This window comes from Fundulus heteroclitus, chromosome 17 (assembly GCF_011125445.2).
Source record: "Fundulus heteroclitus isolate FHET01 chromosome 17, MU-UCD_Fhet_4.1, whole genome shotgun sequence".
In the NCBI taxonomy this organism is placed as follows: Eukaryota; Metazoa; Chordata; class Actinopteri; order Cyprinodontiformes; family Fundulidae; genus Fundulus; species Fundulus heteroclitus.
The window spans coordinates 8,379,765-8,451,853 of NC_046377.1; the positions used below are offsets into that span (position 1 = coordinate 8,379,765).

General features: G+C 42.3%; 1 protein-coding gene across 1 annotated transcript; it reads left to right on the plus strand.

Annotated features, from left to right (window-relative positions):
- The first annotated feature begins 32,789 nt into the window (after positions 1–32,789).
- ifrd1 (interferon-related developmental regulator 1) lies at positions 32,790–40,222 on the plus strand. Its single transcript, XM_012878869.3, has 12 exons — positions 32,790–33,015; positions 36,012–36,116; positions 36,284–36,365; positions 37,414–37,538; positions 37,708–37,865; positions 37,977–38,027; positions 38,187–38,365; positions 38,442–38,550; positions 38,636–38,770; positions 38,859–38,987; positions 39,459–39,554; positions 39,643–40,222. Exons 1-12 carry the CDS (start codon positions 32,985–32,987, stop codon positions 39,727–39,729), a joined length of 1,287 nt encoding a protein of 428 aa, XP_012734323.2. The 5' UTR covers positions 32,790–32,984; the 3' UTR covers positions 39,730–40,222.
- Positions 40,223–72,089: the final 31,867 nt, after the last annotated feature.

A 72,089-nucleotide genomic window follows, 5' to 3' on the forward strand; every position in this document is an offset into this window, starting at 1 on the left:
ATTACTCGGCTTAAATGAAAAAGATAATCCAACTTGTCATTACAATGAGTACTTACAGTTGCAGTCAGAAGTCCCCCAAGAGTCACCTTGGGCATGAATTTCAATTTAATTGGGGGATTTTTCTGATTTATTTGAATCTTTCTTCTTTTCTTTTTTTTTTAGGGAACACTGATTATATATCATCCTTTCAAAGAGGAAAAACTGAGTGCTCAAGTTCAAAGTTGTCATGAATTTTCATAATAAATTAACACAGGGTCGCATTATATATATATATATATATATATATATATATATATATATATATATATATATATATATATATATATATATATATATTTCTTTAATCACTAATCAATGTCAGAAATCAGGGTAAATATACCTGATATATTTTATTTAGAGGAAAATTTTGTTTATCTCATCTCTATTTATGTTCAAATGATTTAATTGAACTGGAACAGAAAATTTAATTTAATGTTTATCAATTACTTTTTTATGTAGTCCTTGGTTGAAGAATTTCTTAAATTGATTATTTTTTATTATTATGTGGTAATTTCTGAAATTTATTTATATAATATTTGTTAAATGTGTGTTAAATTTGTTAATTGTCTGAAATTCATTCATTCATTCATTCATTCATTCATTCATTCATTCATTCATTTATATATATATATATATATATATATATATATATATATATATATATATATATATATATATATATATATATATATATATATATATATAATTTCATGATGCAATTTCAGACTACCTCTAAATGTTTCAGCGTTATAATGGATTAACACGTAGCTAGGTGAAACCGGGACACACAGCTGAGTGTTCCAACTGGACCAATCTCTCCATCAAAAGTGTTGGACAAGGTGAAATGAACGAAGCAAGCTAACCTGAAGCTTCTGGAATAACATTACCCTCAACCCAATTTAGAATTGCTGTCATCTGCAACAGATGACTGTAATGACCTGTTTAGGGGTGGCCAGGCCACAACATGAAGGTGATCCATCCTCGTCAGACCTCCAGCAGCCACGGCACAAAGTTGAACATCTTAGACTGATTTACAATGTGTTATGTGTTTAATAGTTTTTTACATGGTGAGAAGGAGCTGGGAGTAACTACAGGGTTAGCTTCCAAACTCCAAACAAAGGGAAACTACCTAAAATATTAATCTAGTTAACACAAATAAACAAAATGACAACAACTTGCTTCCCAGTCTAAAATAAACAGGAGAAAACCCAAGACCATGCTAAAGCAGCAGCTCACCCCTACAGAATGATACAAAGGCTCAAAATTGTTACAAGGGTGCACAGACAAAGATGTGGGTGATTGGGATGAGCAATGGAAGATTGACGGACCTTCTGGAAGCATCTTTTTATGCGCCATCGCCATCCAGGTAACCAATCCACCAATCTTCCTGATCCACCAATCAAGTCGAGGCACCTGCATGCTGAAATTTGCACACACAAAAAAGGACACAGCACCTTTAGACCCCATTGTCGAAACAATAATATGAATTTTAAATGTTTGGTAAATGCCGGGAAACCAACAAGTCTAAGTTAGTTGTACAATTCTGCTAAAAGGTGCGGAAAAATGTTCAGTCAGGATGGCAGATTTCACAAAACACTTGCGGTTTCCCTGCAAAGGGACGATTCACCAAATACCACTAAGGAAGTTTGTTTGCAAACATTTTAAAAATGTCATTTTTGCTTTTAGAATCAATTAAGCCAGAGGTCACCGACATGGTGTTCGTGGTCACCAGGTAGCCCTCTTGGACCCTATGTGGTGCCCTCAAGCCTGTTCAAAAAAGTAGCACAATCCTCCAGTGAGCTGCATCTAACATGTTATTTCATTCAGGTGCTCTTCCTTTTTAATCATACTTGAATTTACATAGATTAAAAAAATGACAAAAGCATTAAAAACATGTTCATATTACATAAAATTCAGTACTGGTGGCCCTTCATATGACACAGTACCGATGAAGTAGCTCTCACTTTCAAAAAGGTTGGTGATCCCTAATTTAAGCAATGTGTTGTGTTATCAGTGCTTCCTGAAAGAATGGTTCAACTAAATAAATAAAAGCCAAAATATGGCATTTAATTCAGGCACATGAGTGAATGCAGACGTCTTAGCAGAGCTGTATGAGCGGTGTAAAAAGCCAACATCAACATGTGTTTCTGACTTGCTTTAGACGGGTCTCTGTAATTTTGCTAAATGGTCTTTTACATTTTATTTAATGTGATAAACCTAGCAATCTTCCATGGATGATCTTTGAATTTATTTATGTGACATTTAGTGGAGAAATAAGCTGAAGTCAAAGGAGCAGCTAATTCATTCATGTGGCAATTAGGTTCTTTCATTTCCTTCATTATCTTAATACCGTTATTATGGTGAAGTCACGTGCCAGTGGGGACTGACTGCCTGATGGTTCCAAAATAGGAAATGTTTAAAGCCAGACAAGATAGGCTAAATCCTTACAGTGACACAGATGGACATTACAACTAGTCGACTGTCTTTATGAGAGAGCAAGCAGGAAAAAAATCGGTTTCAGCATCTTTAAAGAATATGCGGACACATCTTAATGTGTGTTTGAGTGTGCGGCTCTGGGTCGTCAACGAAAGCAGATGCAGGAAGGCTGATTGGAGCAGATAAGGCAACAGGATTACACGTCGCAGCAGGATATAAAACAGCAAAGATTTACTGCACTGCAAAGCCCAATTAGGCATACCTATTCACAATGCAAGCGCTGTACACATATCATTAGGAACTGCCGGGTAGTCATAAACAATAGAGAGTTGTAAACGGATGGGATCCATTTAATAAAATGTGCAACTTCTTGTTTTTTTGTCATATAACAACAAACAACCAACGTATTGTCCTTTTTAAATATCAGAGGGTAAAACAAATTATGTTTCCTTTCCTCGAGATGAATGGATGGCAATGACAGTCTGGCGGTCTGTGTTGAATCTGCACATCCGGTACTGCATTGGGTTTCAATTTCTTCAGCACAGCATCAGGATATCTCACAGGAGACCAATCGATGAATGTCGGGACGCTAGGATCATAGCAGCCTAGCCCGCTGCCTCCCGGATAGTTTACCCTTATGCCAAATTGCTCCCTCATTCAGTGCCCATGATTTGCCGTTTAAACTCTCTGGACTGACTTAAAAGCACGAGGAGTCACAGGAGTTGTTCTCAATAAGGCTGGGCTTTTATTTTAACCCAAAAATTACAATTACAAAAAATGTTCTGAGCTCATAAAATTGGTCAAAGCAATACAATTTAAGTGATTTAACTTTTTTTTAACTTGTATATTAAAAAAAAACACCTAACTGCACAAACAAACATAACTGACCTGTACGCAGGCTGATCTGACCATTAAGACACAACAGGGGTAACTAAACACAATACAACTACTCACAGGAAACTACACAGTACAGTTAAGTTTGTTAAAAGAATAGCCCACAAGAAAGAGAACCAAAAATACTAAACTTGAAATACAAGTCTTTAACTCAATACAAAAACTACTTAAGCATAAGGGAATATAAATTCCCCCTTTCCAGCAGGAGCTGGTGGTGCAGTCCAAATAGCTCCTAGTTCCTGTTCCTTGACCTTTTACGGGGTCAACAGTAAGAACTCTACCATGGGGAGGAAAGGAGCTTCGGACTACTGTGCCGAAATTTGGACAGCCTTTGACTCCGACGTCATCACATGACAGAAACGCACATGGAGGATGCGAGTCAAATCCGGGCTTACAGCCTTCTGGAAATGAACTACGAAGTGCGTGATCTCTTCTCTCCTGACATTTTTATTGATTTCAATGAGGGGGCTGCACTGATACGTCATGTCATGCAAAGGATTGTGGGGATACCTTAAGGCTTCTTAGCACCGGTAAGGGACGTCGTGAGGTTCCTAGGCAAAACTAGCTGCATGGGGAGCATGCAGCTACTTTTCCTACATCCTTCCTCACTGACTGCACTATTTGGACAACACTTATCATGGCGACCGATGGCACACTTCCACTTTGACTTAAGAGTCCTTACTCTATAAGGGTATTCGGATCGAGCCTAAGACTTTGAGGTGTGAGCATGTTTTTGACCATCACACTGTCCCTACTTCCGTTTTGTAGCCATAAATAAAACATTTGATCCTTATGTATGGTATAATTGTGTCAATTAATTTCTCTTTGCAGGTAAGTATTTTCCTGAAATAAGTTGAAAGTATCATTCTACATTTAAATCTTTTTGTTATATTTAATTGTACACTGTTTTCACAAATCTTGCGATCACACCTTATTAAGTATTGCTCGGATTTATATTTGGGCCACTTGTAAAATATGATATGCTTATATGATCATATGACCAGATTTCTTATCAGTGGACCGTGAGCACAGGATAGAAAGTAGTTCAAACAATCATTGCCAAAGGAGTTACTAAATGACCCACTGGAGGACAAAACGTTAAAATGGATTGGCTGGTAGCCATGCTGGATTTAGACATGTTCCTAACCAGACAGTCAAAAACACAGCAGTCCCTTACTTGCAGGTGTACACACTAAGAGTGTAACTGATCTAGTTGTCCAAGGCAGAAACAGGAGCAGAGAAAAGCATGGGTGTAGTTGTTTCCAACTACAGCCTCCATTTGGCAGTGCATTGCATTCTTTCCATTCTCACTCAGGCTCCCTACGTAAACTAAATGCCCCGTGGTAGCAGGCCGGGCTGCTACGTCTCTGCATCAAGTCATCAAGCATCATCTGTACATCGCTGAAGGTCCCATCGAAAGCTGCAAAAACCCCATCCTGTTGCAAAGCATAGCACCAAAAATAAACATTTGGCCTGGAGCAAGAGAGGCTAATGTGAACATGTTAGCAGCCGTTCTCAGACATATGCAAAATATATCATTTTTACCCTTTAATCCCAATTTCAATTTAATATTTGATTGCCTAAATTCTTACGTTTTAATAACCATTATAGCCAGAATACCTAAACCATAAAACTGCAAAGATTCATGATTTCCAAAATTGCAACTCCTGTTTTTTTTTCTGTGCAGCAGTCAGTAAAAACAGGGTTTAGTGAGGAGAACACTGATGAAAACCTTAATAAATAGGACTCAGTATGTACTTGAATAGAGTTGCATTAAAGCACATGTGAAAAGCGATGGAGGGTAGCTCCATGCCTCCTGGCTCAGTGGGAGATGCTGCAGGCTTTACTCTGATAACAGTCTGATGGAGAGGTGAGGGGGCTCTGTGAACTGCTGCTCCAAACACAGCTGCAGAAAGCGCGGCAAGTCAGACGCTGATGCGAATGCAACTGGAAGGCACACAGTGACGGACTCTCTGAGGCATGCAGAAACACCTTGCAGATATATGAATACCGAGTGATTTTTTTTTTTTTTTACATTTTGACATGATAAAATCATTGACCTTAAAGTGTTTTATTAACACTTCATGACACTGGTGACCAGCTCAATGCGGCGCATAGTCGTGAAGTGGAGGAACAAGACTTTCTTGAAGTTTATCTGTTTGAAATAAAATCTGAAAAGTATGGAGTCCGCAGTTTCCAGCTCCCTTTACTCTGATGCCCAATAATAAAATCTAATGCAAGCAGTTTATAAATTACCTATTTGTAAGAAAAAAAAACTCTTCCTGCAACATTGCCCTGTGTTTGGCTTTATTCATGTTCTCATTAGGTCTCAACAGCTTCCCTGTCCCAATTGAAAGCATTCCCACTGCATGGTATTTCCACCACCAGGTTTCCTGACATGCATGTTTTATTGCTCTTTATCGATACTTTGAGGGTTTTGCAAAAGCAGATCAGAATCCACACAGATGAAGGCTATTTATTATGCAAACTTCTGACTATTTATTTATTACATTTTGCTTTTGAAAACTTCAATTTTCTGTTCATTTTAAAATGATGTGCCACTTTGTGTTTTTGTTACATAAAACTACAATTAAATCGAAACAAAAAAGTTTTCATAATAGCAGCGTGACAAAATGTGGAAAAGATTTATGGCTGAGCTTGTCAGCCCTTATCTAATCTGATTGGACATCAGATCGGATGACTTCAACTGTGAGACGTTTTGTGGCGGCCACAACACGCATGGGTTGCACTGGAAGCCTTGTGTTCCCAATCAGGCCGCAACAGCCCAACGACACAGCGGCAAAGCTCGTTGGTGGGTGACTGAGCAATCAAGGAGAAGGCGAGGGACGGAGGAGCAGAATAGACGAAGCAGCAGCAGCTGTATACCCATGATTTTCTCACCTCCTTTAATTTATGTGGAATCAAGACAAACCAATCAGACATCTGCTCATACCTTCACAAATCCCTGTGAAAAAAAAAATAAAGGCAGTCTTTCTTTGAATAAGCAGATAGATCAACTCTGTGTATGGACGCATTTCTTCTGTGAAAGAGCTAGGGTGCATTTTTATCGATTACCAATCCAACTTTTACTGTATTGATTTTTTTCTGTACTTTTTATTTTATTGCTTTCTTCTTTTCTCATTCATTTATTTGTTTGTACAGCTGCTAATATGGACCTGTTCATGCCCTTAATAAAGTGATTTATTGCTTCACTTTTTCTATCTCCCTCTTTCATCTTGAGCCTGAGAGACACGCCAGAGTCCCGCTGGAGCCTCCTTTTTTGTTCAAACTGTCACAAATGATGACGTAACCTTTAAAAGCCCTTTGGCTTAAATTCTCACATCAGTGTTATGTATTTCTTAACGGTTCAACTTCCGTGATTTGCAGCAGGCTGTCAGCAGATGCTCAGTTGAAGAGCCAAATGGGAAATCTAGCACTTTAAAGTGGACATCTACTCAAAACAAAGGTGTCTGGTGCTTCTCGGTGTTGGGATTATTCTGAATTGCATTAAATGAATAATGAGGAAAGACATTTTATTTAGGCAAGCCAGCAATGCATTTAAATGAATATACGTATTTCCTGATACACATTGTATTGCAAACATATTTATATCCACAGAACTTTTATTTATGAAATGAAAATGATGAATAATTTGCTGTAAAAAAAATCAGAAAGTTGTTCTTCTCAAAATAGTTTGGGAGAATGTTGATCCATTCCTGTCTAAGCCACTTTGCAACTAAGTGGATGGATGCTTAAGAATAATGTCTGCTTGGAATATCTGTTTGTGGCCAATTTTCAACTCCCCAGTTGATATGTTGCAGCACATTTTTGACTCTGTTCAATGCTAACAGCTACCTCCCTCCCCCCCTCCCCCCATTCAAGTTTAGGCAGGTCACACAGTATCTTCAGGATAGGTAGGAATGGACATATCAATGTTTTTTACATTGCTTTTATAGTAATGGGTTGTTCTTCACTGAGTGGACTTTAAACCAACGCTGGCATTCATTAGAACATTCATAATGTCTTGTTTTTGTTCTGGGGCTGATTTGCACATTTTGCAAAACACATTTATCTCTGGGCACAGAAGGTGTCTCCTTTCTGAATAGAATGATGACTGTACAATTGCATTGTTTTTAGCCCTTTCAGGCATCTGGAAATTGTAGTCAAGGATCAACCAAACTTGTAGAGGTCAACAATTATCTTCCTGATACTTTGATTTATTCTTATTAATTCTTTTCTGAAATGTCACAAAAGGAAGCAGTGTGTTTGAGGTGTTGCTTTAAAATGGATCTATTCAACTCAAATGTTTATTATCCAGAAGCTTAGGAAGCCATTATATCATCAGTCGGGAAACTCAAATTCATCTAAAGACATAGTAATCTTAGTTTATGCAGGCTTCTTAGAAAGCAATAAAAATCTTCTCTTTCATTATTCTGGCTTTTAGCAAATAGAAATGTAAACAGGTAAAGTTCAGTACGATTTAATAGCAAACATTGATGTTATTTGTGCCTTATACATTGTGTATAAATATGTTTTCACTCAGCCTATTTTTAATGTCCTACTCACAATTTGAGAGGAATTGGCCCTTCTTTAAAGTTTTCATAACAAACACAGACTTAAAATACTTTAACACACAGCCTCAAAGTGTCCTGTGTCTTATTTGTGTGTGGAAAATGCAGAGGGTTGTGTCATGAAGGGCATCTGGCATAAAACGTTTGTCAAATTTACCATACAAGTCAGGAACATATTCTCCTTACCGCACCGGTCGAGTCCCAGGATAACAACCATTGGTGCAGGTGTACCTGGCATAGTTTGACTTTTCCCCCTAGTTTAGGTTCTATTTTGGGTTCTTTCTTGTTTGGTATCTGTTATAGCTTGTGTTCTGTTTCAGTCTTAGTTTTAGTTCTGCCATGAGCTCGGCACTGATGCCTGGTCTGATCACTCATTTCACACACCTGGATAGCTCCGCCCAGTTCTCATTACCTGATAATCTGATCCACCTACATTAGTCACTATATAACCAGCCTTCAGACCAGTCATCACTGCCAGATCATACAAGCCATTCGATGAGTTTTATCCAGCATTCACGTTTCTGTCTGACCTGTTGATATTGACCAGAATAGCCAACGGATTTCTGAGCCAGCCTGATTCCTGATTACCTGACTTTCCTGCCTGTTTTGGACTGTTATCCTGTGTAACGATCCGGATTGTTTTCTGACAACCCAGCCTGCCTGACCTTGTTTTGCCTGTTTGTGTACTGTACCTGGATCTGCTCCCCGACTCTGAGACCAATTTCTGTTCTGGACTGTCCTGCTCTTCTGATTACCTGGTTTTTGACTTGGAACTGTTTTTGACCACAAACTCTGTCTTGTCCTGATTCAGCCTGGCTGTCATCGCGGTTCCTTCACCCATTACCTGTCCGTAAATAAGCCTTCTTAAAACATACTACCTGCTTGTCAGTCTAAATACTGGGTCCACCTGTCCCGGTCACGACAGAAATTTGGCCTACTGTTGGTCAGCAAAGAGGAAGTCGAAAAAGAGAAGGAAGACGTGTCTGTAGGCAGAGAGAAAATAAGAAAAGCAAGCGTCTATGATTGAGAGTGGAAACTTTAAATGTTGACACTACAAAAAAACTACAGACTGACACGATGCATATTGTCTATTCAGAAGACCAAATGGAAAGGTAGCAAGGTTAGAAACTTAGAAGCAAAGTTCAAGATGGTCAACAGTGGTGTAGCTAAGAAGATACATTTTGTGGTGTTATCTTGAAGGAAGAGTTTGTCAGGAATGTTCTGGAGATGAAAAGAGTGCCAGATAGGGTGATGAATGAGAAACTGATGGTATGATGTTCAGTGCTATTAGTGGCTATGCCCCACAGGTAGGATGTCAGTCAGGGGAGAAAGAGAAACTCTGGAATGAGTTAAATTGAGTGATGCACAATATCCAAAGATGAGAGAGTGCCAATTGGTGGAGAAAGGACACATTGGAGTTAGGAACAGATGTGATGAGGAAGTGACAGGCAGGTTTAGTATCCAGAACATAAACGCAGAAAGACAGATGGTGGTCAACTTTGCAAAGAGGATGGAAATTACTGTTGTGAATAATTTCTTCCAGGAAAGGAAGGAACACATGGTGACTCACAATAGCGGAGATAGGAACTCACAGTTGGATTACATCTCATGAAGACAAAATAACCTGAAAGAACTCAGTGATTGCAAGATGGTGGTTGCTGAGTGTTGACAGACAGCACAGGATGGTGGTGCGTAGAATGACTCTGATGGTGAGGAAGATGAGGAGGACAAAGGCAGAGCAGAGGTCATTGTGGTGGAAACTGATAAAGGAAGAACGTTGTGTAGCTTTCAGGGAGGAATTGAGACAGGCTCTGGATGTCCAGGAGGTGACTGGACAACTACAGCTAATGCTATCAGGGAGACAGGTAGGAGAATACTTGGGATGTCTTCTGGAAGGAAAGTTGATAAGGAGACCTGGTGGGTGCTTGAACGAGTGATGGTAGGGATAAAGGGCATACAAGTTGTGGTGATTAAGGGTCACACATTGCCACAAACCATTTCACACAATGACCTAATGACAATAACGAGATATTAGCTATTAGCAGTAGCTAATACATGGAAGACATGTTGACATTGTCACACGTATACTCCAAGGCTTCAGTAGTAGCTACTACGGTAAAGTCATTTGCAAATAATTTGGTTGCACCAAAGTCTGCTTTTGAATACAGGACATTAAATAGCATTTTCCTCATTAAGAAAATGTAGCATTTTTGAATTGCAGTTAGGGTCTTCAAAGAAAATCTGAAAAAGGGCTACATTTTGCATCCCTGTTCTACACTACAACTGTTATTGTTTTGCTTATTTTTAATTCTATATTTATGTTTGAGGACTGGCTGTCAAAGTGGTGTATTAAATGCACCAACAATGCTTTGAAGCATCACAGCTTATGGCTCATCCTCATAAGGAGCACATGAAAGCAGCTCATTCTACAGAGGCTTCTGACATCCAGACCTGTATTTCTCACCCTTTTGCCCTCAGGTCATGGTTCTTTTGAAATGACACGGTCGTTGGCTGCTCAAAAATAACTGCATATGCAAACCCCAAAATATGATCTATGCATCTTTGATCCCTGTGCTAGTCGCATGCATTACCACACTGGAATTGTGGTAAAAGCACCTTAGAGGCGGAGAAAACTGGAAGATGAGGAATTCTTATGGAAGTCTCCGGAGATGAGGGGAGACCTTATTCATATGCATGAGACAGAAGGTGAGGGGGGTAGTTTGATTTCTGATATTTATTTTTATTTTCTGTGAAATAAATATTTTTAAACTGGAAACAGAAGATCAACAATTACAGAAACCCAAATCCTCTGTAACCCCGATACATTTTAACATGGGTCTTAAGTTTTGTCTGTGTCAGAATGCATAGATGTGACAGTTGATGTTTTTTATGTCCTATGTGTTTAACCTTGGCAAGCATTTCTTGTCTCTTTCTGTTGACTAGCAGAAACATGGGGGGGTTGGAAGGAGGGCGCGATGCTACATCACACTTTGACAAACACAAATGGGGTAAAACACACGCAAGGATAAACAAACAACCAGCTAGCTCCACGTCACGTAACACTCACACCAGCCCTGTTGAAAGCAGAATCAATACAGTCCTTGGAGAAGAAACCAACTGAGGAGATAGAGATAATGTGATAGCAAGGCAGAGAGGCGATGTCACCGATTTAGTCCTGAAGATAAAATGAGACACATGCCAGCACATATACAGACAAGGAGAGGGAAAAAGATAGTCACATAATTAATCTTTTTAATAATATGAGTCAGTGCCAGGGCTGTTTTATGGAGTTTATTTAGCTGATAGCAGTGAGGCAGCCAAGAAAATGTCCAGGTGGGAACAAGCAAAACCTCCTCCTCCAGCTGTTAGCACCCTATTAAAATCAAAGGCTTCTATTGTGTTTTCTGAGCATTCTATGATTAAAATCCTTTGTAACAAGCAAAACAACAATAATATGGTTCTGTTGGCTCGGTTTATAGGGCTGTTTTCACATCACCCAATATCAGTTTGCCTTCGAATAATATTTACTTTCAGACAGAAGAAACAATAATTTTTGAGCAAACTGTTATTAAGTAAATAAAATGTATATATCTGGCACCTTTCAGAGGTAGGATTTGTAAAGCGCTTGGTACATAGCTTAAAAAGTAAAACATGAATTAAAAGACAAAAAACAACTTCATTATACAGATGATTAAAAACAAATGATAATAATTTAAAAAGGGCCTAGGGAAAAATGTGTGAATGCCTTCAGCTGCTTTTAAATGGGACAAGACTGTTTTGAGAATGATAAAAAAAAGGATGCTTTTAACACAGATAAGATGCAACAGTTAAGTGTGAGCCTCTTGTTATCTTATTTTGGTTTGAGGACCTGAAGGCTCAAGCTGGAGTATGTGGCTTTAATAATTCAGTAATATAGGAAGAAACTTAATGATGCAGGGCCCTGGATGCCAATGTCAGGATTCTTAAAATTACATTAACACAGGAATAATTCAAGTTTTTCTATTGGTTCCAACTGGGAGTCTTGTGGTATTTTGGACCAACTGAAGGTCATTAAGGGCCTTTTTGTGAACAATGTGTTTTAATTGTTAGGGTGGAAGAAATAACAAGCTTGAATATTCATCTCGTTTTTGTTGACACTGATAAAAACAGTAATTTCTTTGACCTTGTAGGGACATTGGCTGGCTGTTCCTGCCCCAAGTGGAGGAGTTTAAAGCCTGCATACTCTGTGAGACCCAAGACATTTGTTCACGTTCCCGCAGCAAATTATGTCATTTTGTTCTCACAGCTCTTCTCATTTCTTTATCTTCCTGGCACAATCCCCAACTCATAAGGTAAGCCTGATCTGTACAATGAATTCACCTTCGAAAAACATACCTGCCTTCTCACCTCTGCTCCATTCCTCTAGTGCATTCTATTTCAATCCAGTGTAATGATTCTGGCACTGGAGCTGATTCATTTCCCCTTCTTTCTCACCTGCTCAGTCTCCACCTCTCTGCAATTAAACGTTACTGGCTCCACCTGTCTCCAGCTGCATAAAAGCCCTGTCAATCTCAGTCTCCAGTGCCAGAACGTCTCTAACCTTTTGCCGAGAACCTTCAAGCCTGTTAATCAATTCCTGCCTGTCTGTTGCCGACCTGATCTGTCCTCTGTTTTTCCCGAGCCCGCCGAAGCCCTCTCTGGTCCTGTCTGTTCGATACCTGTCTGTCTGGAAACCCTTCCCCCTGGACTGTCTTCCCGTGTGCCGACCCTGGACCGAACCTGAACCCGATCTCGGATATCCCTTCTGGCGGATCTTTGGCCCCAACGTTAACGAACCCGGACTGTCTTTGGATTTACGCCCCTGGATTGCCCCAAACGGACTCTGCCTGCCGGTCTCAACTGTCTGCGGACGCCTCTCATCTCCAAGACCATCTTCCCCGAACAATCCAGCCCGCAATCAGGTTAGTGATCCAGCTTTGCTGTTTTCTCACGTCTGCCCCGCTGGTCACTAACCTGTTTCCTTGTCTCCAGGAGACTGCCGGCCGACAAGCCGCAAGCAGCGCGTCCCGAGAGCCCCACTTCCCCTCTCCTTTTAAATAAACAAAACCTCGTAACGCCACTGACCTGTTTTCGGGTAGTTTTTGGGTCCAACTCCTGTTCGTCACAGCACGTTCTGGCCAAGACATGGATCCCCCTTCCGACAGTCAGTGGCGTGAGGGAGTAGAGAAATCCATTTCTCAGCTAGAGGCCGGCGTCTCTGAGATTTTAAGCCATCTCCGCGGCCAAGCTACTCCTCCGTCCGCACTTCCGCAATCACCTCCATCGGCCTCCGCGTCACTTCCGGTGACGTCGTATCAGCCCGAACCACGTCTCACCCCGCCTGGGCTTTTTAGTGGTGATCCCGAGCACTGCCGAGCGTTTCTCACCCAATGTGAGATTCACTTCGAGCTACAGCCCTCCTCCTTTCCCACCGACCGGTCTAAGGTCGCATATGTCATCTCATTGTTGGCTGGAAAGGCCAGACTTTGGGGGGCTTCCGAGTGGCAAAACAACACTCGCATTTGCCACTCGTACTATGAATTCTCCAAGGAGCTAACCAGAGTGTTCAGCCCTGTGCTGCCCTGCAGAGAATCCTCTAGAGGGCTCTTATCCTTGAGACAGGGGGAGAAGTCTGTATCAGAATACATTATTGATTTCCATCTATTATCAGCTGAGAGTCTGTGGAATGAGTATGCACTCATGGACGTGTTTATTCACGGTTTGAATGATCGGATTAAGGATGAGCTGGCCACCCGGGAGTACCCTAGGTCTCTTAAGGAGCTAGAGGAACTAGCGACCCGGGTTGATCTCCGCCTCCAGGAGCGACGGAGAGAGCGCCGCTCAGCTCCCTCCCCCCGCCCTCGGTTCTCTGCTACCCCCTCTGTCGCAGCCTCGTCCTCCCCGAGGTTGCCGGACCCAGAGCCCATGCAGCTAGGAAAGGCTGGTTTGACAAAAGAAGAGCACCAGCGTAGGCAGCAGCAGGGCCTCTGCCTCTACTGTGGAGGAGCTGGTCATCGTCTCCTGCAAAATCAGCTATACGTCAAAGCCGAGAAGTGTGAGTTCCACACGTCCTCCACCTCTTTTCTCGGTTTTACCCTGTCCCCGGGTCAAATGGCAATGGACCCAGCCAAGGTCAGAGCTGTCACCGACTGGCCCACCCCGGTTGACAGGAAGCAGCTCCAAAGGTTCCTGGGGTTTGCCAATTTCTATAGGCGCTTCATCCGAGGTTACAGTCAGGTGGCCGCCCCGCTTCATGCTCTGACCTCAAGCAAAGTGAGGTTCACATGGAATGAACCAGCTGACAAGGCGTTCCGACGGCTTAAGGAGCTTTTTACCACGGCTCCGATCCTGGTCTCACCCAACCCAGACAAACAATTCATTGTGGAGGTTGATGCCTCCAGCTCTGGAGTCGGGGCGGTTCTCAGTCAGGAGGCCGAAGATGGCCGTATTCACCCCTGTGCCTTCTTTTCCAGAAAGCTGTCTAGCGCTGAACGCAATTACGACGTGGGCAATCGGGAACTCCTGGCGGTCAAATTGGCTCTTGAGGAGTGGAGGCACTGGCTTGAGGGCTCCAAGATCCCCTTTCTGGTTTGGACGGACCATCGGAATTTGGAGTACCTGAGGACTGCCAGGAGACTCAATCCTCGACAGGCCAGGTGGGCTCTGTTTTTTAGTCGTTTTAATTTCACTCTGTCCTACAGGCCTGGCTCGAAGAATGTGAAGCCAGACGCCCTGTCCAGGATGTTCGAGGCAGAGGAGGAGGACCAGGCCCAAGGATTCATTCTACCTGATTCCGTGAGGTGTGCGGTTACCCGCCTTGACCTGGAGAAGGAGGTCCGACAATCCCTCGAAGGAACCCTGGTTCCCGAAGCCTGTCCCAGGGACCGACTCTTCGTCCCCGAACCCCTTAGGAGGAGGGTTTTGGAGTTTTGCCACTGCTCTCGCCTTTTCTGCCATCCCGGAATAACCAAGTCCCTTCACATCGTTCGCTCACAGTTCTGGTGGCCCACCTTGGTTAAGGACGTCAGGGAGTTTGTCTCAGCCTGCCCTCCTTGTAACCAGGCCAAGGTCTCCCGGCGGCCCCCGGCCGGTCTACTCCGACCCCTGCCGGTCCCCTCTCGGCCTTGGTCCAGCCTGTCTATGGACTTTATAACCGGTCTGCCGGTTTCTGATGGCCACTCAGTTATACTGACCATAGTGGACCGGTTCTCAAAGATGGTTCACCTGGTTCCTCTATGCAAGCTTCCCTCGGCCAAAGAGATGGGTGCAATCTTGACCAGAGAAGTCTTTCGTTTACACGGTCTACCGACTGATATAGTCTCAGACCGGGGGCCGCAGTTTGTTGCTCAATATTGGCGTGAGTTCTGTGCCATGTTGGGTATCTCTGTGAGCCTGTCTTCGGGCTTCCATCCTCAGACCGACGGCCAGTCAGAGAGGCTCAACCAAGAGGTTGAGACCAAGCTTCGCCTCCTTTGCCAGTCTGACCCCACTAAGTGGGCCCAGAACCTTCCGTTGGTTGAGCACGCAATCAACTCCTCTCCTTCCTGTTCCACTGGCCTCTCTCCTTTTTACATCGTTTACGGGTTCCAACCACCAGTGTTCTCCGTCAAGGAGAGGGAGTCCAGGGTTCCGTCCGCCCGCCTCTCTGCCTTGAGATGCCAGCGAGCATGGAGAAGGGCTAGAAGAGCCATTCTTTGTTCTTCTCAAGCTCAGGCTCGGGCTGCCAACCGCCGGCGGTTACCGGCTCCACAGTACCAGCCAGGAGACAGGGTTTGGCTCTCTACCAAAGACCTGCCCCTCAAGATTGAGAGCAAGAAGTTGACGCCCCGATTCATAGGCCCCTTCCCCATATCTAAGGTGGTAAACCCAGTGGCAGTGCGGCTCCGTCTACCTCCATCACTGAAGGTCCACCCCACGTTCCACGTCTCCCGGGTTAAGCCTGCTATAACCTCAAGTCTTGCTCCCTCCGCCAGGCCCCCACCTCCCACCCGGTTGGTCGATGGCTCCCCCGCATACACGGTGAGACGCATCCTCAGGTCCAGAAGAAGGGGCAGGGGCACCCAGTACCTTATCGACTGGGAGGGTTATGGGCCAGAGGAACGTCAGTGGGTTCCCTCCCGACTCATCTTAGACAAGTCCCTCATCAGGGACTTCCACAAGACTCACCCTGACCAGCCCAGGGCGTCTAGAATCCGCCCTTGAGGGAGGGGCTCTGTAATGATTCTGGCACTGGAGCTGATTCATTTCCCCTTCTTTCTCACCTGCTCAGTCTCCACCTCTCTGCAATTAAACGTTACTGGCTCCACCTGTCTCCAGCTGCATAAAAGCCCTGTCAATCTCAGTCTCCAGTGCCAGAACGTCTCTAACCTTTTGCCGAGAACCTTCAAGCCTGTTAATCAATTCCTGCCTGTCTGTTGCCGACCTGATCTGTCCTCTGTTTTTCCCGAGCCCGCCGAAGCCCTCTCTGGTCCTGTCTGTTCGATACCTGTCTGTCTGGAAACCCTTCCCCCTGGACTGTCTTCCCGTGTGCCGACCCTGGACCGAACCTGAACCCGATCTCGGATATCCCTTCTGGCGGATCTTTGGCCCCAACGTTAACGAACCCGGACTGTCTTTGGATTTACGCCCCTGGATTGCCCCAAACGGACTCTGCCTGCCGGTCTCAACTGTCTGCGGACGCCTCTCATCTCCAAGACCATCTTCCCCGAACAATCCAGCCCGCAATCAGGTTAGTGATCCAGCTTTGCTGTTTTCTCACGTCTGCCCCGCTGGTCACTAACCTGTTTCCTTGTCTCCAGGAGACTGCCGGCCGACAAGCAGCGCGTCCCGAGAGCCCCACTTCCCCTCTCCTTTTAAATAAACAAAACCTCGTAACGCCACTGACCTGTTTTCGGGTAGTTTTTGGGTCCAACTCCTGTTCGTCACATCCAGTCCTTCCGTGTCCTGGTGAAGCTACTCAGGATCACATTTACAGTACCTTTGTAACAAAAAAACGGCTAAACTTTACTTTTTTTCCTGAGAGTTCTCTTGCACGTTTGTCATAGGCTGAAACAAAACCAAGACGCATAACGGGTGTTGTTAAAGGAGATGGACTCTGTTGTAGAAGAGAGAATAATGCCCTCGTGTTGGAGGTAAACATTTATTCAATAACAAAAAACAAAGAATAAAACAAAATTAAATTAAAATAGGCAGGTGACAAGAAGTCGATTTCTCAGAGTGCTGGAGGAAAATTGGGTGGGGACTATTGACTTAGAGACTCTTGAGGCCAGGGAAACCCAGAAAAGTAGATTAGGGGGAAGACAGCAAGGGCCCATAAAGAAACTCTGAAGAATGGGCTTAGGATCACAGCGTCCCACATAGGAGGTTTAGAAGTTTGTAATGGGGCCTCTGTAGTGAAAAAGGCAGAACCTCTTGGGTATCTTCAGAGAGTTCGGGAACTTCTGACAGATGAAGACCTGCCTGGGTCCCCATGTCTGAGAACTTGGAAACCAAGAACATCAGATGGTGGTGGGAGTTTTGGTAGTCCTTGAAGCTTGAATACTTGCTCTGCTTGTGGGTAACCCAGTCAAATGTCTAGGTACAGACAGCCTATGTGGATCAGTTTACTTTGTTCATGATGCCTCAACTTAGTTGTGCCGCTTCTCTTGTTAAAATGCCATTTCTTAGGTGGAACGTGGACTGTTAGAACCATATTCCGCACAGCAGATATATTGGTCAATAGCTGCCGTCACCATTGCCCTTTAAGATGGGCACTATTGTGCTGCTGGTCCAACCTTTTGAGAAAAATATTTTCTTCAACCGTTTGGTTAAACTGAGCTATCTGGGGTCAAAAATAAAAGTCTGCACACTACATGCCTGTATATCACTATTTGTTAGAGTTTGGAGATTGCCTCTCATTTTGTCAAGAAAACCAAAGAAAGGTTGTCTGAGCTAAAACATTTGATTTAGGTGAATAGCTGAGCAGTATTTGTGCTTGTTTCTGTGTGTTGAGTTTTTACAGCTTTAGGCAGTGGTGTTTGTGAGGATGATTAGGAGACTCGGAGATATGTTGCCAGGTTTCGGCTAACAGCTTTACAGATTTTCTCAGCAAGAGGATACCCGGCCCCAACCACACCCTCACCTACATCAATGGGGAGGGGAAATGTGGATTCTGGGGTTAGAACACCTCAATGGAATAGGCAGGGTAAAAAAAAAAAAAAAAGGAAGCAGAGAGGAGTAAGGAAAGAGTTAGATCAGTTTTTGTAACTTCCTAGTTTTTTTCAAACATCTACTCGTTAAAATGTTTAATTCACAACTAATTTTCCCATTTGTACATTATATGGCCTTCTAGACTGTTCAACCTATAAATCCTTAAAGCTAACCTAACTGGAACTGACAGTAGACCATTGACCAAGTGGCAAGTAAAACTTACAAAGTGATATGTTTCGTTTATTAAAACTATAAATTGAATTGAACATGTTACGCTCCTTACTTCCAGGGCTTTTCTAATACTCTGTCATCTTCTCTTTGTTTCTGTCACTGTGAATTACAGAGAAAGCCACTGGCCTAGCAGCTCCAAGCGAACACACATCGGTAATAATGCACAGTAAGTCTGTGCACTGGACCGCCACACATGCTCATCCAAATACTGCCCAAAGCTATTACTGTATTTCTCACTTTCTATCATTATTCCTATCTCTCCTATTTTATACTCACTTGACCTTCCAATTTCTTCCCAGCGTGACCGTTTCTACTTTATTTCTGCCCTATGTCTGATTTGCGAATTCATCACATCATTCCTTTAACTGCAAATAATAAATCGATCTAACATTCATTTCTTGGGTTCTCCTCTCAGACTCGCTTATGATGTTTACAATATAGGTTCACCTAAGCCTCAAAGCCTCTGGGCCAGAATGCAGGGAAGCTGGGATTTACTTATCTTTATCTGTAGCCCATGGCAGTGATGTGAGAGTTCAGACAGAGCACAGCAATGGTTGTGTCAGTGTAAATCAGAATCTATGCCGTCAAGATTCTTGGATGAACGTACCGCCTGAATACTGATTGAAAAAGCAGGTAGAATGAGATGCATAATACATGTGCATCTCAGTACTTTTTGAATACGTCCATTTAGGGTCCTATTTTCTTCATACAATCTATTGGTACAGTGCAAGAGTGAATGGGGAATTGTGAGCACAGATTTCATCTGTCAATGTCTAAAGAGTTTAATAATTCAAACATGACAGCTTATATGTTGCAGAACTCCGCAATGTCACATTTAAAGGGAGTGGTTGGTGTGAAACATTACTGTCTCACACCAACAACTATGAGAACAGCACTGAAATTGTTGTTGCGCCAGTTTATTAATGTGTGAAATATCAATATACAGGGAGTCTTTGAAGTTGCAATGTTGGATCCATTCAGCTTTATGCTTGGGACGCACTGACTTCATCGTGGGTGACGGTCCTGATCCAGTGTGTAAGTGCTTACACTGACGCTGCGCCCAGCCCAGTTACTGTGCGAGCAGAAGTTCAAGTGGTCCTTTCTTCTGCTATCTCTCATAAATAATTTTAAAAAAACAGCTATGGGTTTTATTTAAGGGCAAATTTTGTTATCCATGTGCATAAATATTCTATTTCAATCTCCAATAGCCCTTCTGTTTCCTCGTGTTTCTGTTTTTTGTCGTTTGTTAACACTAGTTAATTTAGTGTAAGTTGGTGGGTTGATTTCATTCTGGATTTCATCAGAACTCTCTCCTGTCTGGTGGAATTCAGGAGCTTGATCCGGGGGCTGCTGCGGCATCTGGCCATTCGTCCTTCTTAGGGAATCACTCCATTGAGCCGCGTGACCTCGGTAACTGCTTCCTAACGCACTGTCGCTAATGTGAGCGTACACACTGATTTTAATGGTTTGGGTTCCTTGCAGCCCACATCTGTACTGTAGTCAACGTGAGCCCGGTGTTAGAGTTTTCCATTGTCTGAGTAATCAACGTCCCCCTTATGCCAGCGTGTGACTTTGTTTGGGCCTCATTTGACAACATCGAGTAGGAAAAGAGATTTCTGTACACTAGCCATAAACAGTTTTAGCTCTCTTTGGTTCACGTAAGTCCCGAAGCTTTAGAAAAAGCTCTGTAGCCTTTTCTACACTGATAAATGTCAATGACATTCGTATATGTTCTTGGCACAAAAAAACAGAAAGTGGGACCAGGGTTAGCGCAACAAAATAAAACCATGAGAAACATTGAAAACCAGAGAGCTTAGATACTGAAGAGGAGTGAAGCGGGACAGAAAAACCAGGTGAGTCCAATCAGAGAAATGCTGGATGGCTGAGGGAGAGTACTTAACAAGGCAACTGAGGGAAGGAAAAAAATAAACACATGTGGATGTGATCTAAATACAAAAGATCCATAAATCAAATTGGTAATAGACTAAATTTAACATAGGAGTATGTATCACACAAGGTAAAGCGCACAGAAACACAAGAATCAAGTAAGGAACTAAAATCAAAGAAATTAACCCATATGACCATAACAACATTGATGAATAGCACACAGAAAATAACTGAGTATGGACAGGACTCTAACAATAATCACCAACCCAGAAACAATTAGTCAATGAACCAAAAAAAACCTAAACACAAAAATCCATGGATCCTGACACTTTTAGCCTTCTTTGTGTTGCCAGATGAGCTCTGTTTAAAATACTTATTGGCAGTAATCTGGCCTAGGTGTGGCTGCTGAACTTGAACTCAGCTTTCCACGATATCTGGCTAATATGTATGCATAACCTGAAAAAAAATATATCTATTTTGTTTAAATCAGTCTAAGTTGGTTTAGCTAAGTTACTAAGTAAATAATGAAATTGACATTTCAATAATGCTTCCTATATTTATTTGGTTTATATTACTCGGATCTCATCATTGTTAACCGGGCAAGCATTTTCTCATCTGCCCCTTCAAAACTTAAGAGGTATTTTACCTGATTCAAGATATTGAACAATTTGAGTTCCAGCACAATGCAGGGATCCCTGTGCAGATTTAAAATTGAGTGAGCAAGAAAGCCAATGAGCGGACGCTACCTGAAAGGCATTATCCTCCAGCTGCTCTCGGATGTTGCTTGGTCTCATGATATTTCTTTCCCTTTTTTTACCTCTGCATTACAAGCCTTTGTACAGCCATGGGAAAATCATGATCACCATACCAAGAGGATGTGTTTATATAAGGGTTAAGCCCCATAGAGTGGAGAAAAATCCCCCAACAGCAGGTTCACCAGAGTTTCTCATGGATCTTAATCTATCGTCAAGTGTTACATGTAGTTTATCTGGGAAATAAGAGAGTTCATATGAAGTGGAAACTAAAAGTTCTGCTCAATGTTAAGTTCTCTTAGAGGCTTTTTACGCTAGGTCTGTTGTACTCCTGTTGGTGTATTCCACTACAAAACAAATCATTCAGCACTTTTCTTTCCCTTTTGCCTTTTTAAAATATTATACAAAGAATTGGCTGTTTCATCCTTTCTTCTAAAACTGATCTAAGCACTACACTGCACCCACTTTTGTGGCTACAAAGTTGCCAGGCAACACCATGAACATCTGCCTTCCTGCATCCTTGCAATCTTTTTTTTGCAAACTCTTGTCCTCTTTACCACCTTCTTTCTTCTGTGTCCGTGCCTTGACGTTGAATTATGTTACTTTATTCAGTCATTACCAAGTTACACCAATAATAAAAACAATTCCAAACAGAGAAGTCTAAAAGGGGAACTGAACATTTTATGGACACCAGATGACAGCGTGGAGTTTCCCCAGCTGACTTCCTGGACACATTGCCTTGACAGGAACTTGAGGCCGGTTCCCTGTTTGGGTCCTCTTTGAAGTCTTACTCTTTATAGCCACGTTTTCAAGTTTCTGCCAAGATTTGTCTGAATAGGTCTGGTAAGAGCTGCCAGATTTGGCTTTTGGGCTGCTAAAAAAACAGGTTGACTAAAAAGAAAATGGGAAAAACAGCATGTACAGCAAGATTTTAAACATAGAATTTGCTGAAAACTTTAAGTTGCCACCCAGCATATTTCCATTGTTAAAAAGTGCTTACAAAAAGTTTGTACTTTTTCCTTAAAGGTGCTTAGTGCAAGTTTTGAAGTTAAAAGTTATTTATTTTCTTTCCCATACATGCCCTTACAATTGCCAAATGTGTAAAATGCATTATCCTCTATTTGCCACAGTTGCCTCTATAGGCTGCATTAGTCAGCCATGTAGGTGTGATGCACCTACATAATCGATGCATTAGTGAGAGAACACAGGCTAACTTGAGTATTTATAGCTTTTGTACCCCAGAAGACATTACCCATCTAAAATACCTGTGCAGATGCAGCGGCAGATGCTTTTCTTCTTCTCTCATGCACGTGCACAATACTGGTGTCATTTCAACTTGTCGCCAGAGGGGGCAGACGACTGCAAAGTTCCTGGAACTTACGCTATGCTCTTTTAATAATATCCAATGGCTCTAAATCTATATCTTCAGGATCAAAAACACACAATGAGGTTTCCAAATTACAATTATTGCCTTTTTGATCATTTAACTGTTCCACTTTCTTTCATATGATGGTCTCTGGCTTTAAATAATGGATTTAAACAAAGCCTGGGGGTTTGATTTATAAAACTTTACGTAGAATCCATGCAAGTAGTGTACGTACGGCAAGAAAAAAAAATGGTTCTGCCTCATGTTCAGCCCCTTACACGGCCAGATTCAACCATAAATGGTCTATGCAAGGAACATCACGAATAACAATGTGTATTAAAATTGGGTCAGCTGTTTGTTTGTTTTTTTTTCATGGTGAAATGGCAACCACGGAGAAAAAATCACAGAGAGGAGTTTATTAAATGAGTAAATCAGAAGTCAAAGCGCAGATGTTGTCCACATTAAAAGAACTTGTAAAAAAGTGAACTGGATTGTAGTTTTAAATGCCAGTATCCTCCAGTATGCCCAAAATACTGCTGCAGAGTGGCTAGTATCCTGGCACACTCTTCCTCTGTCTTCCAAAAGCCCCAGCATGGAAAGTTATGGCTTTGGATAACTTTTATTTTGTAGCTCTAGATTTTTTTCATGAGTTCATTTGCCTCACAAGTCAAAATTAACTCAAAACACAGTTTTAGAAAATCAAAATTACCCAAGAAATCTGCTGCCAGATTGTTTAATTCTCCTTATTTATTTTTTTCGAGCCACTTCTTGGTAGCCTTGATGTAAGTCAATTTAACACAATTTTTGGGCTGAAAACATGATGAACCAAACTCATAATTCAACCCTTTTGTGTGAAATCAACCCAAGACTGGGTCATTCCATATATGACCAAGAACTGAGATAATAAATCAGATAATCTTGAGTTAAACCAAGCACAGCACATGCATATAATAGTGCAATTTTCTGCAGAAGCTCAGAGGGAGAGAATAACAATAGAACTTATTAAAGAAAGAAACGATCTTGTGGTCTGCGACAACTTCATGTTTCTGAAGTCATTTTTGTGGAGTCTGAATTATTAGGTGTGATTCAGTAAACTTACAACTTAACCATTAACTCTTCTTTATCTGAGTTTTTTTTTTGTGCCTTGATACACTATAACAATTGCAATTTATTGTAAACAGACTTTGATAGAACCCTTGTCGGTAAACAAAAGAGAGCGATCACTTACCCTTAATTGCTTCTTGGCAGAGCATAAACACTTGGCAATGATTAACCTTTAAATCTGCAGTAATTCTACAGGTCCCCACCCTGTTGTCTGACAAAGTATATGTCCAAGAGTTATAGAATTTTACTTTTTTCTATATGAAAGTAGAATTTCCATTAAAGTTTTTAATTATGTCCTGTTTGCATTCAAGGCAAAATCCCAACTGCTTCCAGAAATATTGAACATTTATCTTAACTGCTTGCAAAAAGATGCAAATCGGTATAATAATTTGGCACCGAAGGACCTTCTGAAAAACAATCTATAATGAAATAAAAATCTAGATTCAGATCAAAGATTTGATATTTTCCAGCTCTTGGAGTGGAGACAATAACACATGGGTTGATCGACAGATGGCAGATGTTTTTGTGTGCGCACACACAAGAGACCGAAGAGAATGGATGCGCACGATAGACTGGTAGAGGGGGAGAAAGAAATAACAACGAAGCACAGTCATCTGGTGGGCCAAGCCAGCGAGATTCCCCAACAGATCTGCCTGCTTTTGCCTGTGGGCATTACGTCTCCTCTCGAAGAAATCCCATTGTCTGGATGGCTGCTGCCAGCTCTCATGCATCGCACTCAGCAGCCATAACCACTGCCTGCATAATGTGCTTTATAAATGATTTATGTCATATTCTCATATTTGCTTTTTAACTCTTGTTCTAGCATAATTCCTGAGAATCTCAATTTAGCTGATTCCTGTGTCAAAATTTACAGATGGGATTTCTTTTTTTTTTTTTTTTTTTGCCCACCACTAAAGCCAGCATCAGTTTAAACAACAGGAATTACCCCATTAACCTGTATTTGCTTGTATACCTGAACTTACTTCAAGCAGTGCCTCGTCAGATTTTTCTGCACTCTTTTCCATGCTGGAAGCAGAGAAGAGGAGAACAATGAAGATTAAATGTCTATTTAATAGAAGAGGGGCTTTTTTTTTTGAGGAAACAGACTTGGAAAATAGTATCTAAAAAATTATTGGCAAACTAAAAAAAAAGCAAACTAAACAGGCAAAACAGTGATGTAAACAAGCAAGGATTTGCAATCCTGATGAATAAAACGGGGCCAAAGAAAGACGTGAAAAATAAAGTGTATTGCAAAATTTGCGACAGAACATTCACACCCTGAAAATGCGATCCCCATTTAGTGGAATAGTGCTGGTGCCATCACATTATAGGATTAGAGTTTTTTGGGAAGATGTATGCCTCTAAAGAGATAGGAGTCATGGAGAATCCGAAGAACTCCATATTGGGAACAATTTCTAGCAATAAATGATCGTAAACATACTGCCAGAGGTACAGTGGAATGTTTCAGGTCAAACCAGATTTATATGTTAGAATGGCCCAGTCAAAGCCCAGACCTAAATTTGCTGATTATTAATTTGAGATATTTTGCAAAGGACAATGGGCAAAAAGTCAGTCTCTGCATCATACAGCAAAAGTCAGTTCTACTGAGTAGAAGTAGAGAAGTTTCCTACAAATCCAAGTTTTAGAAATGTTACCAGGAACAAAATAAATAAATAAATAAATAAATAATTATCCATTCATCCTTTATTCACCATTTTCACAATTCTTTATAACTTTGTTTTTCTTTTACATAAAATCCCCCCAAAAGTTTGTGTTTCTTATGGGACAAAATGTGAAAACGGGAAGTTTGAGTTTTTACCCTAATTACTTTAAGATAGTCTTTAAAAGCATAACAACAATGAAAACGACCAAACAAAGACTGTGTGAGAAGTTGTTAGGAAACCCACAGAGCCATTACCAGCCAATCACATTTTAATCAGCTTGTTGCTTGTGTGTGTGTGAGTGCGCGCGCGCGTGTGTGCGTTCTCGTACATTTCTTGCTCATTTTACTGGTAGAGTAAGGACTTTTTTTGCCCTCACTTTCTGCTGGGCTGGAGGTTAGGTTTAGGACTAAGGTTTCAATTAGATTTAGGTCAGGGTTAGGTTTAAACTGTTAAAGGTTAGGTTTACGGCTAGGGTCAGGGTTAGGCCATAGAATAGCTAAGGGGTAGGGTTAGAAGGTTAGGGGTTTGGGATAGGGTAGAAAATTAATGAAAGTCCATGGAAGTCAAGGCATGGGCCTCACTTTGCACTTTAAACAAGGATGTGTGTACGTGTGTGTTTTGGGGGGTAGTGGTGCAATTTAGCTGGGTCTAAATTGATTTTCTCCCCCGAAGTTTTATCTGGAATGCAAATTTATTTGATGCAGATTACTATCCTGGGTCCTTCAGCTAATTTTAAATAATCTTTAATCCATGAATGAAACTTTCTAAAGCAAAAAGATCTAAATGCAAGGCATCCATTCAACCGTGGCCAGGTTTGATTGGTGATCTGCCGTGTCATTAGATGACCGGCTTGTAAATAAGTCTGCAAACCCTTGCTCCGCGATTGACAGTGCATCGGTGCCTCTGCTCTGTGCGCAATGAGTTTAAAGTTGCAATAAAGTGCTACAGCGGGTTTTTCTTCCTTTGTTTTCCTGACCTTCCAGTCAAGTCAATTTTCCATTCCGTTTTACTGTCTTTGATCAAGCAAAATCCATCCCATTGATTGCACGGAGGGTGCGGCGCACACCTCGGCGAAGCCTAGAACAAAGGCCCTTTTTTTACCCCCCTGTCCCTCTGGAGTCCTGTTAAAAGGTTAATGGATCTAGATTGAAGATGCAAAGCGTGAGGCAACGAGACAAAACACGCTAGGATGAGGAGGTGATTACAGCGACGGGAGCGTGGCCTCGGTGTCTGATGAAGTGCTAAATCCTGTCAAAACAAAAAGTAAAATGAGGGGAAATAATGAGAGCTTTAGTGACTAACAGTCTACAGTGATGAGCAGGATGGGCCAATTAGATCTCTATTAACCAGCACTTTGCTGTTGTTATTATTATTATAGCATGGGGTGGATATTTGATGAACAAAGCAATAAAAAGGGATAATTATAAAGAGCGGGGTTCCAGAGCTTTTTAAAGCTAGTTTCATTGGCAAGTTATCCTTACAAAAATGCATTGGTAACTGTTAAAAAAAAGGGGGGAAAGCTGCAAATATACACCATCATGGCCATAGACACACCTCTGTTTTTTTTTCTTTTGTAGTTATTCCCTTGTAGATCAGCTGTTATGTTTTTGGATCATTTCCCCGCTGATTAAAGAATGTCAGCCAAGCTTCTAGTATTTCGAGGTCAACTCGCTTGCTGCAAGGCACTCAGGTTCTATAGCAGTAAAACAAGCCCCTATCATCACCCTTCCAGCACCATCCTTAAAAGGACAACAAAAAAGTCCTCAATCCCCATTATAATGCTCCAGAGCATTATATATACAGTGCCTTGCCAAAGTATTCACTCCCCTTTGCCGTTTACCGATTCTGTTATGGTCCTACCTGTAATTTAAATATTCTTTAATCGTCATTTATGTAATTGTCCTTCCTTTATTTTATTTACTAGTCTGTGCTGCTTGTCATGTTGCATTTACTTTTGTAAATTTTTGACTTTTTCTAAATATATTTTTTACTACTTTTATTGTTTGACTGCTCTTTGTGGCCTAGCATTGTTAAGTGATTTGGATTACATTTCTGTTTGAAATGTTTTATATTAAGAAAGTCATCAAAAGATTGTCCACTTTCCACAGGTGGCCGTAAAAATAATTTTATGCATTCCTGTATATCAATATTTTACTAAATACATTGTGTTTTTGCTTATTCTAGATATTTGCACTTAAAATAAGTCAATAAGTCAATAATTGACAGCATGGATAATTGACATTATGTTGAGGGATTAGTGTTAATAATAACATTTGCGGGGTATCTAACCCAGGACCAGGATGTTTACGGCGCTCTATTGTTTTTGTTTTTTGAAAGATAAACAAACAAAAGTAATAAAAATCATAACAACATATGAACACATAATTTTGTCGCACTCTTTGAATGGAGAAATGGTGATGTAATCTGGTGGACAGATGCTAAACTACAAATTCATGGCGAGGTTAATCATAGTGAAAAAAGTTTTTGTATTAAAATTAATATATGAATAAATTGTTTTCAGATAAATGTATCAAAAACAGCATTTTAAATTATTTTTTTCATTAGTTTGTTTTAGTGCAGCTTAACCACTTGAAAGGCACGTGAAACCATAGGGGTAAGGATGTGTTTTCTTTTACAAGACTTTACATGAATAACCTAAAGTAAAGATTCACATATGTTTTTGGTCCCGCAAAAGAAACTCCACGCTGATACATCTGCAAATTATACTAATCAAGACAAAGAAGTGTAATTACCCAAATAAAGAACCTCACTGTTAGTTTTTTGGGGTCATTTGCAGTGTTTGAAGCAGAATACAACAACCAAGAGAGGGCACACACTGACATTTCAAAACAAGGTGCTTGCAGTCTTTAAAAAAAAAAAAAAAATCACCTCTGCTCCATCTTTGTTTAAGGTTGCGTTTTCTTCAAGTTACATACACCAAGATTATTATTTCATTTATTTTTTAGTTCCCCTACCACTGCAACAGGCTTAACCCAGTCGGCCTCCGCACACATAGCTCCAGGCTATGTCATTTCTGAATTATTTAATTCAGAAGCATCGCAAACGGAATTAATATTCAGACATTTTCTATTATCCCCTGTCAGCTCCGTGTCTCACTCCCCGCTCTCTGCGGGGAATTATTTGTATTCCTGCGGCATCAGGTTGGCCCGGGCTTGTGCCCACTGGTGCAACACGCGGGGCATGCTGAACGAGGCCCGCACCCAGCTGCCCTCCTTTATTCCCCCAGTTGCTCCTGCATTGGGGATTTCTCTCTCCTCCCTTCTAACAACCGATCCGCCTTGCCAGAACCGCTTAAACCTGCCTTGAAATAGAACATCTGCTCGTTTCTTCCTCGGCATCAGATGACGTTAGGGTCCACTTTTTTGTGCCCCTTCCTGTATCATTTCATATTTGCATTGCATGCTCCAGCCCATTAAGCCAGTCGCAGCCAAGCAGCGAGCGGCGTTCAACTCGCTTCATAAATTATGCATCATAAAAAAATAAATAAAAAACATCTCTGAGAATCCCACTTGCTACACTGACTGCAGTGATAGCAGAGATGGTGGCTCTTTTGAATTTCAAACAGGATGGCACCCCCTAGTGTCAAAGTCAGTTAAGGTCAGAGTGTGGGAAACCCCCAAGTGTTTCGAAGCAATGCTGACACTAACCAGCTTTTTGGGACAAATTAATTCAAGCAAGTGTTATATCATTTATTTTTTTCAACCCTGCATAAAATCTGCGATTTGGAGGTATCGCTGAGCGCTTCCCGTTAGACTTTGCACTCTTCGCACACTGACGCTGCACCCACTCAACACACCCCAGCTTTGCACATGGCCTGATCAATTATTCAAGCTTGATGCTGAAAACAGAACAGCCCTTCTGCCCGTGTATGTTGTGGCTCAAGGGCGAACCTGCAGGTGAGTAAGGGGGATCCAGTGGTGCTTCCTGAACAAGAATAGCCACTTGTCATGTGTTTCATCGTCAAGAAGAGAAAGAGAAAGAGAAGCACTTGCGCAATCCATTGAGGAAATGGGGAGTTTGTGGTGCACTTTTGGAAACCTCCCTGAAGTCTAACGCAGGGTGTATATATATATATATATATATATATATATATATATATATATATATATATATATATATATATATATATATATATATATATATATAAAGATAGTCAGATTTGGATTCTGCAAGCGGCAGCACTTTCTGACGTTTTTCAGGGCTGGGATGAATGCTGCTGACAGTCTGGCCCGGGGAATGGCAACCAGGAGGCTGCATCTCCAGTGAGATTTTTCACTTGTCAATCGGCAAACTATTTTTGTCCTGTCTTAGGAAAAAAAAAAGAAAAACACACAGACACAAAGTCAAATAAAACATAAGGATGTTGTTGTGAACCAACCCTTTGACTTTGACTTATTATCTGCAAAACACTCGCTACTGTCCTGCTTCAGTTTACATGCAAAATGCATGAGGTTCCAAGCACTTCTAGCATGTTCAAGCATGCATGGTATAAATCTGCTGAATATGCACATTAACATCTGTGTATGTCCATCTGACTGTCTGGGGTGCTTCTGCGGTCACAGTATTACTTTGCAATGGCTAAATTGTGTATGTAAATGTGAAACCTGACCAACCATTTAATACTGTTAGATTCATTTTAGTCTATACTGCTGGAGATCAATGTGTTCCGGATGTAGTGAGCGACCATGTTGTTTGACTTCGTTGTCACATGGTGCCGTTTCTTTTGGGCCAAGTAGGGATGAGGTGTAGTTCTCACTGCTACAACAGGAGTGAAATTCACTTCAAAAAGTCTTTTGTTTGTGTGTGGCAGCGATAATGGGAACGATTTAGAAACTGAGTATAGCAAGAGAAAACACAAGTGTAAGGGGTAGTAAGTTCTATTCCAGGCTATAGCTGCGGTGCTTTAGACTGTAAAAACTATGTATGTTAGACCCTACTTGTGTAAAAGACTAAAATCTTTTTTTTTTTTTCACTATTTCTGGTGGATCAAAGAAGGCGGCCCCAATTCTTTCAACAATGTAGATGAAGTTACACCGATCCTTGAATTTAAGATGAAGAACATATCTGATAAGGTTAAAGTTAAACAATCTTAAACACCCATAACATCATAAGCAAGAAGAGTGTCTCTACAATTCTGTGTTTCTCTTCAACACTTAAAACATGGGATCTTTAATCACAAAAGGTGAAGCTCCATAACAGCTTTCTCCAAGGTTCAAGAGTGCCTTTTATCCTTTTTTTATTATAAACACTACCGCACACATTCCAGTGCCATATATCATGAATGGATTTTTTATTAAATGATCCTGTGAAATAACCACTAACACTATTTTAACTAACTAAAATAGAAAAATATTTACAAAAATGTTTGGGATGCACTCACATATATATATATATATATATATATATATATATATATATATATATATATATATATATATATATATATATATATATATATATATATATATATATATATATATATATATATATATATATATATATATATTCCAGAAAATCTGGATTGTCTGAATATTTCAATAACTCCAGGCTGGTTTTATCCTTTCTAAAATGTCAACACCGTCTTGTTAAAAACAAATAAACTCTTAAATAGTGCCACTGAATATTTTTGTATGGTTTCATCATTGTATAATCCATCCACTCATTGGCTATTCTTTTAATGGATAAAAAATTAAACCAAATCTCCAATCACTTCTATAGTGACCACTGTATTGGTTTTTCTTGATTGAGGCGAACCAACAATGAACTAACACATGGGTTGAAAGCCAAAGTATGTACACATTTTGTGTACTGTTGCATCATATACATACATACATATATATATATATATATATATATATATATACATATATATATATATATATATATATATATATATATATATATATATATATATATATATATATATATATATATATATATATATATATATATATATATATATATATACACACACGACTATTGGTGACTTCGTTCACTAAATCAGATAATAATAGACCTGTTTTTAGATAATTCTTTATTTCTCATTTTATATCAATGGTTTTTAGGAACACACGACTCACACATTCAAGGTCACTTAACCCTGAATGTTGTTAAGTGGGCATGGACCAAGGCACATAAAATACTAGCAATTTGCCCTTACAAACAATACTATTCCTCAGTTTGGAGCAATCCTGCAGTACTATTAGGAAAATCTTTTTTTTTTTGTGTAAATGGCTTGAGAAAGGAGTACAGAAGATAGCACACTTGTGTATGGATGATACTTTTATGCCATACGTTTTGTTGAAAGAAGCTTTTGATATGACAGATAAAGGGGATATCTGGAAGTACTTACAACTCAGGAGTTGTTATTTTACAACTCATAGGCTAAAGAATTATGTCCTTGGCCTAAAACTGGTACAGAAAGAAAATGCGATGAGGACTGGTCGAACTCTTCTAATAATTCGGCATCACCCTGTTTGCAAAAAACTTTTAAGCAAACAGGGTGGACTCTGTGACAGTTGGAGATCTAAATATTGTGCAAACATAGGTTGTGCAAACATAGGTTGGGCTACTAGAGATGTTAGGAGTAAACTTATTCATTACAAAATTGTACACTTGTACTATTATACTCCATCGAAAATTGCCTATTGCAATTTAAGACAATAAATGCTGGAAATGTGGTAAGAATACCGGTGCTTATCTCCATGTTCTCTGGGAATGTCCCTTGGTGTTTCCATTTTGGACTGAAGTCATTAAAAAAATCGGATGAGTGGATTGGACTGTCCTTACCTAAATCACCGCAGCTGTGTCTGCTGGGAGAGAAGTCGCTCAAGCCGTCCAGACTTATGAAAGATTAGGGCTTGTGATGACTGGCTCTATTGTAGCTGCAAGACTTATTCTGAGGAACTGTAAAAGTCCCCACAGGCCTCAGATGAAGAAATGGATAACATGACATGGCAGAGACTGCTTCGTTTGAATGATTGCTAAGCTAAACAATAAAGAGGCAAAAACAAGTCAAATATGGAGTAATTTTATGTCATTTATCGGTTCAAATGACAGTATTGCTTCAGCTGCATAATAACCTGGAATATGCCATTTTTATTTGTATTATTTCTGTATAGAACTGTTGTTGTTCTTGTTTTTCATGTTTGTTTTTGTTGTTTATTTGTAAAATAAAAACGAAGGTTTAATAAAAACTTAAATGACGTTAAGTTGCTTAAATAACTTCCCTACTGTTTTAACAGTATTGCCCAACAGCCAAGGCTATAAAAGGATTAAAGTGCCGATTGAACTACACTACACTACACCATCAATGGTAATTGTCCTAAAATTTACATTTTATACACGTATCTAAAGGATAAGCGTGTTTCCATGTGCGCCTGATTGCAGTTTAGTGTTAGTAGAAATATTTAGGGCGATAAACATTGCGATAAAAATCTTTTTTTTTTTTTTTTTTTTCTCCATAACCCTTTATGGCTTTCACCATTTCGCCAAAAAACAATAAACGCACTGCGTCATGCGCAAACACACGCGATACTTACCCCCCTATTCTCCTATTGGTCAGTGCTGCCGGGAAAGCTCCTCGTGACGTTCGTGCCGGTATAAAAACAAAGAGCAGCTCTTGGGCGGTGAAGCACTGGTGTATGAGAGGAAAATGTATCGTCTCGGCCGACAGTCTATCTCCAAGATCGCCTTCAATTTCTTTTTATCCACTGTGCCACGGGAACGTTTTCACTTTACTAGACAGTACAATAAAAGCTGGTCGTGTATTGGCTGATTTTTGATCAAATATTTTACATTAAATTGCACAAAAATGCCAAGGAACAAGAAGAAGAATAGCAAGGGTGAGTAGTCGAGCGGCATCTAGGCTGTGGCCTTGCCGCTGTGAGCTGTTTGCGCGATGGGAGTTGTAGTTCTTTTAGTGTTCCCTGCTTATTGCGTAGAATTGTACGTGTTAATGGTTGGGACTACAAACGTTGGAACCCGGCCTAGGGGGGGGAAACAAAAGCTAGCTAGAAATTATCACACAAAGCTTCGCTTGCATCTGAAAGTTTGAAGTTATACGACTTTATGGGAATATTTTGTAACAGTTTTCACTTATTATTTTAGACCCAGACATGTGTTTACACCATGTTTATCAAGCTAGCACATGCTATCCCTTGTGTCCCAAACACGTCGTCGCCGTCGATAAAATTTAATTACATACTTAAGTGTTCAATATTTTTATTTATTTTTTATTACCGGCATCCGGTCACCATTAATGTTTAGTTAGTTGTTTTATGTTGCGTTTAACGTGCCCGTAAACAGGAGGACTCGAGCTGGTTGGAGAAGTCGTAGTCCATCTTGTGCGATTCGATTGTTAGCCATGTTTGTTTTTACCGGTTGTTAGGCATAACTAATATTCCCTGTAGCCAAACATCCTCTTAAGTAAATGACATTTGTGTTTTTATGTATGTATTAGGCGTTGTAGTGGTGTAGTAGCAGAAGGAGGACATTTTGTCCTCCTTACAGCGGGGTCGGCGAACAGGCGCCGCCCGGTTCCCAGAAATCAGCTGCGGTGTGGGAAAAGCCCACGTCGACAGTCGGTGTAAACACACATTAACGTCTGACCGGATTAGACTGATAAATGGGCTGTAAATGATTTGCTAAAGTGCGTCGTCACGGGTTTGAAGGTTTGCAAAAGTGTGCAGGGGGAACTCTAAGCACGACACCGTTGAGCTAGCCTGAGTCTCCCCTGAGGTAAATTCAGGTCAAAGCGGACAGAGGCCTGTTGAGTCTGGTCTAGTCTGGTCTGGTCGGATTTCAGGTCGGCTCCTACCTGCTAGACGCATTCTTCCAGATATTTATTATCTCTAAAGATGAGAGGCCTCCTCTAAGTGGAAGATTTTTTTTTTTTTTTTTTTTTTTTAAAGCATAACCATACCCTTCTTCCAAGTATAAATAGTTTACACCACTTGGCTTAATAAACTGTTTTTTTTTAGCTGTGAAATGATGACTTCATGCTAATTCCCCCCCCCCCCCAGGAAACATTTTATATAGATGTTAAAGAATCGAGTATTGTTGAGCTTTTGCGTGTTTTTATGCGGAGGTGTAGAATACATGCAGCTTGTCTGACTTAAAGATACAATCCCTTTTGAGGAAGCGCCACAAAGAGACAAATTTATGACAAGATCTACTAACGTTTTATGTAGAACATAAGCCACTGTTATAGCCAATAGAAAAGCGGAGATCAGAAAAACCCATATATCCTTGATAAGCAATGATCAGATGCGTCAGATATACAAAACTTTTTAGTTTTTTTTTTAATTCTGTTGCATGCATTGCATTCTAAAAGCTCCTGCTTTTGTCTATATATAACTCAAAAATGACCAGGATGTGCTTGTTTGAGTTAATGTATGCATTAATGAGAATAGTTGTGTATTGTTTTTTTTTATTTCTTTGTTATAGGCATATTGTTTTTGTTTTGTCCTGTAATGGTCCGTGGAAAGGGGAACAATCTATATTGGTTAAAGCAAAACCGGCAGATCTCAAAGGGTGCTGTAACTTATGTCTGTATCGGCCAGGAAAAATCTTGATTGGTGCATCTGATTCCTGCTGTTTTTTTATTTTTATAGTTATAATAATGACGTTGGTCATTTATATGAATATGTATTAAACGTTGATCATTTACAAAGAAGGGTTCTCATTGGACACAGTGTTGTGCATTTTTCTTCTGCACCAAGTCACTATAGACAGCTTCTGCGGTCTTTACAAGATAGCTGCATATTGGCTGCATAATACGTGGGCCTGCTTGTCGCTTGCATACGTAAGTTTTTTTAAAAAATGACTGACTTAAGAGTTGTGGGTGGCGCAAATTTGCTTTCCACTTCCATGGCCCTCCATGTCTTCCACAGTTGGAAATGCTTCCTAGAAGAGAGATGTCATTTATTTTTTGTTAGGAAGACATGTAGTTTGTTCGTTGTTTCCGTCTGCAGACACTGATCAGGACACGTTGTCCGGACCTCCACTGAAAGCACTTAGAACTAGGGCTGGACGATAATTCAATAACAATATATATCGATCGATAGACGTATATCGATGGTAGGAAAGTCAGTAAAAAGTTCAATAGAATAACAGTTTCCCCTCCTTATGCATTCTAGTAATGTAGGTTAATATTTCAGTCACTACATCCTCCCAACCAATCACAAACGCAGACCCAGGAATGCTCTTTCACCAAGCTCCACCCCCTTCAAAGAGTTCAGAGCGTATGTTCTTTTTTTTTTTCCGCCTTTTTTTTTTTAAAAAACTTGCAGTTTTGGTAAAAAGTTGGTTGAATAAAGGGTTGAGTTTGAATTCAGTGTTTGTATGTTCTCTATCTAAATACCGGATGCTAAGCAACAGATAAAATAGCCAGGGGGCACTTAAAATACACATGTTGAATTTGATAATTATCGATATTGACCAGTATAATTTCTATTTTATCGATATGCTTTGTCTCCCAGCCCTACTCAGAACATATAAACGGTACGATAAAAGAATGTTAAGCGCCTGATCAGCCTCTGCCAAGCTGCTACCTCACCAGATTGCTTTAAGGGATCATTTCCCTTTGAGGATGATGTGAAGGCCTGCTTCCTCTTTCAGCTGCAGGTTGGCTTCTCGTCCTTGTATTCGTTGTCGACAACGTGCGTCTTTCCAAACCTGATAGCAGCTGTGTTTGCCCGTGCAGCCGTGGTCAGTTCACCCTGACTAGCTTTGCCTGCGTGACACGCGGGGGATGAGCAAAGCAAAGGATGCCACTGATAAGACGATCGCTGTGATGCCCGAGCTGCATGAGGGATTCATTCTTTGTGTTTGATTTCAGGGGGCCAGCATGGAGCTGTGCAGCCTTTCAGTGATGAGGACGCCTCCATCGAGACCCTCAGTCATTGCAGCAGCTTAAGTGACGCCACAAGTGCAGCGGATGAAGGTAAGCTTGTCTGGGCCTGTTTCCGTTCTGTGTTTTAATTCGGAGTATATAAGTATCGGTATTTATTGTATGCCTTTTCAGACATCTTAGGCGTGCCAATTAGTTAAATAGGGTGCTGTAAATGTCCACCACCGATGATGTGATTGTTTTTTTTACCCCCTCTGCAGGTGGAGAGGCGAGTGAGGACACCGCCCAGGAGGATTTCCAGTATAAGCTGAAGGGCTTTATAGACAGCACTGTGGACAAAAGGTTAGTTCTGCCCAGTTGTTAACATCTGCACGTCATTTTATCTCTTCACGCAGATGCATGCGGTTCTTTAAAGTTTGGGAACAAGCCAGAAACAGACTTAAGGTGTGATATTGGTCAAAAACCCAGGAATTCACAGACTCCTCCCGGCCAGTAGGCGCACTCGCGCCCGCCGTCTCTCGTTCCGAGCTCCAGTTGTGGCTGGCCAACATTTGACGTACCTGTCCAGAAGGAAAGCACGAACCTCTTCTGAGTCCATTTGCTTCCTCAAGTCGGCATCAACGCTTTAATCTGAGAAATGTAACGCAGAGGAGAAGCCATTTCTCAGCGCCATCACAGAGCTACTGTGATCTGGCATTACCTGAGCTCCATCTCACCTGACCTGAACCTACTATTCCTATTGATGCAGAATCCTTTGATGTAAACCTTAATGTCATAACCAGAAGTGAATAGTTTATGTAATATGGACCTGTCAAAACTAAAGCAATTATTTATAAACTATACATTTCTTTCTTTCAGTAAAATGAATACTTTTATTCTTTCTGCACCACTCTAGACGGTGTGTGGATTTTTTTTTTTTAAATCTTCTTAATTGTTTTGCTGAAAAAGTTGTAGCGATGACCTTTTTGTTTTTAATAGCTAAACAATAAAAATGATCGCGGATTACCAGAACGTTCATCAAAGCCTGGAAGATCATAGGTGAATTTATAAAGACGTGGAGGCGAAGCAGAAAAGGTCACTCAACAAACTATAACGAGGCAAAATGCAGGGGGGGTGAAAGGGTTGAGAACTGTAATCACCACAAAAGACTGGACAAATAGAATTAACACACAAGATGCCACTCACTAAAGTCTGAACAGACTGATGTGAACACTGTATGACGGATCATACACATGTTCTGTCCTTCAATCCTTCCTAAAGGAGTGTAAAAGAAGTCTTAATTTCACCTGTTGAGCATTTTACCTGGACAATAACAACAAAACTCAGAACCTCCTACTTATGATTGTTGGACACTATCCATCTTTCTGATTTCTCTCCTCTGTCCCCTCAGTGCGAAGACGAGGCAGGGGGCCCTGGACGGCCTCAAGACGGCAATGGCCACTCGGATCCTGTACGAGTTCATCTCGGAGCGAAGGATGACCATCACCGACAGCATCGAGCGTTGCCTCAAGAAAGGTATCAGCAGGAGACCCCCCCCCCCTCTCTCCCCCTGTCCCACCTCACTGTCTCATCCTGTGAATGACTGGCCCAGTTCTCAGCAGACGATGGTTTTTAAAGCAATTTCATTCCCAGCAAATCTCTCCCTGAGGGGAGGGGAGTTGACGGCTGCTCTTCCCGTTGCCAGGTAAAGGCGAGGAGCAGAGGGCGGCCGCTTCTCTGGCATGCCTGCTGTGCATTCAGCTGGGCTCGGGGATCGAGAGCGAAGAGGTTTTCAAGACCTTAAAGCCCGTCTTCAAAAACATTTTGGCGGACGGGTCGGCGAACATACAAGCGAGACAAGCTGTGAGTCACAACGCTCGCCCCCCTCCCTGCCTTTTAACGCGCGGTGCGGCGGTGGCGTCTGCCGTTTCCCAGCCGACGTCGACTGAAAACGCGGCTTTCTTCTTTCCGCAGGTGGCGACGAGTCTGGGGCTGTGTACGCTTGTTGCAGAGGACGACGTTTTGGTGAGCAGCTGAATCGGTTCTGTGGGTTAAGCTGGGGCGGCTTTTAGTTGGCTGTGCGCGTGTATTGCTGGTCTGGACACCCATAAAAGTTCCTCCACGAAGTGATCTATGAGTATTTCTGCCACCCCTCGTTCTAAACGCGTCACTTCCTGGTTTCAGGACGTACAGGCGACCATGGAGTGCTTCGAGAGCCTGTTCACCCGGTCCTACGCCAAGGCGGACGGCACCTGCCCTTCGATCGGGCCGCAGATGAGCCAGCTCCACGTCAACGCCCTGCTGTCCTGGGCCCTGCTGCTCACCATCTGCTCGGCCAGCCAGCTCAAAGACATCTTGAAAAAGTGAGCCCCCGACCTGCGGCGCCGCCGCCCGGTCGACTCCGCCGCTAACCGCCTCTGCCGTTTCTGCCGCGCTTAGGCACCTGGCCCGGCTGCAGCGGCTGCTGGAGAGCGACGACGTCAACATGCGGATCGCCGCCGGGGAGACCATCGCTCTGCTCTTTGAGCTGGCCCGGGACGTCGACTCGGTAGGTCGGACTCGACGGGCTTCGGCTCCCGGCCTCGCAGCGAAGGCGCTAAAACGCATCTGTGTTTTGCTTTCGAAACCTTCAGGAGTTCGAGTTCGACGAGTGGGACGAGCTGTGTTACAAGCTGAACGCGCTGGCCACCGACTGCAACAAGCACCGGGCCAAGACCGACAAGAGGAAGCAGAGGTCTGTGTTCAGGGACGTGCTGAAGGCCGTTGAGGTGAGTCGCTTTGTTAGGAGAGAAGGGGGGGGGGGACCCCATGACGCTCTGGTTGGAAGTATTTTATTAACTATCTTTTTCTCTCCAGGAGGGGGACTTCCAATCTGAGACGCTGCGCTTCGGAACCGAGCGCATGACCATCGACAGCTGGGTCAGAAAGAGGACCTACGACGCTTTCAGGGAGTTCGTGGGCTCCGGCATGAACTACCACCTACAGGTATTCAAAGCCGCGTTGATTATTGAGGAGAAGCCAAACTTTTGTCGTCTTTATTCAAATGTATAAACGTACCACTTAGAGCTTTTCCACATTCCGTCACATTGGAACAATTTCCAGGCCTTCTGTTTGGACATAGATTTGAAGTGTGGTGACAGTTAGTCCTATAAGCCCCTAACCATGATGCACATAAAGTCCAGGGCCTTTAAGAGGTTTGTATGTGTGGTGTGGGGAACTAGACCACCGGCTCTCCCTCAATAAACAAACCTCTGTGGGGGAAACACGGCAGAGGCAGCATCATGCTGTGGGCTTTGCTTTCCTTCAGCGGTGACGATGGAAAGCGGATGGAGTCGACGAGGTCGGCAGGTTCCTCCCATGTCAGTCGCGCTCTGTGTCGGTCCGCTGAGGTTTGCTGTAATGTGACAATGTGAATGCGTTTGTAAGGCCTTACGCATTAATCCTCTGTTCCTCCAGGCGAATGAGTTCATCAGGGATGTGTTTGAGCTGGGACCGCCCATTCTGGTTGACTCGGCCACGATGAAGGCCATGAAAATCTCTCGCTTCGAAAGGGTAAGCCCCGCTCACGACGTCGGCGGCGTGCGCACGATTCAGCCGTTTTCCCCGCGCGAGACACTCACTCCAGCTCTTTGTCTTTCAGCATCTCCACAACTCGGCTGCTTTCAAGGCTCGGACCAAGGCCAGGAGCAAGTTCAGAGACAAGAGGGTGGATGTGGGGGAGTTTTAAACTTTTTTTTGTTGTTTTTTCACTGTTTGTTAAATTTGTTAGCTGTATTAAGCCGCTTTTTAGAAGAGTTGTACCAAATTTGTGTTTGTGTCCGTCCCTTCTGATTTCCGTATCAAACTCCCTCCTGCTGCACATTTGAAACGTTACGCTAGATGTGCTTTAATTTATCATTAAAACATCTTGTCCATCACAGACTAACAGAAAAATAATATTTAATATTTAAAAAAAATTAGATTTTCTAGAAACTCTGTTGTACAGATGTATTATTGCTGTGTATTCATTTTTTTTTCCTTGAACATTTTAGTAATTCATAAGAAAGGAGATACTTTGTGGTATTAAAATTGTATTTACATTAAAACACGTGGTGTAAGAGATCTAACCCTCGGAATTTGTATTACTTTGCACAAATAAGTTAGCTTTGGTTATGTATGTTTAAATGTTCAGTGGTGGTTATGTATAAAAGGGTGGTGAAATAAACTCAAAAGCAACTGGGCGGCTTTGTTGTTGCTGGTATTTTGTTGGGAAATGACGGGAATCCTTGAGTCAGAGCATAGAGGGGCGTCTTTTGGTCTTTGATGCAGCATATTTTAGATATTTGTAGAGCAATCGGGGGTGAAATCGGTTTGGAACTGCAGTCACTGCACACAGCAAAGGTAAATATGACTGCTTTTAGTTGTCAAACCAAAATATATGGGTTTAGAAAATGAGATGAACTTAGCAGCCATCTAGAGGGGGAGGGGGGCTGCTTCATGGAGAACATGAAATTATTTTCTGCAAAGGTTTTGATTTGTAGAGAGGAGAGATGTCAATTCCTGAGAACCAAGAAATTATGTACTGAGGTTTAGGAATGATTAAAGCGCTGTACTCCCATTTTCCACTGATAAATATGGCTTATCATGAAAAGTTCACTTGAAGGGGGTAATTGCTTACTTTTTATTTTTTCAAAATGTGAAAAATAAGTGTGTGTAAGGAGGAGGAGGGAGAAATACTTGGTTACCTTGATTTTTTAAAAAAAATATATAAAAGATTTATACAAGAAAGAAAGACTTAACAAAATACATTTGTACGCTTTTTCTGTTCAGAGGAAACTTCACCAAGTTTCCCTAACAGCATTGAGACACTACTTTGATGGAAAAAAAAGTTGCTTTTAAAGTAAAATGGGGGGGGGGGGGTGGGGGTGCTATTTTGTCCTAGTACCATAAAAAAGTTAACTTGCTCATCGCTACTGGCATTTTAAAACGTTTTGACAAAATTAGACTACTCTATTTTTATTTCTGGCAACAAACTGATGGATCATCTTGATTGTTGGGTATGGTGGAGGGACTGTGATGCTGTGGGCCTTGTTTTTAGTCCAATTCATATTAATTTGGACCCAAAATAAAAGTGGAAAATAATGCTGGTTTATCCTATGAAAATAAGTTTTGAGACCTGAACTAAAAAAAAAAAAAAAAAAAAAAAGTTCTCATTTTGTTCTGTTTAGTGTGAATTTATAGATATTTTACATACTGTTTAATGTAATGGATTTGATGTGGTTCCCCTCAGAGGAACTATAATGGCCTCATAAGACTATTTGTCTTGCTCTTCACACCCATGTTTCTTAATGTGGGTTTTAAACAGCTCCTCTTGGCCCGAAAGATTATTTGCATGATTTATTTTTCATTTATGCAAAAGCGCTGAAACCCAACTTTGATATGTAAAAATAGCTGACGTCCAATTGGCTGTGGCCACCCCAGTGAATAAAATAGGTCTTTTCAAGACCACTTGGGCATGAAATAAATAGTTTAACCACCAAGGACAAAATAGTACCTCCCAGGTTTGTTATTTAGCAAACGTGGCAATTTATCTTCTTTCTTTTTGTACCATCCAGCTCCTAAACACTACGAATCTCTTGATAATCTAAACGTTTACCAGATTAGCTTTACATCCGATTAGTGTTTGTCCGTGCCACTTACTGTCAGAACTATATCGGTTTGAACCTTGATTTGATCCAAATTTCTCAGGGCCTCAGCAGATAAACATAATCATTTGATTAGATCGCCCCCCTCTCCAACATCCGGGCAGACGGAGGAGGAGGTGAAGAATCCTAATAGACCATTGTTGTTGTTCTGAGTTCATCAGATCCCGTTGTGTACAGGTGGGAAAACATCATTGTTCAGTCGCCGGTGATGAACGAGAAGACTGCTGATAAGAATCCCTCAGCTCCATAAACGATTGGCCTTATCTCCATTCTAAACTCACCTGTCTGTGCTGTGCTTTTGGTGCCATGCTGAGCGAGGCCGTGGAAATGGTGGGGTGGAGCAAAGGGGTTTCACTGCTGCTTGGAAGTCAGAGAATGTTGTCACTAAGTGGGGATAAAACACCAGAGACCCACAGAGTCAGGATCAAGATGCTCAATCACAGTTTTTTTTTTTTTTTTTTAAATCTGACTTGGAATTTAGAAATCTTGCTTTTCCACCACACCCTCAAAGCAGAATAAATAATTTTAAAATAATTCCTGCAAGAACTTAAAAGAACTATAATTATTTAGTGTGTCCCCAGTTCTGACCTTTGGCACAGACAGCAGTGTATGCTAATCTGTGAGCTCAGTGGCTGCATTTCATTAATAATAATAAAAAAATGTACCTGTTACTGCTATTGTTTTTCCACATTACCCAACTGATGGGCCGCTGATGACTATTAGCCGTGATTGTTATGGAAAAAGCTAATTGCGCTTCAGCTGATTGGCCTTTCGAGGCAGCCGGTCTAATTGCAAAGTCTGTTTCTAATGTCATAATCAGATGAGTAAACGCGATCCAACGTGGCAGCGCGTTTGATGATGAACTGCAGCACTCTGACCCAGCCGTCGCCATGGCTAGTTAGGCAATCCCATGTTTCCAATCACTGCCAGCGGGGAAGAGTCCGTTTGCGCGCGCATAGGCTCTCCAGATGGGCGCTTTTAATTAGCAAAGGCGTTTATTCCACTTGTGCGCTCCTGGAATATCTCTGTTTGTGGCTCTGTCAGGCGCTGCGCTCCCATTTTCTTCCAGTGTCTGACACTGACAGCAGTGTCCTACATACTTGCACCCCTGTCTCCCCTTCATGTTTTTTTTTTCTTTTCTTTTCAACCCGGCCGTGCTATCGTGGTGAAAAATGGATGGAGAGCTCGTCAGTACTTTGTCACTGAATGGATGCTGCGTGTTCTCCACGTCCCAAGATGCCGAAAGGGCTCGGCCGCAGAGGCTGATGATAAAAAATAAAAAAATAATAAAAAAAAAATGGCTGCTGCCTCCGGCGGGGTGCTTGAAAACGATGCACATCAAAGGGATTACCCCTTCCTCCTCTCTGCCACTTTCTGTTAAAGCCACACTGCGCTCAAGATTCCTCAAAGTGATTTGTGCGCCGGGTTTAGAGAGAGCGGAAGCCAGGGAGACGACTCCAGTGTTGAAGAAGATAAAACAATTTTGGATGTTTTTTTTTTTTTTTTAACTGCTCTGTTTAGTCTCCAAAGAGAGAAGAGGGGGGGGATCCTATATTAGATCAGCTGTGGCTGGCTGCAGAGGCAGTGCAGATACATTGATGGGAATCACTGTTGCAGCAGGAACACAATAAACCCAGAGACAAGCGGCTTGTGTCAGCTGTCTAAATGTGTGTTTGCAGAACTGGCACCTTTTTGTTTTACTGAATGGGGGTGGAAAAAAAGATTACTTTATATCTTTGTAGGCCTATGATATACAGTATAAGTTGGTAACCAGACAGGCAAGAGCGAGGCCTCCTTATTGAATTCCGACTCCATAAAGTAGGATTCGTGGTTTGCACGAACGTTTATATCATTCGATGATTCAAAAAGGAAGGAAACAACTTGCTGCAATACTTCTTTTTATGCTCACATGACAATGGAAAAATCTTTTTTTTTTTAAAACTGAGGATTCTAGATGGGTGTTGGGGGTTAAGTTCTAGAATAAGCGTGATGAATCGATCCAGCTTGAGCTAAATCGTTGTCTTAAAACAAGGTTTTAATTTATCTTTCGATGTGTTCCGTTCATGTTTCATTTAAAACCACAGATCTTATTGTGTTTTATTTTGATAATATGTGATAAACCAACACGAAGGGGTGCGCAATTCATGTTTTCAATTTACACAGATTTAAAAATCTGTGTGGCTTGGTATTCAGACTTCTTGAGTCAATACTTATGAAGAGTATCCCCACAGTACGATGCTGTGGCCTCCATGTTTCAAAATGGGAAGGAGGTTTTCATGGTAACCTGTGTTTTTATTCGAACGCGCAAAGCATGTTGGTCGAAAAGGAACTTGTTCCACGTGTTTTGCGGTGTCCCCTTCGTGGCATGTTGCAAACTGCAAAAAAATCCACCAAGGCAACATCTATAGAGAGGCGCCCTTTCAAATTGCGTTCCCACCTGAGCTGTGGGTCCCTGTAGCTGCTCCAGAGTTAACAAGGTGCCTCTTGGTTTTTCATGATTGACTCTCTCTTTGCTCGGCTTAATAATTTAGATAGCCATTTCATTGTAGGCTTGTAGTTTTGCCACACTCTCTTAACCTTTAGATGAACAGAGCTTCATAAGATCAGCATTACTACATTAAGTCAGCCCTGCTTTAAACGCCTTCACATCTTTATTCCTAAATACTGTACTTTTTTTTTTTTGCCTTCCCTTAACAATCATTTGCTCTTTTGTATTGGTTGTTTAGAGAGAATCAAAATTTAAAAAGCGCTCAATATTCAAAAGAATAAAAATAAATCTCGATCCAGCTCTGTGCAGGGGGGCATTTTCATTCCATTTTCCTTTTGCCTGTGAGCATAACAGAAATGTCCTTTAACTTTCTGAGGCACACACGAGTGTTATTTCAAAGCTCACCAGCTGGTGGCAGTTGTTTACCGTCTAGCCATCAGGAGTAGCAACACTCAAAATTCCCAGTAATGAATTCTGTGGTTGCGTTGGAGCATATCTGATGACACAGAGGGTCCTTCTGATGGAAAATGTAAAGTATGTCACCGAAGTCACGCGGGGATACAAACGACTACATAATCCTGCGTCGTTCATAACCGCTCGGTTATGAAAGGTTTAGATTGAGGCGTCGACGGTCCGCTCCCCTAACCCTGCCTGCCTTCAGTGACCTGATCTGAGTTCAGAAAACCTTCACATTCACGCTGTGAAATAGATAGATGGCCTGCACTCGTACCCACAAAAAAAAAAAAAAAAAAAAAAAAAAAAACAGCCTGCGCACCTCATTCATCTTGCAGCACAACAAAGCGAGGCCCCGCGTCCTACTGTGCAAAGCTGACACCATATGGAATGTGGTTGTAGACTTGAAATAAAGTCAAGCGAAACACATTTTGTCGTGCTGGGCGCAGATGCATCGTAAGCCCCCACACTGTGTGACTCACAGCTACTGTACACTCACACAGAAACGTGCGATATGTACAAGTGCACACGCTCAAACATGGCTCTAAGCAACCCCCCCCCCCCCCAGTCCTTCAAAAAAAGCATACCTCCCCTCTCTGCCTTCCTTTTGTGTCTCTATCGCACACACTCGAGCTCTCTCTTTTTTTATTTTTTTTATTTCTGCACAGCAGTGACAGGCGCAGACCCCTGTCAGGGATGACAACTGCTCGCCAGATGATGCCACAGAGAGGAGGCAAGAGGCCATAGTTAGGCAGGGGGGGGGGGGGGGGGGGGTGACACTGCCTCAATGTGGAGCAGCATCAGACCCAACCAATTATGAATGATGTGCAGGCGAGCCGTTATCTGTTGGGATGCATTTCTAGCTCTTCGAAATCCCACGTCCCCCCTCCCCCCCACAACTAAAAACTCTTTAAAAAATCTGGGTTAACACACACGTGACATTTGATGCTGGGGAGAAACATATGCTGTTGCCCCTCTTCCAAAGCTCTGACTCATAGCCTGAGTCACAGGCGCCCCCCCCCCACCCCCGTCGATGTTGGAGGGTTTCCGTCTCCCTGTGTTCACCTATTATTAACTCCTTCCAAAGCTCACACATGCACATTTACCCCAAAGGATCAGTCTAACATGTCCATCGAGTCTTCCACGAATGCGCTTTTGTAGGAAGAGCATGTTTTTTTTTTCTGTTAGTTGTTCATTTGTTGGAAAAAGAAACAAAAATGTCAATTTAATGACTTGTTGCCAGAGGTGTTCCCAAGATAAGTTTCGACTTTGAGTCCAAGTCCACTGTCAGGTTTCGAAAGACTGGAATAAAGATTTTCCCGTCGAATGCACGCCATTAAATCTGCGTTGCTGTAAAACTGTACAGCTTGTCCTCAAACTTAATAATATTTTATAGCATTTATCTTTAATTCCTTTAACATTTAATTCAGTGGGCAAAAAATATCCCTGCTATGTGCTGTTTTTAAGATGTTCTGACAATGAAATTTTTTTTTTGTTCAAAGTCAAATAAAAGCTTAACACCTATTAACGTTTAATTTAGTAAATAATCACATAAAGGGAATTTCTTTTTCTGTCTTAGTCCACCTATGGATACTCAAAATGAATACTGATGTACCTCTGATGCTAAAAGGTTTTATCATCGTACGAATTTACAATACTGGCTGAAACAATTATGTTAGATTCTTACAATGGGCTATTTTTTTTAAAAGAAGAAAACTGTACCCAAATCAGTTGTAGAATACGTGTGGAACAGAACAGAAAAATGTAAAGGTATGGCACGACGTAGCAATCAGCTGCAGCAAATTATCTTTTCTCTGACTTCTTCTTTAGTCGTGTCAAGTTGTGCTGTAGATCCCAACGCCCGTGTTTCCTCTCCACGTCTCAATTAACACATCCAAACCAGAAATGGGTTCATGATTTAGTTGGGAATTTTATGTCTAGAAAGGTCACCCAAGGGCATTTGGGTTGGAGTGATAGTGTTGCAATCAGCCAAAACAGTAAAATAAAATCTTAGAGACCGAGGACACTTTTTTCATTTTAGACACACTAGACTTCATTAACAGCCCTTGATGGAGTTGCACAGGGATTTGCATGGAGGAGGGTGGTTGTATCATGTCATTTCCTGGCACGGGGCGGATACAAATATGCAACCCACCTGCCAGGCCATATGCCACACGATGGAACCAGTGGGTACATGAGATCACCCACATCTTATCAGGTCCTGGTCACCCAAGGCAGCCTCCGACAAGAGACGATTGTGGTACTGTGCGTCAACTCTTACCGTGTCCGTTCACAGCACCCTGTGTTGGTTTTGGTCTGTAAATTATGAGCCATGAACTCATCAAAAGATAATCCAGTGCTTCATCTTCTGCATCAACACAAATGCACGTGTCCTATGAATTGCGCATGGCAATATACAGTGTTAGAGAGCAAATCCTGTGAAGGGTTTAAAGAGACACACTGCTGTTACTCCTGTCATAATGGTTGTGGGAGCTACAAGGCATGACTTCATGTCCCCACCGGTGCTAATTGTGGGGACTCTGATACCACAGTGCTAAATTAGCAAGATTCTGTGTCAATATATCTTTGTGAGCCAGCTCCCTGGTCCGGTCTTTCAATAAGACAACTGTCTATGTACTGCAAGAATTATGTTGTTATCCTTCGACATCCAGGTCCAGACAGGTCCTCCAATACTCCCCCTGTATCCAAAAGCATCAATCATGACTGGGTGTCAATACAGCGGATCTTGAGGGACAGTCACAATTTGCCACAACAGAGGATACAATAGCAGTATGACTCCATTCTGTGCCAAATTGTCAATTGCATCCAGGCCCAAGGGGGTGCCCAGGGTGCCTGTACTGCCAACTCTATTATTCATTTGATCTGATATTGTAATCACTGCAGTACAGTCATATAACTCTGTGCAGATTGATTTCATTTCCACCACGTCACGTGATTCATTTTCATATCAGTGTGTATGTGATTCATGAAGTCAGCTATTGACCTTGAATGCAATACCACCAATGCCCATTGGGATGTCTTTGGAACATCGCTGATTGCAGAGAAACATATTAAGTCAGGTTTTTTTAAAACTGTCATGACAATCTTGCTCCTCATATTAAACCCCTTTTTATTAGGTTGATGCTGAACACCCAGCAATATTGCCCCCCCCCCCAAACCAGGTTCTTATATAGTCAGTCAAGTTTATTTGTGTAGCACATTTCAGCAGCAAGGTGGTTCAAAATGCTTTACATTGCGAAAACACAAAAACATCATAAACACATCAAAGCAATTACTGCTTGTGAGACCAATGACATTCAATTGTATCAAGTGAAAACATAAATACACATGAAACGTGTTGGTCAATGGTCCTGTCCTATTTACAGCCTAATGATATTCCCCTCAAACAAACCCTAAAATCCACAACCTTAGAGCCAAAGTCACAGCTTCAGACTGGCTGCTTAAACACTGACAAAGTTTGCCACATAGATTTTAAACATTCGAGAAAAGAAAAGACGCTTTTAAAATATAAGGACTAAAAAGCCATGGCTTTCAAAAATCCTTGAACGATAAGGTAAAGTCACTTTTGATGCGGGCACAATTTTGTATGGTGCATTCATATTGGGATAAGAGGTTTCACACCTAATAATCTGGAGATAAAAGTCTGATGCCATTAACACTGTCTAGGATTCTACCTCAGTGGAGAAAAAAGATATATGGGCAAAACTGATCAGAAAATAGATCAGAACGCCTGCTTTTGGAGGCACCTTAAGCATGCAGCACAAAGAGGTGAGTGAACTCTTGTCAGGACAGACAGAGCGTCTGCATAGCATAGCATGAGGTTATGTAATCTTATGTTGGGAACATTCCCGCGGGCATTTGATTTACGCCTAAAATGTTTATGTATCACTGGTGTGCAGGAGTAGTATGTTTGCTGTCTCTCAGCTTTGGTGCTCGTGTTGAAAAATGTTTTGACATGTTAAAAAAAAAAAAAAAAAAAACCTGTTGCAGCCAGGTATAGCTGGAATAGACCTGTACACGCCATTGCATAGTCAGAAGCACAAGAAGAGGATGCTGGGGCATTAAGGTTCAAATCATCTGTAGTCAGAAGTCAGATTTCTTATGATAAAAAAAGTATGGCCCCTGGAAAAACTTGAGGGCCACAAAGCACTCAAGAGATCAGAATCCAATATGGCTGCTGTGCCAAGAAAAGTAGCGAAAGATGCTCCCTATCAACACAAGCATTTCTTTTTGGTATTTGAATGCATAAAACGGTAATCATTGTCAGGCGTTGCCAATAGGCAGCGTTGTCTGACTTGCCACTGCAAGGTGCTTGCTCGTCTTGGGTATGACGTCATTCCCAGATCATAGGTCTGACTTGATAGACAAAATCAGAAGCAGAAAAAAAAAAGTTGCAGAAGACATTGCAAGGGAGATGCGCAAAGAGTCATATGGGAGGCATGAGAATGAAATGTGGAAAAAAAAGGGGGCTAAGCTTTTCACTTTTCAGCTTTGTAAAGTGCTGCCAAAGATATAAAACGTGTATATCTTCAGCTGTAGTCGCTGCCATTTTTTTTCTCTCCTCAAAGCCTCTTACATGTTTGGATTTAAAGCGGCACCTGCTTCTAAGCTTATCTGTCTGCTTTGAGCATGAGCACTGCGCTTACACTGTATTTCTCAACTTATTGACTCTACACAGCAGCTTGTTGCTGTTGCGAGGGCCAAATGGAAACTGGAGCTGAAAATCAACCAACAGACAGGGTATGAAAATAATCTAACATTGATCGTGGTCTACTGAACCCCCCTCCCCAAAAAAAATAAAAAAATATATATAAAAAATCATTTGGTTTCAATCTGCCTAGAGAGTAGTGTTTTCTGTAACATCAGCTGCTCTATAAATCGATTTTTCTGTCTGATTTAACTTGGGAGAATTTTTTCCAGATAGTTGGATTTATGCAGGCACACGCCCCTGTGTGTGTATTAGGCCTGAGTCTCACGTGTTTTAGGGGACTACAATAAGGAATTAATGAAGTCATCAATTAATCTGTCACTCACGGGGGATGAAAGCAGCTCAACAGCACCGCTCCTCAGTGTACACAGCAGATCGGAGCCGACGTGGCAGTCTGCGCGACACGCCAGGTCTGGCACGACACCTGAATGCAGAAGAGGTCGATTTTTTAAAAGGAATATTCAGGAAGCGCACGTTTGCTGCAAATTTACACACTTTTACGCTCCCACAGATGTCAGGACATCTACACACACACACACACACACACACACACTTACACATCCCACAATCGTTTGGCTGTGCTGGGGAAGCTGTTGCCAAGGCTCAGAATGAGTGAGTTGATTGGTCGCCTCTGCTCATCACTACAGGAACTCACATGCTGGATTGGCTGGTTTCATAAAGGAAGCTTTTGTAGATGTTTTCTCACCTCCTTCCTTACCAACCACTGAATCTCTCATTACACTCATCATTGCAACACAATGCACACCCTCTTTAATTTGCTCAGTTTCACCGTGGTGTTTTTTACCCCCCCCCCCTTTTAATTGCTTTTTTTTTGGTACTAGCCAAAGTAGTGTAAGGTTAATAAGGGGCATGGGCGGGGGTGAGGTGAGTGCCGGTTCTCCTTGTACGGATCTATCACCATTAGCACATGAATTCTGATTCTGACCTGAAATAATTGAAGCAGATTTTGGACTCCTACTCCTCTTACTTGCTTGTTTAATTGTATGATGGTATAATACCCCCCCCCCCCCCACACACACACACACACTAGTTGTCTGTGGTTTGTATCTGTTGATAAGCAGCAATGACAAAATATGTCCTTGTCCTCAGGGTGAGCATGCTTGTGTATTCACATGACTGCAAGCATGTATGTGCGCGAGTGTGTTTGTGTGCCTCATGCCTCCGGCAGTGTGTGGTTGTAGTGTGTGCTAAATTAAACAAGGTCACTCAGAGCAAGGCTGACTGCTCCAGCAGCCCTCTGACACACACACACACACACACACACACACACACACACACACACACACACACACACACACACATAGACAGACCCTCTCTATGTACACGGATGGCATAGCTGTTTACACCCTGCCTCCAGAAGAAACACAAAGCAATGAAAGGACATACCCTGAAAAAGATAAGTAGTTGTGTAACTCTGTGCACGGGACGTCTTCTGAAAGTTGCTGCACATAAAAAAAAAACAAAAAAAAAACAAAAAACAGGGTAGGTTTGCTAAGAACACAGCATGGAAAACAGAAACAACCTTCGATGACTGACATGGGAAATAAAATTGATTTATTCCTATTAACAAGACAGTGCTAAAAACTGAGTGTTAGTGTCATGGTTTAGTTTTGATTCGGCTTTTGTTGCCATTGGTTTTCGGTTTTTCCACCTTGTTTTAGTTTTAGTTAGGGTTTAACTTTATTTATTGTTTTTAGTTTCTCCTTCCCCTCACTTCAGCCTTCCCTTCCACCCAGCCTTCACTTCACTCTCCTTGCAGTCAGTCACACCTGTTAGTAATTATTCAGTCAGATGCATGTCACCTGTTAGTCTTCCTATTTAAACCTCCCTCTGCCTCACTTTAGTGCTGGTCCGTCTTCTGAATCATCCACTCCATGCCAGTCCTCGTCCTTGCCTTGGTTTCGGATTTAAGGTTAGTTTTGCCACGTTAAAAGACTTTGTTCCTCACCGTTGTTCCTGGGAGGTTCTGCTCTGTGTTCTGGTGTCCCCAGTGATTTGCTAACCTGACTAGCCGCTCTGAGAAGGCTCTGCTCTGTGCCACCCCGCTCTGCGTTGTTGGACTCTCTCTCCTGGCCGTCAGCCCCTGCCTTCACCTGCACCCCTGAGCCGTTGTATTCCTGCACCTCTGGTTACATCTTCCATCAGTCATCAACCCTTCAATAAACCTCTCAAACTTTTGTCCTGTGTGTGTTCTGAGTTCATCAATAAACAAATCCTGACAGTACGGACCAGCCAAAAGGATGAACTCAGACACCACATGGAACTTACCTGCAGGGGCTGACACCCCGGAGGTCCGTGCATACCTGGACATGTGCGAACGCCTGATGAAAGAGAGGTACGCCAGGATGGCTTCTGCCCAGGACCCTGCGCCGCCGATCAAGGCCGACTCCACTCCCCAGGTGTTCTACGTGGGCGTTGTTGCCGCTACCCCAGGGCACGAGAAGAGAAGCCGCAGATCCCTTCATCGCCTATGTCACCACCTCTATGACTCGCAGCTGGCTCCCCGAGTAAAGCTCAATGTTCCATCCATCAGAGCCCCACATGTCGAGGAGGACCAGCTGTGGAGCTTCTATTACGGTGACCGGGACGACCTTCTTCCCCGTGGGCCTGCAGCCACCCCTCTGACAGCCTCTGTACCCCCGTCTGGCTCCTCCCGGCTAGGACGCCGGACACTCCGACGCTTTAAGGCCTCCGAAGACTCGCTTCCGCTCAGGTCCCGAGAGGGGGTTCAGGAGGACCCGCCCTCTGAAGCCTGTAGCCCGGCAGCGTCCGAGGTAGCTGAAGAGATGGTTCCGCCTCCACCCGAAAACTCCGCTCTGCCGGCCTCTGAAGGCTTCGCTCCGCCGGCCGCTGAAAGCTCCGCTCCGCCGGCCGACGTAGGCTCCGCTCCGCCGGCCGACGTAAGCTCCGCTCTGCCGGCCACCGCAAGCTTCGCTCTGCCGGCCTCTGAAGGCTTCGCCCTGCCGGCCGCTGAAAGCTCCGCTCCGCCGGCCGACGCAGATCAGCCCGAGGCCTCCGAGGAAGCCGCCCTGCCTCAGGCCGAGGCCTCCGAGGGAGTAGTTTCGCCTCAGGCCGAGGCCTCCGAGGGAGTAGTTTCGCCTCAGGCCGAGGCCTCCGAGGGAGTAGTTTCGCCTCAGGACGAGGCCTCCGAGGGAGTAGTTTCGCCTCAGGACGAGGCCTCCGAGGGAGTAGTTTCGCCTCAGGATGAGGCCTCCGAGGGAGTAGTTTCGCCTCAGGACGAGGCCTCCGAGGGAGTAGTTTCGCCTCAGGACGAGGCCTCCGAGGGAGTAGTTTCGCCTCAGGATGAGGCCTCCGAGGGAGTAGTTTCGCCTCAGGATGAGGCCTTAGTTGATGCTACTCCTATTTCTAGTTCGTCGTGCCGGGGTCGTCCTCCACGACGCCCGCACCAGACTTTCCTGTTCGGCCGGAGCCAAAGACTGCGGACTCCGGGCCGCTCAACTTTGCTTCGTCGGGGCCGTCCACAACGGCGCCCGCCTCTGACTTTCCTGTCCGGCCGGAGCCGCAGACTGTGGACTCCAGGCCGCTCGACTTTGCCTCGTCGGGGCCGTCCACCACGGCGCCCGCTTTTGACTTTTCTGTTCGGCCGGAGCTGCCGACCGCGGTCTCCAGGCCGCTTGACTTTGCCTCGTCGGGGCCGTCCACCACGGCGCCCGCCTTTGACTTTTCTGTTCGGCCGGAGCTGCCGACCGCGGTCTCCAGGCCGCTTGACTTTGCCTCGTCAGGGCCGCCCTCCTCAAGGGCTTAGTCGGGCGATGCTGCTCCGCCGCCTGCCTCGTCCAGGACGACCTCCACGAGAACTCTTGCGGCTTAGCAGCCGTCTTTGCCTACGCCCTTAAGGCCAGTGCTTTCTGTTTTATTTTGTTTAAGCTCGGCTTTAGTTTTGATTGATTTAGAATTCCTCAGTTTAGAATTATTTAGGGGGTTCTTTGTTTTCTTAGAGTACTTAGTCTCTGTTTTGCTTTGTTTTTTCCTGCTCTGTTTTAGGAGTCTAGAATTTGCCTTAGTTTTCTAGGTTTGCTTAGCTTTGTCATTTTAGCTTTAGCTCTCTGGTTGTCACGTTAGTGTACTTGTTCAAGTCCTAGTTTTTCTTGTTTTTTCCTTTATTTGTAGTTAGCTTTAGTTTCATTTTCTGCTTTAGTGTTTTGATTTTATGTTTTGCCTTAGTTTTTCTTTTGTGGTGTTATCCCTGCTCTAGTTTTGCCTTATTTTCTAGTTCTTGGTTTGATTCTTTATTTTTGTCCTGCGCTCTTAGTTTCCAGCACTCCTTAGGTCTTAGCGCTCACTTAGATTTCTGACCCCTGGCCCTGAGCTGTTTCATGCTCCTTAGCTTTGGCTGGTTCGAGCTTCCTTGGTTTTTGTTTTGGCCTCTTAGTTCCTTAGTCCCCCGGCGTGTTTGGACGCCCTCTGTTTCTCGGTTCCCCGGCGTATTAGGACGCCCTCTGTTTCTCGGTTCTCTGGCGTGTTAGGATGCCCACTGATTCTTGGCTCTCTGGCGTGTTAGGACGCCCTCTGATTCTCGGTCCCCGGCGTGTTAGGACGCCCTCTGATTCTCGGTTCCCCGGCGTGTTAGGACGCCCTCTGATTCTCGGTTCCCCGGCGTGTTGGGACGCCCTCTGATTCTTGGTTCCCCGGCATGTTAGGATGCCCTCTGATTTGTGGTTCCCCAGCGTCTTAGGACGCCCTCGATTCCCCGGCGTGTTAGTACGCCCTCCGTTCTTGTTCCTTGGCATTTTAGATGTTCCTGCTTCCCTTGTGCCCCGGCGTTTCCCTCACGCCCCGGCGTTCTCTTCCCCAAGCCCCGGCGTTTCCCTCACGCCCCGGCGTGTTCTTCCCTCTGGCGTTGTCGTACGCCTGTTCTTCCCTCTGGCGTTGTCGTACGCCTGTTCTTCCCTCTGGCGTTGTCGTACGCCTGTTCTTCCCTCTGGCGTTGTCGTACGCCTGTTCTCCCCTCTGGCGTTGTCGTACGCCCGTTCTTCCCTCTGGCGTTGTCGTACGCCCGTTCTTCCCTCTGGCGTTGTCGTACGCCCGTCCTTCCCTCTGGCGCTGTGGTGCGCCCGTCCTTCCCTCTGGCGCTGTGGTGCGCCCGTTCCTTCCCTCTGGCGTTAAGTACGCCCGTTCCTTCCCCTTGGCGTTAAGTACGCCCGTTCCTTCCCTTTGGCGTTAAGTGCGCCCGTTCCTTCCCTTTGGCGCTGTCGTGCGCCCGTTCCTTCCCTTTGGCGCTGTCGTGCGCCCGTTCCTTCCCTTTGGCGCTGTCGTGCGCCCGTTCCTTCCCTTTGGCGCTGTCGTGCGCCCGTTCCTTCCCTTTGGCGCTGTCGTGCGCCCGTTCCTTCCCTTTGGCGCTGTCGTGCGCCCGTTCCTTCCCTTTGGCGCTGTCGTGCGCCCGTTCCTCCCTCTGGCGCTGTCGCGCGCCTGTTCTCCCTCTGGCGTTAGCACGCCTACTTCTTCCCTCTGGCGTTAGTATGTCTGGCCTTGCCCGTTTTGCCTTGTGGCAATGTTCGCTGGACTTTCCTTGTGGCGATGTTTGCTTTTCAGCAGCTAGACGTTCTTGTTTTGCCTACCAGGGGTTGTTAGAGACCCCTTTTAGTCCGCTTTTGTTTTTCCTTTTGTTTCAGATCGCCCTGAGTGGGTAGTTTTTTTTTTGTTTGATTTTGGCCCACCATCCGTACCACCCTCCACCCACCCTAGGTTGGTTGTTGTTTAGTTTATTAGGCCGTCCGGAGACCGGCCTTGAGGGGGGGGTAATGTCATGGTTTAGTTTTGATTCGGCTTTTGTTGCCATTGGTTTTCGGTTTTTCCACCTTGTTTTAGTTTTAGTTAGGGTTTAACTTTATTTATTGTTTTTAGTTTCTCCTTCCCCTCACTTCAGCCTTCCCTTCCACCCAGCCTTCACTTCACTCTCCTTGCAGTCAGTCACACCTGTTAGTAATTATTCAGTCAGATGCATGTCACCTGTTAGTCTTCCTATTTAAACCTCCCTCTGCCTCACTTTAGTGCTGGTCCGTCTTCTGAATCATCCACTCCATGCCAGTCCTCGTCCTTGCCTTGGTTTCGGATTTAAGGTTAGTTTTGCCACGTTAAAAGACTTTGTTCCTCACCGTTGTTCCTGGGAGGTTCTGCTCTGTGTTCTGGTGTCCCCAGTGATTTGCTAACCTGACTAGCCGCTCTGAGAAGGCTCTGCTCTGTGCCACCCCGCTCTGCGTTGTTGGACTCTCTCTCCTGGCCGTCAGCCCCTGCCTTCACCTGCACCCCTGAGCCGTTGTATTCCTGCACCTCTGGTTACATCTTCCATCAGTCATCAACCCTTCAATAAACCTCTCAAACTTTTGTCCTGTGTGTGTTCTGAGTTCATCAATAAACAAATCCTGACAGTTAGTTCTTTAATAACATTTACAGCACATACCCAACCTAAGCAAGATACTGCTATTAATGACTAGATATTTGAAGAAAGCTTATATGATAAATTGTATCATATAAATTGAATGTAAAAATATATGAATAAAAAAGGTATTACAGAAAACATGTAATAAATGATAGATCACATAAATAAAAGGAATTCATACAACAAATATTCTAGTCAGTAGTTGCCCCGCTTAGCATACAAACACAGAAAAACAAAAAAATAATTTGGCTAAAGAAAAACAACCCCATACCATGATGCTGCCACCACCGTGTTTAACTGTAAAGGTGCGTTCACACAGGACGCTAACAAGGCGAATGCAGCGAATGTTTTACTTGTTATCCCCATGTAAAGGCACCATCATGAGCGGGTTGACGGTCGGCAAAGTGAATTTCGAGTGGCACAACTGGCATAAATTGGGCGAAAAGAGTGAAGCAAAACTGCAAAAAGGGGCGGTTGACGCGTCACCAGAGCGTAGTGAAATTTTGCTCGAGTTTAACAATCTGAAATTTTTCAGTCAATTTGTGTCTTGTTAAAGCTGCTCCTTGTACATTTATTGAAGCGTGAATTTTTTTAATATCTTTTACATATTTAGACAGTACAATTAGGCTATATTTCCATAGAGCAATGATGGATTCACTGAACAAAGATGCCTGTAGTTTGTGTCCAGAAGGGTGATCGGTCTCCCCATGCGAGGCAGCAGCTCATCATACTGGGTGCTGGAAAAACAGCAATACCGCTGGAAGTAACCATTATGCATGTTGTTTGTGAGAGAGAGGTGAAATGTCAAGCGACCAATGGCAGGCGATCAACGTGAAAAATTTGCGTTGTTCGCGTTCGCTGTGGACGTATGTACCTTAAGAATGCTGTTTTTTAGATGCACAATAATGATTTATCCCGAATCAAAAGTTCAGTTTTTTTTTTTCAGACTATGAATCTCGCAACAGATAACACAATCCTGTAATCCAGATTCGTTGCAATTGTTCTGCAAACAGAATGAACGTACGGACTGGGGCAGCTGGATTTCACGTTAGTTTATATAGATTTGCTGCAATCAAAGACAGATGTGAACCCAACAGGGCAAACTGGGGAAAATGAAGAAAAACGTGTTTCTACAGACCATTCTGTTTATTACAGTCATCAAGTCCAAACCAATCAAAAATATTTGCTGTTCGTTCAGTCAGTACAACTCACACAATGTGAAGCTGGATTAAGAAAAATCTTCAGGTTGATCCCACAAAATTCTTGTACATCAACAGTGGTGTGTAGTCTTGGCATGCACTGTAGGTCTGAAGTGACCACTTGATCTCACTCCATTACTCTTTATGCTAATTACCTTTACAGACCATTAGTTTTAGAAAACTCCAGTGGTGCACCACAGCAGTGCTGCTCAGTGCTAGGCTACTTAAACAGTGTTAAAGTTTTATCATTCAGTTTTGCACCCAATTCACACTCACCACCCACTTTTTTGATCCACCTGTTCATATGATTGTTAACAAAAAATTTAACAAGTCAATCATCTGGTAGCAAGTCTCTGGATTTAGACTAAAGTGTGAACTGAGCAGCAGAATGGCAAAGATTTAAGTGACTTTTGACGTGGTATAGTTGTTGGTGTCAATGTTCCAAAGAAGAGAAAATAACCAGTGAGTTGTAGTTGTGTGGACTAAAATGAGGGGAAGGGGCAGTGCGGTTCAAGATAAAAGAAAGGCAACAGGAGCTCATGAACTCACTCATAACCACTAAAGGAATGCTAATTAACATCTTTGAATGCGCAACACGTTGAACCTTGAAGCAGATGGCGGCAGACAGCACCGGGTGCCTCTCCTGTCAACTAGAATGGGAAATCTAGGCTGCAATGCACACAGGCCCAGCAATGTTGAAATTTAACAGTTTGAACAAATGTTGACAAATGAGCCCTGATTTCAGTTGTGACATACAAATAGTAAAGTCAAAATGTAGAGTAAAAAATATGAAAGTATGGACCCATCTTGCCGTTTATCTACAGTCAAGGTGGGGGGTGTAACGGCATGGTAATATTTTGTTGGCACCCTTTGGGTCCATTCATGTCAGTTGAGTTGCTTTACCATACAAGCCCTTACAATTGGCCAAAGTAAGTATAGACTACATTGGTCTGTTCATGAGAGAGTGATTTGGGCGGAATCCTCTGGGCGCGCACATGGGTGTGACACAATCCGTGCTCTTATTCACCTGTCTGTTTTGTTGAGTCTCCGCCGTAATCAATGCATTAATTTAATTCAATTCAATTCAATTTTATTTATATAGTGCCAATTCATGAAACATGTTATCTCAAGGCACTTTTCAAAGTCAAATTCAATCATATTATACAGATTGGACCAGATTATACAGATTGGTAAAAAATTTCCGAAATAAGGGAACCCAGTTGATTGCATCAAAGTCCCGACAAACAGCATTCACTCCTGGAGAAGCGTAGAGCCACAGGGAGAGTCGTCTGCATTGTACATGGCTTTGCAGCAATCCCTCATACTGAGCAAGCATGAAGCGACAGCGGAAAGAAAAACTCCCCATTAACGGGAAGGAAAACCTACAGCAGAACCGGGCTCAGTATGAACGGTCATCTGCCTCGACCGACTGGGGGTTACAGAAGACAGAGCAGAGACACAAAAAGAGAGACAAAAAAGCACAGAAGCACACATTGATCCAGTAATCTGTTCTACGTTAGATGGTAATAGCAGGTGATCTGTCTTCTATGGATGATGTCACAGTTAACAGAATGTCAGACCAGGTGTACCTACTATGAATAAAAAAAGAGAGAGCAAAAAGTTAAAAGCTGAAATGACAACAGTCATTTCAATGTAATGCAATGCAAAACTGGAGAACAGTAGAACTCAGCAGAGTGAGATAAATAAACCCTGATGTCCTCCAGCAGCCTAAGCCTATAGCAGCATAACTACAGAGATAGCTCAGGGTAACATAAGTCACTCTAACTATAAGCTTTGTCAAAAAGGAAAGTTTTAACATTAGTCTTAAAAATAGATAGGGTGTCTGCCTCACGGACCAAAACTGTGAGTTGGTTCCACAGGAGAGGAGCCTGATAGCTAAAGGATCTGCCTCCCATTCTACTTTTAGAGACTCTAGGAACCACCAGCAGACCTGCAGTCTGAGAGCGAAGTGCTCTGTTAGGAACATACGGGGTAATCAGAGCTCTGATATATGATAGAGCTTGATTATTAAGGGCTTTATACGTTAGAAGAAGAATTTTAAATTCTATTCTTGATTTAACAGAAAGCCAATGAAGGGAAGCTAAAATTGGAGAAATATGATCCCTCTTGTTGATTTTCATCAGAACTCTTGCTGCAGCATTTTGGATCCTTGTAAATGTTCACAAAGTTGATTAGCAACTGCTTTCTCAAGAATTTTAGATAAGAAAAGAAGATTAGATATAGGTCTGTAATTTACTAACTCATCTTGATCAAGAGAAGGTTTCTTAAGTAAAGGTTTAATAACAGCTAGGGGGCAGACGTCTGCAAAAACCCTGGAATTTACTCTATGGTCCTTAAATTCAGCAATGTTTTGCAAATGGGAGACAATCGCATTGTTTGGACATTTCCAGTGAGCTCTCTCAGTGCTCAGGATTGGGTCTTAAAGTATCAAAGAAGATTTGTTTTATTTGCCGATGACACATTTTGTGCTGGGGGGAGGGGGGGGGGGATGATTTTTTTAAAGAAATGCACAAATTAGTGTGAGATAGCTAAAGAGAAACAAATTATCTCTAATTGCCAATAAATCTAAATTAATTCAGTTTGAAAACAGCATAAAATATGGAACAAAAGTAAAAAAAATAAATTGAAAGTGTCTATGCAAATACATTTTAGGTGTGGCAATACACCATAGATCATAATATTAGTTGAAAAACACATAACATATACACTATCTAAATAAACAAGAAGATTTTCAATTCTGGGTATCCCAAGGTACTTTTGAAGTCACAAATGACTCAAAATATTGTCTTCCTACCTTATTGTACCATATCTGGAGGATTTTGTAGAATTTTGGGGAAATATTTATGAAAGCACTGGAACTATCACGGAAACTACAGAAACAAGTGATCAGAATTATTCAATAAACATAGGAATATCCTTTTTTTCCACAAGTTCAATGCCCTAAAGTTTGTTAATTAGAATCAGCATTCGACTTATTGACCATGTGTTTTTACATGTAAAGGAATTTAATGTAGTGTTGTTGTGGAGCAGAATATCCAACATATACAGATAATTAAAAATCAAAAGTTTATTGCTTGATATACTTGTGGTGTATTTGATCCGGTCAAATACAGAACTGCACAAATAATGTACCAAGCATAAGGCACAACGTGCTGCCGGTAAATATACAACAGATGTTTTCAGACAGAGATGGAGGCTAAAATCTCAGAAGAAAAAATATACGTTTCTCAGTGTTTAGAAGAACTATGAGATTATCAACGGCACTCTGTGCAGGTGTATTTGTGGGTCTCACATTTAAACATCATGACACAATGTAGAAACACAGAAGTCCAAATGTCACCCAGTTTAAAAGAAAGATGTGAATATATTTTGCTGAAACAATATTTAGTTGAGGATGGCCTGACTTATCTATAGGTCATGTATTTGTATCTATTGTACTGTTTGTTTTGCTGTGTATGTATTCATGTTTATGTAAATGTACTGGAACTGTGTTGGTATATTTTTATGATTCTTTTACCATTTTTGTTGATCATATCAGTTAATTCATGACCACAGTGTACCCATTTCCTAAGGGCATCTTTTAGCAGCAAATGCTCCGTGTTACACAGCTCAAATCATCTCATGCTGGTTTCATGAACGTGACAACTCCAATGGCCTCTGCAATCACCAAATCTAAGTGCAATACAGCACCTTGGTGAAACTAGAAATTCCAAACATGGCTGTTTAGTCCGTATATCTGAAGTGACTGTATGACATTATCGTGTTGATACGAAGAAAAGGTTTCTAATACTTTCTTCAGTCTATGCCATGAAAAATTGAGGCCATTCTGAAGGCAAAGGGGGGCTCAAATTTGGAATTAGCAATGGGTGTCTCGCTGTGAAGGCAATGAGTGTGTAAGATCAGCAATAAAGCTAATTTACAGATGCAAGCAACACATTGCTGAGAGATACTTTAGATTCTTTACCACAGAAAAGGAAGAGCCCAGCTCTACCTCTCGCATGTTCATGTTGTGAAAAACATGTTGACATGTTGGTGCATGTTCCCTCTCATGCAGCTGAGGGAGTTTGAACATCCAGCTCCCCTGTGGTTTTTCTTCAACAAGTTCATTTCATTCTTTTGGGGAATCACATTTGATCCCTCTGCACTGAACCTTAACCCTTTGGATCACACACTCATGTCAGGCTCTTCGTGGGTTTCGGGACATAGCCTGAAACCCACAAAGTATTTTCTCAGTTGAAGATAATTTTCTGTTGCAACAACCGCTGTAATGTTTAGTTTGGCACATGGCAGTGCAATACGTTTCGGTATTGTAGACAATATTTCTTTACTTTAACTATGAAAAATAGCAAAATTGGCAGAAATCTTGCAAAAAAAGGGAAAGTATGGACAACTATCAACAGTACGTTGGTATCTTGAAAGGTTGGCCTATATCATTGTGGCTTATTTTAATTGCTACTTCTTGCTACTTCAAATTAAATGTTTAAAGAGCATTGACGGGTAAAGGGAGGGTTACCACCAAGACAATTTGATAAAGGCTTGGCTAGATAGCTTTCTGCACATAACAAAAAACAGTAAAACCTCCGGCTCATTCTCCACTTCAAGTGGAGCGAACATTTTTGATCAGCATACAGTACCTATCATTATTCTCAACCCTTCTCCAAGAAGCAACCTCATGTTGTGAAAAGCGAGCAGCAGAGCAGTGGCTAGGAGGAGGCCAATTATTGTTGTTTAACTATGTGGTATATTTCTGTCCCTGCTTTTACTTGGCATTCGGGGTTAAAGGCTTTCCATCATCCTTCTTTACAAGTGCAGGTAAATGTGTTGGTTTTATTTATGGGATGCGGCGTTTCCTTCCATCAGTGCTGTCACCCCTCGCACGGTTAGCGCTCCTCCTCCTTGTTCACCTCTCCGATGTCAGCGAGCGAGGTTTAATGAGAGGAAACATTTCACTACCCACTTCAAGCCTTTGCATTGTCAGTGTCTGCATGTGTGCTGGGAGGCACACAATGACACTTCAATAGAGCTTCTTAATGTTTCAATTGTCCATTTTAAAATGTGGACTAAGTAAGTAAAAAGGAATATCTTTATGATCGATTTAATGTACACATATACACCTACACATATATCTAAAATGTTATTACATACAAATGACAGCAGCTTGTCATCTGCAGTGCTCTCATCATGGCTGGGAATCGTTTCTATTTTGGTGTATTTTGAGAATTTTCCATAAATAGAGAGATGAAAAATAGAATAGCATATAAAAAGGTAAAGCAAATAATTAAGAGCACATAATGTAGATTAATAAAATGTTTTATGCCACTCCTTTGAAATACTAAGCAGTTTGAACATCTGTAATACCCCTATAACTCCATAAAGTATCTTAGTATACATCATTTGATCTCCGGATAAACTAGTATCCAACAGATTTTTTTGGACAGGTATAAAAGATCAACTAGGGTAGGGCTCACAGACCATGTATATTACACATGTGCACCACTACTACTGCTGTGACTAAAATACTGCAGCAATAACTGGGCCAATAATTTTTCAGTCTCATAAAATCCTTTTCTTTCTGCTCAGATTAATATTCACTCACCTCGGCAGGCTGGATGCTTGAAAATGAGAGTGAAACTGACAGCTTGAACTCCTTTGTGGTTAATTTAGCTAATAGTTCTCTGACTACTTGGGGGGAGATTATCAGTCAACTCAAAAAAAGATGAGAAAAAGTAAAAGATGAGATGTCACAACAAAAGTAGTCCACTCTGTCCGGATGCAGAACAACACTGTAAATACTATTCAAAACAGTAACACATCAAACGAGAGTTAGATGCTTAAAAATAATTCACAGGACAAGACACGACTGGATTTAATGTTCCATAATTTTTTTTATTTGCTTACAGAAGGATAGAAAATAATGTTTAAGAAGTTAATAGCATACAGATATACAACACAGTGTATGCTACCAGTATTGGATTCAGGAATTCGATGGGGCTAATGAAAATCACAAACTATGCCAAATACATCACTTGGTTTATCTAATGTCACATGTTTCAAAAGCATCTTACTCTTACCAAAGTCAGAACCCCCTAACCATGCATAGCAAAGTTTAACAAAGTTGCTGAGAATGTCCATGGCAGGAATGTATGGAAACTCCCATAGGGTTAGGATAAGGGTTAGAGATTACCTTGGTGAACCCAGCTGGAAGCTCAAAATTCCTACTTTACGTCTTGGGTTGTGGTGCTGTTAAATTACTTTCAAGACGCACAGTTTTTCTGACCCACAAGTAAAGCAATAATCAAGATTGAAGGTGGTGGTTTTGGTGGTGAAATTCTTTGAGACAAACACTGGCTCAGGATGCATACAAATAATACATACAGGTAGACACAACAGACATAGTATTTTCACCTCTCTGCCCTTTTTTAATATATGGAAATGAAGTCAGTCAGTTAACTGCACTGGCCAAACACACTGCCTGAGAAGCCCAAGTATGCAAAATAATCAGTAAGGTAAGTTAAGAATCCTACTGAGTTCCGAAAGTCAGTCTTTTTTTGAACAATATGAATCACTATGTTGTTGCATGAATGAATCACTCAAAGCTTCTTTGATGATAAATTCATGCTTGCAGTAAATTCTGTGCAGTAACCCTGAACCTTCATATACAGAACTGTGCAATGAAACATTCCTGATAAGTTAGAGTGTGCAAAGATGCATTTACAGTAGTGTTATTGTAACATGTAGCAGACTCAGTATTCTCAGCAGGGGGTGATAGCCCCCACAGCTTTTGTGAAGAAGCTGTTTCTGAGTCTGTTAGTTTTGGATTTAATGTTCCTGAAACGTTTACCTGATGGAAGTGCACCCACTCAACGCATTGCCTGAGTGGGTGGGATCAGTGGCAATGCGTCTGGCCCTTTGCTGGACTTGTGTTGCATAAACCAAGTCCAGTTCTTGCTAATGGCATCCCACAATGTCCTGTGCTTTCCTCACCACCTGTGCTAAATCCTTCCTCTCCTGCACTGTGTAGATCTCATACCATACTGATATGTTGAGACATAAAACACTATCTATAGTAGCGATGTAAACTTTTTTTTTTAGCAGCTTAATGGAAAGTCCAGTCCGTTTCAGTTTTCTGACAAAGAAGAGCTGTTGTTGGGCCTTCCTCACCAGGTGGGAGGTGTTTACAGACCAGGAGAGGTCGGAGGAGATGTGAATGCCCAGGAACCTAATGCTGTCCATGCTCTCCACCACCTGTGGGGTGGATAGCAGAACAGTCGTGAGTGAAGAGAGCAGGGCTGAGGACACTGCCCTGTGGCGTTCCAGTGTTGAGAATCAGTGGGGCAGATGTGCGTTTCCTCATCCTCACCACCTGGGGCTTATTGGTGAATAAGTCAGTTATTCAAGAGCAGAGAGGTGTGGATAATCCCAGGTTATGTTGCAGAACCATGTCAAACGTTATCAAGACAGCATCCTCCATGGAGCAATTGCCCCTGTAGGCAGACTGCAGGCTGTCCACGCCAGCAGGGATGGCATCATTGATATGTTTCAAGAGGATGGTATCGAAGCACTTCATGATGAAAGGGGTTCAGAGAAACAGGACGGTAGTTGTTGAAGCAGGTGATGTTTTCTTTTGGGGGGGGGGGCAGGCACAATGATGGGGGAGGGACCATGGAAAGTTGCAGGGAGAGATTGAAGATGTCCAGAATAAAAAGAAACCTGCTAGTTGGTCAGCACATGATTTTAACGTCTGACCTGACACCATGTAGGGACCTGCACTCTTGTTGGTGTTGACCGTCTTTAAGGAGAAGGTCACTCGTGTGCAGCTGCAGGATGGGGGGCTGGTGCGGCATCTCTGGCTGGGGAAGATGTTTAGGTTTTCTCCTGCTTGGAGCGTCAAAGCGTGCAAATAAGCTGTTTAAGGTGTCATGGACAGCTAGGTTTTTGCTGGACTGCTTGGATGCCTTTTTTCAATTAATTTCTGGCTCTGCTGTAGGCTAGTCTGTCTCCTGACAGCACAGATGATGTGTAACTTTCTAAGTCAGCGTCCTCTTTAAACACCGCCCATTCTGTGTGTTCAAAGCAGTCCTGTAAAGCTGAGCAGGCCTCCTCAGTCCAAACCTGAAAGGTTTTGTCACAGGTCTGGTTCTGCAGATCAGGGATTTGTGGGCAGGGATCAGGTTCACATAAATGTGATTTGATGATCCAAAGTGAGGAGCTGCAGCAGCTTCGATATCGCAGTAAACTTGAGCTGATATATTATTGTCTGTGGTCGGGAACTTAATGAATTTATGGAACTTAGGGAGCACAGCTTTTAGTTCAACATGATTAACGTCTCCAGCAACGATCACAGCTGCCTCTGGATTACCATTAATTTGATTGGTGATAACGCTGTGTAGCTCCTCTAGGGCTAGCTTAGCATCAGCTTTCTGCTGGATGTATGCTGCAATGATGATAACAGATCTGAACTCTCTAACAAGTTTAAATGGCCGGCACATAACTGCTAGATATTCCATATCAGGGGAGCAGAAGGTTCCGATCGTTTTTGCAGCTGTGCACCAGGTGTTGTGGACGTATATTGCTAGACCTCCACCTTTTCTTCTCTCTGCAGCTGTGGTTCGGTCTGATCTGAACTTAGAGCGATGGTCTAGCCGAACCGCAATGCCGGGTATATTTCCATCCAACCATATCTCCGTAAAGATCTCTCCACAGATGTCCATCTTACGTGCGGCGATTCTTAGCTGGATCTCGTCCAATTTGTTGGCGAGGGATCTTACATTGGCCAGGAGGAGGCTCGGCAAAGCGGTACTTTGCATTGCATTCTTGTTTGCGCGCTTTTTGAATTGCTTGCTGTCTGACCAGATGACCTTGCTTACTGGGTTTCTGAATTGATTTGCAATTTACTTATACTGGAGAGACCACATTATGTGCATCAGTGGCTTCCTAAACGCAGTCAGTAATATAAAACCATGCTTCAAACAACCTCCTTTGTTGCAAAACTGAAGGTTCTTTTGGCTATTTCTAACAATGCCCTCAAAAGTCTTTAAACGCTAGCTCAGTTTTCATCTTGACACTGCAAGAAGGACACGGCAAAGACTTTCCACCACACGATATGTAGATCAGTTCTCTTTATGTCATTGCTGTTGAATCCTGAGGGAGAAATCAGCTAAAATTGTCAACTGCTTGGATCAGAGGTTTGGGAAGTAACTTCAGGTCAAAATATGTATTTTCATCTTCTTGAAGCTCATACAGTTCGTATAGGTTTTTATAGACCCATAACAATGGTAGAAACATTAACAAAGGACAGGGGAGGTGGTCATAGTTGAAGGGAAGATGGTTAGGAAAAAATAAAGGGCAGTAAAATATTTGCAATGGAATGGTTTAGATCAAACTGTATTCATAAGTTAGAATTGCATAATGAAGGACCAAATTTAAATCCAGTTGAAACTCTTTTTCAAAACATAAAAGCTGATGTTGAATGACAAATTATTTAAAGAAAAAAAAGCGTGGCGTAAATTTGTACTCAGCCCCCTCTACTCTAATACCAATGAATAAAATTGTATTATGTACCTATGTAGAAGCAGCAAAACTTTGTTATATTTCAGCCACAAGACAAAACTAAGCTGTTCATTCATTTAATATTAAGATTAATTTGATTTAAAATCTGCAAATATACAAACAAAGATAATATACGTTTTAGTCCTTCAATTATATGCAGTTTATATATTAAAAACAACTTTGAAAGACATAAGACATGATAGCAACCTAAGTTTTACAACTTGGTCCAAAAAATCTGCTTCTTCATCTCAGTTATATACTAAGTTAAAGGATAAATTAGCTTTTTCTTGCCATTCTTTGCTCAGTCTTTATTCCCCAATGTCACTTTCATGGGGAAAGTGACATTGGGGAAAATAAAGACACTCTTCTTTCTAATTTCTGTTTACCAGAGTGCTTTTACTTACTGCATTCAGGATATAATAATAAGACATGCCAGAACAAAATAAGAAATGTATAAAATGTTTAAAAAATAATGAATTTATTTAATTCATATAGCATATAGCATTCTCCTCAATTTGCCCAAGTCTAATTAAGAGGGATATAGACGAGTTAAACATTATTCAATTTGGATAAAATTTCAGAGCTCACAGTGCAATGTACAGAGAGAAGCAGACTCATTTGAAACACATCCCAGAAGACCCTCATGTGTCCTGATCCTTTTAGAAATTTCCATTTCATTTGCTTCAGACGTCACATTATCTGTGCTCAAAGAGACGAGAAATTCTTTAAAGCTTTTCCGTGCTGCAGATTCTTTGCTGCTGTCGCAAGTGTTTGATTGGTATTTGGAGTCCTTTTTACTAGACAGGTTTGTCTTTTAGTACGCAAAATAACCTCATGGTACATATAAACAACACACAGCAAAAAGTGTCAGCCTTATCAGCAGAAATGATTCAGACGGCAGCTACCTGCTATTCGTTAATTTCACCAGCTGAAGTTTAATTTCATTCAGCTTCTGTGTGTCAACCCAAGTGATACCTCTAGCCCCCTGTGAACATCGCAGGTGTTTGATCTTCTTGTTATTTCCCAATTTTATACTTGACCATGTGTGTTTCTATTTCCCAAGGTTACCATCTGGATCTCCTCAGTGAAGCTTCCTCAATCCACTTTTCAAACCGCCTGGACCAATTCCTTCCACGACCGGCAACCTCAAGCTTCTACTTCCTGGAGCGTCTGAGCCTTCACCTGTCCACTATCCAATGCTTCACCATTAACTCCATTCCAGGACCCAGCTCATCACACAGACCAAAACCCCCAAACTCTGCTCGCTTATACCTCCCTGCCTTCAATCAGGGAGCAACCTTAGACCCCTAGGATCAGTTCACAGATTCTAACTTCTCCATATTCTCAATATTCTGTGTAACTCTTTTCATCACAGTCTGGTCTGGCATTCTGTTAGCTGTGACACCATTCAGGGGCGCAGATCATCTCTCATTACCCTCTCTTACATAGAAAAGATTATTGGATGAATGTGTGCTTCTATGCTTTTTGTGTCTCTGGCTCTGTCTTCTCAAACCCCTAGTTGGTCGAGGCAGATGGCTGTTCACACTGAGCCTGGTTCTGCTGGAAGTTTTTCCTTCCTGTTAAAGGGGAGTTTTTCTCTCCACTGTCACTTTATGTATGCTCAGTATGAGGGATTGCTGCAAAGGCATTGACAATGCAGACGACTGTCCACTGTGGCTCCACGCCACTTTTTGACCAATCTGTCTGGACGTTTGATTGAATTGGACTTTGTAAAGTGTCTTGTGATGACATGTGTTGGCACTTAGCACCATACAAATACAACTGAACTGAATTGAACTTCCTCCCTTCAAACTCCTGATCCTTTGAAAAGCCTATTGTTGTTCAAGATCTCCATGTTGGACGGCTTGTCCCAAAAAATGTTTTATCCAGGACTTTATCTGTGTTTTAACAAAGCTTACTGGAGATTTTTGCCAAGCTGTAGCAATTTTTCTTTTTCAGAAGCTGGGCAGAAAAAAAAATGCATGCCTTTCCTCACCTACAACTAGAGTTGCCATGGAGATAACAGCTTTTGCTGAGGTGAGTTTGACTCAGAAGGTCAAAATGAGCTACCGCATGAGCAATAATATTCTTAAGTTAAGACAAGAGGAGCTGAGGTCAGTTTTTTCCCCTTTGCAGTAGTTTCTTCATGTTAGCCCATATTTACTCAAATGCCACCAGTTTGATGGAGGTTTAATTTAGGCAAGCCGATTCTGTTTACACTTCTCCCACAGTATTTAACCCTCTTAACCCAATGGAAAGTTGTGCACGCTAATAAGAAGGTTCTAGGGACTGCAAATACATGTTTCAGAAGAAATTTAAGGAAATTCCTTCCTGGATAATGTGTGAGTGTCAATAAACAAATAATAATAATTAAAACAAGCAAAACAAAATTTTTGTATTTATGGAATTTCTAAATTTATAAAAAGTATTTATTATTTATATTTCATTTAATGGTGGCAGGTTGAGGCAGGTTGTTGGTAGTTGACTATAATTAACTGTTTCACTAGAAAACTACGTCCTAAACTGGTGTAGGACTAGTTAAGGCAGGCTAACATTGCTGCAGCACCGCCGCTCCTTCGGTGAGTTGCCCACGTCTGGGCTGCGGAACGGGTGATTCCCTGGACTACACCGCCTGATCCCCTTCGCCTGACCAGCATTATCGGGGCGTCTGCTCACCCTGCCTGCCTCAGCCTTTAATAAACTTCTTAAAAAACGTAACTCTGTGTGCGGTTGAATTCGGGTTTTCTAACCTCAGTTTATGACAGCCACAATGGCAAAAGTCAAAGTGAGCCTTTTAAACAGAGGAAACTGTCCAAATATCAACCACTGTGGTGGTGGTGGTGGTGGTATCATGCTAACTTGTTTCAAAATCAGTGGTAACCTTACATTGTGAGAGAATGAAAAAAAAAAAAGAAATGATGGAAGCCAATCTCCAAATTATTTGAACCGAGCAATAGGTAAAATTTCTTTATTTTAGATAGAAATTACAAAAAAAAATTTTTTGTGAAGAACTTAAGGTCTTTTTAGATGGAATATGATGTGACATCACACACACACCATCTCTCTGTGTTTTTCTCCAGTCTCTTGTTTACAAAGCCGGGCAGGCGGCATGTACATGTGAACAGCTGCCACTGAGGGCTTAGCCTCTCCCTGCCCAAAAAATGCCACCGCCGAAGACAATCAGGACCCATTGTTACCACAAAAAACACCGGCCTTTGGTAAAGAAGTTTTCAGATAAGGAAAGAGACAAAAGGAACATTAACACTGGCCTCGCATTTCCAAGGTGGAGAGCATTTTGAAAGCAAAGCAGCTGCAGTTTCACTTGAAGCTGGCATTTCTCGTTCTGGACAGCATGAAGTCAAATGTTTGGTTTTGTTGGTGTTACAGTCTTATTAGACCTGTGTTGCTATGTTGATTCGAGTCAATGCAATACTAAAATTGTGGCATGTGGGTTAATTGTTGGAGTTTGACCAGCAATGGGCCAGGCGTTACTGTTATGTGAGTCGAGTAGCTGGTAGCCCAGCTGACACAGTTAGCATTGTTTAACGCAGCCATGATCCTCACGTACATTCAGGCCATTCTTTTTTTGACAAAAATATTTAAATTGAAATCAGATAACTGGTCTGGTACTTAGATTCTGGACCTCTGTTGAGGTCGGTGCCAGGAGGAGAATGGGAAGAATTGAGATCAGGGAATTACCTATGGCTGTTTTTAATGTTGCGGGTTTGGAGATTAAGCTAACCTGTGTGTGTGCTAGAAAAGACAAATAGGGGGACAAAGCCAAGCTGCAAAACCTCATCTGATTACTCCCCCTCAACACCTCTGTGTGTTTTCATGCATGTTCTGATTGCCCATTCAGTTTAGTGTTCCTCCAGAACAGGAAAAAAACCTAATCAATTGTCTTTCAGCTCCTCCACAAAAAAAACTTCAATCTCTTCATACAACTCTTCACTGCATTCACAGCAACAATTTCTAAGGCATGAAAGGAGCTAACACACTCAAATTTCCCTTTTTTGCTTGGGTGTTTAATATCTTATCGATATCTCTCAACTTAATAAATGCACAGTCTTGCATTTGATTCAGTTACTAGCAGGGCCGTGTTGCAGCCCATCGATCGCTGCGCTCACTCTGGCCTGCAGCCATTGGTTTTTGAGATGAGGTGTGTTCTGCGCAACGAGCAAATGTGTTCAGTGACGGCAACAACGCTGCAAGTCTGCAGAGAGGTTGCCGCTTAACCTTGGAGCAACGCTCGACCTGGCTCCGAATGATGCCCTTGGAAGGGAGTAGCGGGAGGTGGAAAAAGGAGGCAAGGTGAACCGCGAGAAAGGTTAAAGAGCTGCAGACACTGTGGGATGAATGTTGTAGGGGTATGTGTGTGAAAAAGGAGGGATGGAAAGGAGAGGGAGGTGTGGAGTAAAAAAAAAAAAGAAGAAGCCAGAAAGGTCAGTAGGCAAAAATGATGAAGTCATCTGTATTAGATTTTCTGCAGCTGCAGCCTGGATGAAGGCTGGCTGCTTGCCAGAGAAGATGCTCCACCTTTATGTGCCGCCAGAACGACTCATTCTTCAAAGGCTCATCATTTGTTTTAGATTTAGACTCAATTTTAATCAATATTTTGCTCTTTTGTTAACATTGCACTGCATCTAGCGCAAACGACTTAGACCTAACAGAAATCAATTCTGTATGTCTTTTTTTTTTTTAATCCCATCCACAAACAAACAACATTCCATTTATGTTTGTTTTTGGTTTTAGCCTAGTGTCCAGGGGCACGCTGTGAAAATTCAATAATTGTTCCCAAAAAGTTTGGACACCGACTTCCTCCGGGGCGTTGCATCGGCTCCCCCTGCCCTCCCCTGCGACGGCTAAGCCAGTGATGCAACAAATTGGCAATCCACTCCCTGTTGCCCAAGACAGCTTCGAGTCTGTAGCTGACACAGACAAAGACCTGTTCATGGCTCCTTTCTCAGCATCTTCCTATAGTAATTACAGACTCATTTGTAGCTATATGTTATAAGGCAACACATTTTTAGAGTCTCTTTGCCGTCTGTTAAACGTGCATTCAGGTCTGGTTAGAGACATTATTGTCAGAAAAGTCTAAATCTCAGTTTGCTTTGCCGATTACGCCTTTCACTCATTAAGATCAGGTTTAGTTTTATTTTTTTTTCTAAACAAGAAGAGCCGTTCCATTTTCACCTAACATGGCAGGGTTGGTGTAAACATCCCATCCACCTTTTTTTGGAAGGAGTCACGTGTAAGCTATATTGCCAAAAGTATTGTTACCCATCTAAATCATCAAACCTAGATTTCACGATCACTTCAGGGGCCATGAGTTATACAGTCAAGCACCTAGGCGAGCTTCTATAAACATTTGGGAACAAAGAGGGCTGCTTAGGGAATTCAAGTTTGAAACCATGGTTGGAGGCCAAATTTGCAAGACCATTTTATGTTATTTCCTCTTTACTAAACAATCCACGATCAACATCTTTACAGAATGGAAGCAAATGGAATGGAACTCAGCCACAAAGTTGTAGGTAGGATGACAG

Coding starts and splice junctions, on each gene's coding strand:
- ifrd1 (XM_012878869.3), top strand. CDS start 32,985: ATGCCAAGGAACAAGAAGAAGAATAGCAAGG. Junction 33,016..36,011: donor CAAGAAGAAGAATAGCAAGG/GTGAGTAGTCGA, acceptor GTTTGATTTCAG/GGGGCCAGCATGGAGCTGTG. Junction 39,555..39,642: donor AAATCTCTCGCTTCGAAAGG/GTAAGCCCCGCT, acceptor TTTGTCTTTCAG/CATCTCCACAACTCGGCTGC.